Here is a 72,089-nt window from a genome sequence, read left to right as displayed (position 1 = left end):
ATTGATAAATTTAAAGCAAGGTTGGTAGCCAAAGGTTTTACACAAAAACAAGGTATTGAGTACTTTCATATCTATGCTTCAGTAGCTAGAATTGCTATTATTAGACTCTTAATATCACTTGCCTCAATGTACAATTTCATTATTTACCAAATGGATGTTAAAACTTGTAACAACCCCTTTTATTAGTGGTGTCGAAAATAGTGATTTCGGGGCCACCAAACCCAACGAGTAAGTTTGTAAATATTATATTTAATACTTATGAGATAATTGTGACTTTGAAAAGGTTTTTGATAGAGTGATTTTTGTTTTATAAGCGATTTATTAAGTTCTAGTGGTAAGACCTTAAGGTTAAATGGTTTTAGAAAATGAGCTATTGGGACCTCGTTTCTATAAACTAAGTCGTAAATATTTTTATAAATATTTACAGAGTGTCATTAAGGTGGTATTAAAGTTTCATTGAAAAATTTTAACGTTTCTATAGTTAATTAAGCGAAAAGGACTAAATCGTAAAAGCTGAAAAGTCAATCGCTATTAGTTTAAAGGTGTTAATTGATTAAAGAATTATAATTGGATGGGCTTATTAAGTAAATTATCCATCCTAAAGATAATGGGGCTTAAATTCCTTTTTATTATAATGTTTTATATGTTATTATTATATGATAAAGATAAAATAATGAATTAAAAAAAGTTAATAAAATTAAAAAAAAAGCCATCATCTTCTTTAACACCGAATGGCCATGGAAAGAAAGAAATGGAGAAGCTTTAAGCTTCGGCCTAGCTTTGGACGATGCATGTAAGTCCGTTTTGGCCCCGTTTTCAATAATTTTTATGTTTTTGAGATCATTGCAATTAGGTCCAGCTAGCCCGTACCTTCGATTTTGAAACTGTTAAAGATTTTGAATGTTGCCATTGATGAATCTTCTGATTTTTTATGTTAAATGATGAGTTTGGAATGTTGATTGATACTTAAAAGTATTTTGTAAAGTGATTTTCGATGGATTTACCGATTATGGACTAAATTGTTAAATTAATAAAATTAGAAGGATTTAATGTGAAATTTTTGCATAAATGAGCTATTATGGATACCATTAACATTTGGATATGCTCAATTTTGGGTAAAAATTATTAATTTGTATGTTTTGGGCTAGGGACTAAAATTGAATAAAAGTAAAATTTTAAGGGTAATTTTGTTAAAATATCAAAAATGACTAAATTGCATAAAATACATTTTTATACTATCTAAAGTAATAGATTTAATTAAATTATTAATTTAGATCAAGATCGAGTGGATAATGGAGGAGAATGAAAAATTACCAAAATGCCTTTGTACTTTGTCATTTCTACAAATTAGCCAGGTAAGTTTGTATGAACTGTATTGTGTGTAATGTTGGTTAAATTGAATGTTATTATATGATTTTTTTATAGAAAGTGAATCAATATATATAAGTTGTTATGCAATTTATCGTGTTATGAAACGACGTAAATCTAACGGTGTATCGACGATTATCGAATATGAAAAGGGATAGCTTCGGCTATCGAATATGAAAACTAATAGCTTCGGCTATCGAATATAAAAAGGGATAGCTTCGGCTATCGATTATGAAAAGAGATGGTGACGACCATCAACTATGAAAAGAGATGGTGACGACCATCGAATATGAAAAGGGATAGCTTCGGCTATTGTATATGAAAGGGATAGCTTTGGCTATCGATTATGAAAAGGGGTGGTGACTACCATCAACTATGAAAAGGGATGGTGATGACAATCAATTAATGAAAAATGACGGTTTCAACCATTAAATATGAAAAAGGACGGTTATGACCATCATTTAGCACACTTTGTGTGAGCTCCAGTAAGGGCTCCGATTGAATTCACTGCGAAAATATGGAAAGTTAAGTTATACTAGTGATCAAAGTATGAATATTTATGTTTATGAAAGGTATGATATAATTAATGCTATGTTATGTTCCATATCTTACCATGTGATGATATTGTTAAGTTATGTGTTTAATCACTAACTTATGGCTATGGTTAATGTATTGTTTATGTCATATGTGTATGCAAATGACATGGTAAGTGATCAATAAGAACCAAGACATGTTTATATAAAACTCAGTGGGATGGTGATACATGGAAAGACATGATATGTTGTGATGGATGGTAAATCTAATTGAATCATACTCAAGTATAATGGTTATCCATGTCAAATTCATATGAATCATGTTTAAATGAACTAACATGTGTTGTTGATGTGCTGGGGCTTATGCCAAGCTTGTGGATATGATTGATTTTTATGATTATGCTTGTACTATGCATACGAAATGGGTAAGAAAAAGGAAATGAACGAGAAGTACGTAATTAGGATGTATTGTGATGTTAAAAGGTTTAATGTGATAAATGATGTATTATATGTGAGCAAATTGCTTATTCTATGAACGAATACACTAAGTAGGGAATTGATAAGGTTGTTTAGGCTTATGATAAGCATTGGAAACGAAATGAAAAAAAAGTAAATGGAAAGATATATAATTTTATAATAAGGTTGATGATTATATATTATGTCTCATGAAATCCAATCATGTTATGAATAGTTAATAATTATGCAACATTAATGAACTTATTCAATCGTGAGTTGATAATTATGGTTGGATAAATCTTGAGGCATTGGTATAGGCTTGTATTTAACCTATAAATTCCATTATTGAAATGTAATTTTATGCTTATGGTTTATACGAGCTTACTAAGCATTCATTGCTTAAGTAGTGGTTTTTTCTTCTACTTTATAGATTATCAGAAGCTCAATTGGGTTGGAAGCTTGTCGGAGATCCTTCACACTATCCATCAACTATATCAATAGATTTTGATAAATTTGAGTCTTAGTTATAATGGCATGTATAGGTGTCTTGTTTGATGAAATTGGCTATTATGTGTAGCTTGTATATATGTCATTTTGGATGAAGAACTAGTTGGTATGATATTATAAATATATGGCATTATGTGTGGTTGTTATTTTGATATGGTGGTGGTTAAATGATGGAAATGAAATGATGTTTATAAATGGTCTATTATGAATTTTTGATTGGGATGGATTGAAGTAGTTCATGATATGGTTAATGGCTAGATTTGGTAGCTTGAATGTGTTTGGCTTTAGGTCAAAATGGTAAGGTGCATGATAGATGTGAAAATGGCCAAAATGGTATTTGTTGTGAATATATATATGTGGTATACGAATATCATAGCAAATGTGATATTGAAATTGAACAATTGGTGTTCTAATTGATGATTGAATTTGATAGATTGGTAAGCAAGTTTAATTGTTGAAATTGATGTGCCATGTTGGCATTTTGGTTGAATGGTTAGTTTCTATAATGTATAAGCTTGTATATACATATGTTAGATGTGTATTAAATGCATGATTATAAGTACAATTGGCTTGTGCAAGTGGTATGAGTTTGGGTAAGAAAAATGGCTTAGAAATGGCTTATTTTTCGTCTACACGGGCAGGGACACAAGCTTGTGTCTCAACTGTGTGTGACACACGGCTAGGCGAAATGGTCGTGTGTCTCCTGTAGCTTTCAAAGGGTTGCAAGTTAGGCTATTACACAGCCTGGCACACGGGCGTGTGAGGCCATTTTGAAGGGTACACGACCTAGTACACGGGTGTGTGGCTTAGTCGTGTGTTCCAAGTTAGTGAGTTACATTCGAATGTGTACACAGCCTGAGACACGGGCGTGTCTCTCGGTCGTGTGACCCCTGCAATTTGAAGATTTTCATGTTTTTTAGAAAAATTCTAAATGTTTCCGATTTAGTCTTGATTTATTTTTAATGTGTTTTTAAGGCCTCAAGGGCTCTTATAAGAGACAATATGTATGCTATTGATGGAATTTTCTATGATAAATGTTGTGAAGTAACTGATTTATATTTTTGATAAGTTCTGAAATGTAAACTTCGATAATGCTCCGTAACCCTCTTCCGATGGCGGATACGGGTTAGGGGTGTTACAAAATTGTATTTTTAAATGGTGAATTAGAAGAGGAAGTGTATATGAAACAACTAAAAGGATTTGCTGTTCCAAGATAAGAGCTTAAGGTATGTAGGCTGGTTAAATCTCCATATGAGCTTAAACAAACACCAAAAGTTTAATAAGGTTGTTCAAACTAATGACTATATAATAAATAAGTTCAATAAGTGCATATATAGCAAATCTGAAAATGAAAAAGGTGTCATAATTTGCTTATATGTAGATGACATGCTCACATTTGGCATAGATTTGGAACAAATAGAAAATACAAAGAAATTTTTGTTAAGTAAATTTGTTATGAAGAATATGTGATAGCAAATATTATTCTTGGGATTAAAATAACTTGAGAGGAAAGCACTATACTTTTATCACAATCACATTAGATTTAAAATGTGCTTAAAAAGTTTTATCTTTTCAATTGTATACCAGTATCTACACCGATGGATCTTCATATAAAATTACTATTTAATGCTAGTAGGAAAATTGATCAATTGAAATATGCAAGCCTATTTGGTTGTATTATATACATAATGACTTCTACAAGACCAAATATTGCATATGTTGTTGGAAAATTGAGTAGGTACATAAGTAAGCCAAGTAGTTTGCATTAGCAAGCTTTGAATAGATTACTTAGGTACTTAAAGAAAACTATTAACTATGGGTTGTACTATAGTGGATATCCTTTAGTTTTAGAAGGGTATTCGAATGTTAGTTGGATTACAAGTTTAAAAGGTCATGTTTACATTAGTTGATGGATCTTCTTTCTTGGTGGAGGTGTCATTTCATGGGGTTCCAAGAAATAAACATGTATTACTAATTCCAACATGGTAGCTCAATTTATTACATTAGTTGCTGCATCTAGAGAAACGTAATGGCTAAGAAATCTGCTTTATGATGTTTCTCTATGGCTCAAACCAATTTCACCTATTTTTATATGTTATAACAGTGAAGCTACTTTAGTAAAGACATATAGCCAAGTATATAATGGAAAGTCTAGACACATTAGATTAAAACATAGCTATGTTCATCAATTAATCTTTGATGAAGTAATCACTATTAATTATGTGCAATGAAGTGACAACTTGGTGGATCTTTTGACAAAAAATCTTGCTAGAGATGTAGTCAAAAAATCCTCAAAAGGGATAGGACTCAAGCCTATTAGTTAAAGTCACCCATGATGGAAACTCAACTCAATTCTTGGTATAACGTCAAGTCTTGAGTTTAGTGAGACAAAGTAAATCATTAGTATGTGACTGTTAGCATTATAAATAAATTCATCCTAAGATTAAAATGCTACGTATCCGTGATGATAAGCGAATGATGAGTAATGTAGTCTTAATGAACCCATAAAATAAATATGTTAGAGTGTTATAATTATGAGAACACTCACGATGGTATCTACCTATGTGAGTGTGAAGTGTGGTCGCTTCTAAGAGCTCAAAGGCTTGGCTCTAACAACACTAATGAAAAGAAGACATAAGCACATGCTAATAATAGTTCCATAGATACTATGCATTGTCCGACGTTGAAATCATTGTGTGAGATGTGTTCTGTTGTGAAATAGAATAGCTGATTCAAAGCTTAGTCTACCTGCAATTTCAATTAACTTTAATATGTTTTCATTAAATGAAGGTTCAATCGTCAAACACCTTCATTTATGTAAATTGATTTACACAATTATCAGAACTAAAATATTTTAAAAATTGGGGGGCAGATTGTTGAATATTTTCAAATATTTATAGTGTTCCAATAACTATAAATGAAATGATGTAATTAATTAAAAGTTATATCTTTTGGTTATTGATAAAAAAGTTATGATTAATAAGTTAAGTATCTTAAATATGAAGAGTTATATCACTTGAATAGTTATGTTTATTTAAAAGATGTCACTTGAATAATTGTATATTTTACTTTAATAGTTATATCTATTTAAGACATATTAGTTGAATTATTATCTCTCTTTTAAAGATGTGATTATTCAGGAAATACACCTATTGAAAATTACATATCTATGAAGAGACATGAGGATTCCTATCAGTCGGAGTGAAATTTCACTTGGAAAATAAATAAAAAAATTCTCAAAAGTGTTTTCTATTATTATTCCATATTTTACTATTATTAGATTATTCTATAAAGAATTACGGTAGAAATTCTTTGAAATTTTTGATAGAAATTGATGTTTTTGTTATACTTTGCTCAGTGTTTAGCGGATTATTTTCATCAGTGCAAAACAAAAATAGTTACCGTGCTTCATTATTTCCTCAAGGTTTATTTATTTGAAACTAATTTACCCACTGAGTAAAAGTGGGGGCAAATAGAACTATAAAGATAATGACTTGATACACACCTTGAATCCATGTCCTATTACTTTGTTATTTTTTGTTTGAATTATTATTTATGTTTCATTTGTGTGTTCGACATTTTTCTCACCAAAACTCCTCATAATAGCATACAAAATTCCTACAACTTAATATTATCAAGGGATAAAGTTGAAATAAGAAAAGTCATAGAAACTAAAAAAATAAGAAAAAAACTACAATAACATAAACTAGAGTTGCCATGTGTAGACACTTGCTAAGCTACGGAGATTATTTTCATATACATGTACAGAATAGATTTTTGTTGCTTTGACTATGTCAATTGTTTCTAAGTAAATTATATTAAATGCTATATGACCTAACTTTACTATGCAGGACACGTGCTGGGAATTTCATTGCAATTTCCTCTGCTTGGAAGAAAGTTTCAACTAAACATAAATAATTGTTTGCGGGTTGAAAATTTAATACAAAATATTTTATGTAAAATAGCTCTCAACTATACTTTCTTTTAGCTCGTCTGCAAGTTGCAAGTTGCAAGTTGCAGCAAACACGCTTTTGTGAAACTTGCAGCTTTTCCATTGGAAATCCGAAGAACGTTCTCCCATGGTTGTCGGTCTAATGAGTTATCTGAGTTTTGTTCTTGTAATTTGTACTAATATTATCTTTACCCTTTCTGATACGAGATCAAAGGCCCGACAAATGCGTTCCAAACTAAATGGGACCATCCAGGAGTTTGTTAGTAAGGCCTTAGATGCGTACACAAAAGAAAGGGAAAATCAAGATTTCAAATATTGGGAATCTTGGTCCGAGACACCAAATCTTGCAGCCAAAGCGCATTGGATCTCCATTACGAGCATCAACGATTCAATTTCGGTAGGAGATGGATCACAAGCCCAAATTCTTGAGGGCAAGGCCCAATAAGAAGATTCCAAGCCCAATCAAGAAATCCACCCATACTTAGTTGAAAATCAGGCCAAATTGTTAAAGTGGCCCAAGTTGTAAAGTTTTATTTTTATTTATTTATTTATTTTACTTAGTTTAAATGTTTATCCAAGAGTCCCAAATAAAAGACCCTTGGCCGAATTTCCATATTAAAATAATTAGGAGTTTTTTTTTAGTTTTAGTTTTAGTGTTCTAATTAAATTAGGAAAACATTTGAAAGGCCTATTTATATGGCTTGGCCAACCACTCTACATAACATTACAATTACATTGAAAATTTCAGATTTGATTTGAGTGAAAATTCTCTTTGAGTTCTTCAAGGATTTTCTCTTGGGTTTTCTTTAGAAGTTGTTTTAACAATCTTTTTGATTGTGGGAGCCATCTTCAACCTTCTTCTTGCCATTGATATTCTTTGGAGGGGAGATTAGAGCCGTTTGAAGGGAGTTGTGAGATCTTTCGAGATTTCAAGGCTTCTTAGGACTTATCTTTTAATTTCTTACTGTCAATTCTTTCTTTATTTCTACTTGTGCTGAATCATTATCTAATCTATTTTCTGTTCTTATTGTGTTTTCAGCCTTTTTCTATCTTAAGGAATCAGCCCAAAAATCCCCAATTTCTAGGGTTTTTCCATACTCTTTTTGGGTGAAATTAGATTGTCAAAATTTGGGGAAAACTATCTTGGTGTTCAATTGGGCAGAATCACAATCTCCTTGAGGGTTTCAAGAACCCTAACACTTATTTCTATTCTCAATTTGATTCTTTGCTGATTTGGGGATTTTATTTTAGATCTGAAAATTCAAAAATCTAATCTTTTAATTTTCTGTTTCGTTTCAGATCTAATTGTTTAGGGTTTTCGTAGGAGTTTCTCGTGACTTGGCAACTCGATCTTGGTCCGCGCGCAACCCCGTATCATTTGGTATCAGATTTTGGGCGTTTTGGGTGTTCTTGGTTGATTTCTAAACTGATCTCTATTTTTTAAATTACAAACAGCAGTTTTACCCAGAAAAATTTTCGAAAAAAATTCATTTGAGTGGGTAAACGTTTTCTGATTGATCTGAAATTTTACATACATATTTTTGGCACTGTTATTGAATATACAAAAATATTTCCCGCAAAAAAATAAGTCGAAAAAGTCAAAAAATTGAAAAAAGACGAAATCCAATAAAAAATTAAAAAAATATTCAGCGGGTTGAATTTGGTGCCCAAATTTTCCAGATCAAAAATTAAATATATAAGGACACTCCAGATTTAATTTCGTGATTTTGGAGATCGGGAACACCTCGAACGAAGTTGTCAAGTTACTCCGCAGTTTTTCGGGTTTTCTGTTTTCAGCAATTTTTATTGATTCTTAGCTGTAGGTTTTCATTTGTTTACCTTTATTCTTCCTTTACGTTATCTAACACCTTCTTGTTTCTTGTGTTAGTAGGATTTAAACGTGTGCACAACTTCTTCCTCGGTGCAACACGAATCAATTGGTGTCTCGTCAGTTTTTGGCATCCTAGTGCAAATTAGGATTCTTTGGTAGTTTGGTTCACACTCTCTAATTGGTTGATATAAACTCTGATAAAGAACTCACAAGATTGAATTCGACCTCATTGAGAATTTGAATTTTCTTTTTGAGTGATTAATGGTGAGGTTTGCTAACTTTTATTTTTGAGTGTTGAGTGTTTATTTTTTACAGGTTTTGAAGATGTCTAAAGGTGATAATAATGATACACTTATGGAAGTCCAACAACAGTTAGAAGGACACACTGTTGCAATCACACAAATAAATGCTACCCTTCAAGCATTGAATACTACTTTGAATGAGGTACGAATGAATCAAGAACTTCAATATCAAGATCCAATCAGGGAAGATAGGAATAACCAGCCCCATAGGCGCGGCCCTCGACGTGTCCCTAGAATGGATGACGATTCTCATGATCGTGGACAACCTTCTTTGGCAAAACCGAAATTCACAATTCCCCAATTTCGTGGTAAGAATGATCCTGACACTTATTGTGAATGGGAATCTAAGATTGAACTCATGTTTCGGTATTATAAATGTCCGGATGATGAAAAGGTAGCATTAGCAACATTGGAATTTTCTGATTATGCATTAAGTTGGTGGACTCAACTTGGGGTAAACCGCCATCGGAATTATGAAGGTGAGATTTCGACATGGGATGAGTTGAAACAGATTATGCGTAAAAGGTTTATTCCACCTCACTACTATAGAGAAATTAAAACAAAGTTGAGAAGACTTATCCAAGGTAGTAGGACGGTGGATGAATATTTTAAAGAGATGGAGATGCTCATTCAGAGAGCTAATGTGGAGGAAGATGAAGAAACAACTATGGTTCGATTCATTGATGGTTTGAACAGGCCGATAGCTAATACATTGAGGCTACAAACTTACATTGATTTGGAAGAAGCAGTTCACAAAGCCATTGAGATCGAGCAACAATTAAAGGAACAAAGGTTTGGGTCCTTCTCTACTTCACAATATTATCGAGGTAACAATTCCAATTCTGATTTTAAGAGTTCAAAACCACCTTTTGTTACTAACAAGTCTTCTTTGGGTAATGGAAGTAAACAATCAGATTGGAAAAAAGGGGCTCCTGCTAAAACGCAAACACCTTCTAAGCAACCCAATTTAAGTGATTCGAGTGCGAAGAGGACTCGTGAGATTGAATGCTTTAAGTGCAAAGGGCGTGGTCATTATAGTAGAGAATGCCCTAACACGAGATTACTTCTTCTAAAAGATAACGGTGAGTACACTTCCGACTCTGATAATACAGATCCAGATATGCCAGACCTTGTGGATGACAGTGTTAATGGCGACGAGTTGGTCGAACCACCAAAGGAAGGGGACTTTGCTAATTTTCAATGCCTCGTAGTTCGTCGAACCCTTAACATTCAGATGAAAGATGATGATAGCCAAAGGGCCAATATTTTCCATTCTCGGTGTTTTATTAAAGGTAACTTATGTTCACTCATTATTGATAGTGGTAGTTGCTCGAATGTAGTGAGTAGTTATTTGGTGGATTCTTTAAAGTTGCCTTGTACCAAACACCCTAAGCCATATCACCTTCAGTGGCTTAATGAATGTTCCGAAGTTAAAGTTACGAAACAGTCCTTGGTCACTTTTAAACTCGGCAATTATGAGGATGACGTATGGTGTGATGTAGTCCCCATGCATGCGGCACACTTGCTCCTTGGACGACCTTGGCAATTTGATCACGATGTTACACACCAAGGTAAACTTAATCGATACTCCCTTGTATTTAAAGGCAAGAAATTCACTTTTGCTCCTTTAAATCCTACTGATGTATATAAAGATCAATTGAGGATGATAAAATTTTGTGAGGGGGTAAGGGAGAAAGAGCAAGTACAAAAGACAGAAAGAAAAGAGGCTAATAGTAGTGGAAAAAGTCAAAATTTAAAAAGCCCAAAGGTGAGTGAATCCTCTAGTGGTAAAATGAGTGGAAAAAATCTTTTGGCAACAAAAAAAGATGTGAAGAGAGCCCTACTTAATAAACAGCCTTGTATCCTTGTGAGGTTTAGGCAAAATTATTTATCTTTATCTAACATTAACGAAAATTTGCCTAGTGTGTTTCAATCTCTTTTGCAGGATTATGAGGATGTTTTTAGTGAGGCCCCTAAAGGTTTACCACCTTTACGAGGGATAGAACATCAAATTGACTTAGTACCCGGAGCTTTAATCCCAAATCGACCAGCCTATAGATGCAATCCCGAGGAGACAAAGGAATTGCAAAGGCAAGTGGAGGAATTACTAGACAAAGGGTACATTCGTGAGAGCCTAAGTCCTTGTGCTGTTCCTGTCTTATTGGTGCCAAAGAAAGATGGTACGTTTCGTATGTGTGTTGATTGTCGCCCAATCAACAAGATAACGGTAAAGTATCGACACCCAATCCCTAGACTTGATGATATGCTTGATGAATTACATGGTTCAATAATATTTACAAAATTGATTTAAAAAGTGGTTATCATCAAATTCGAATGAGGGAAGGGGATGAATGGAAAACAGCCTTTAAAACAAATTTGGATTGTATGAATGGTTAGTTATGCCTTTCGGCCTTACTAATGCACCTAGTACATTTATGAGATTAATGAATCATGTTTTGAGGCTACATTTGGGTAATTTGTAGTAGTTTACTTTGATGATATTTTAATTTACTCAAAGTCATTAGATGATCATGTTTTCCATGTTCGAACCGTTTTGGATATTCTACGAACTGAAAGATTATTTGCCAACCTTGATAAATGCACATTCTGTTGTGATAAACTAATATTCTTAGGTTTCATAGTTAGTGCTCAAGGTATTCATGTCGACGAGGACAAAGTTAAGGCAATTAAGGAGTGGCCGACTCCTAAATCGGTAACTGAGGTGAGATCTTTCCATGGTTTAGCCAGTTTTTATAGACGATTTGTGAAAGATTTCTCTACTATTGCTACCCCATTGACTGAAGTTATAAAGAAATCAGTGGGTTTCAAATGGGGTGAAACCCAAGAAAAAGCTTTTCAAACTCTAAAAGCTAAGTTATGTTCTGCTCCTTTGCTTAAATTACCTGATTTTGCTAAAACTTTTGAACTTGAGTGTGATGCTTCAGGAATTGGAATCGGCGCCGTTTTAATGCAAGATAAGCAACCTATTGCTTATTTTAGTGAGAAATTGAACGGTGCACAGTTAAATTACTCGACTTATGACAAAGAACTATTGGCATTAGTTCGTGCACTTCAAGTATGGCAACATTATTTGCTGCCTAATGAGTTTGTCATACATACAGATCATGAGTCTCTTAAATGGTTAAAGGGACAAGGTAAGTTGAGTAAAAGACATGCCCGATGGGTAGAATTCATTGAACATTCCTTATGTGATTCAATATAAACAGGTAAAGATAATGTAGTCGCAGATGCTTTGTCTAGACGATATACTTTAATAACTACATTGAATGCTAAAGTCTTAGGGTTTGAACATATTAAAGAGTTATATGATGATGATACTGATTTCAGCCATATCTATAAGAATTGTGGACATACTGCTTTTGAAAAATTTTATCTTGTAGATGCTTTCTTTTTCGTTTAAACAGGTTATGCATACCAAGTGTTCCATGAGAGAATTGTTGATTCATGAAGCCCATAGTGGGGGATTAATGGGACATTTTGGAGTGGCCAAAACACTAGACATATTGCAAGAACACTTCCATTGGCCACATATGAAGAAGGATGTGGAAAGGTATGTTCCAAGTGCATTACATGCAAACAAGCAAAATCTAAGGTAATGCCTCATGGCCTTTACACTCCTTTACCGATTCCTACTTCACCTTGGGTAGATTTATCCATGGACTTTATTCTAGGTTTGCCTCGAAATAAGAAAGGAAGAGATAGTATATTTGTTGTTGTTGACAGGTTCTCAAAGATGGCACATTTTATTTCTTGTCACAAAACAGATGATGCTACACATATAGCAGACTTATTCTTTAAAGAGGTGGTAAGACTTCATGGCATCCCTAAAACAATTGTTTCTGACAGAGATGTCAATTTCTTAGCCACTTTTGGAAAGTATTATGGGGTAAGCTTGGTACTAAATTACTTTATTCCACTACATGTCACCCCCAAACTGATGGCCAAACCGAAGTAGTTAATCGGATCTTAGGGACTTTATTACGATCTGTTGTGGGAAAGAACATTAGAAATTGGGAAGAATGCCTACCGTTTGTTGAATTTGCATATAATAGATCTATTCATTCTACAACTGGTTATTCTCCATTTGAACTTGTTTATGGTTTTAACCCACTAACAGTACTTGATCTTGCGCCATTACCACTTGAACACATTGTTAATTTAGATGGTGAACAGAAAGCTGAGTTGGTGAAATCCTTACATGAGCAGGCTAGGCAACGAATAGCCAAAACATATGATGCCAACACCAACAAAGCAAACAAGGGGCGCAAACGGGTTGTCCTAGAACCCGGAGATTGGGTTTGGGTCCATATGAGGAAAGAACGATTTCCTGCAAGAAGAAAGACCAAGTTGGACCCAAGGGGCGATGGGCCTTTCCAAGTACTCGAGAGGATCAACGATAATGCCTATAAATTGATCTACCTGGTGAGTACAATGTAAGTTCTACTTTTAATGTGGCTGACTTGTCCCCATTTGATTTTTCAGATTCGAGGTCGAATCTTTTTGAGGAAGGGGGGAATGATACGAGATCAAAGGCCCGACAAATGCGTTCCAAACTAAATGGGACCATCCAGGAGTTTGTTAGTAAGGCCTTAGATGCGTACACAAAGAAAGGGAAAATCAAGATTTCAAATATTGGGAATCTTGGTCCGAGACACCAAATCTTGCAGCCAAAGCGCATTGGATCTCCATTACGAGCATCAACGATTCAATTTCGGTAGGAGATGGATCACAAGCCCAATTCTTGAGGGCAAGGCCCAATAAGAAGATTCCAAGCCCAATCAAGAAATCCACCCATACTTAGTTGAAAATCAGGCCAAATTGTTAAAGTGGCCCAAGTTGTAAAGTTTATTTTTATTTATTTATTTATTTACTTAGTTTAAATGTTTATCCAAGAGTCCCAAATAAAAGACCCTTGGCCGAATTTCCATATTAAAATAATTAGGAGTTTTTTTTGTTTAGTTTTAGTGTTCTAATTAAATTAGGAAAACATTTGAAAGGCCTATTTATATGGCTTGGCCAACCACTCTACATAACATTACAATTACATTGAAATTTCAGATTTGATTTGAGTGAAATTCTCTTTGAGTTCTTCAAGGATTTTCTCTTGGGTTTTCTTTAGAAGTTGTTTTAACAATCTTTTTGATTGTGGGAGCCATCTTCAACCTTTTCTTGCCATTGATATTCTTTGGAGGGGAGATTAGAGCCGTTTGAAGGGAGTTGTGAGATCTTTCGAGATTTCAAGGCTTCTTAGGACTTATCTTTTAATTTCTTACTGTCAATTCTTTCTTTATTTCTACTTGTGCTGAATCATTATCTAATCTATTTCTGTTCTATTGTGTTCAGCTTTTCTATCTTAAGGATCAGCCCAAATCCCATTTAGGTTTCATACTCTGTTTTTCTGATTATGCATTAAGTTGGTGGACTCAACTTGGGGTAAACCGCCATCGGAATTATGAAGGTGAGATTTCGACATGGGATGAGTTGAAACAGATTATGCGTAAAAGGTTTATTCCACCTCACTACTATAGAGAAATTAAAACAAAGTTGAGAAGACTTATCCAAGGTAGTAGGACGGTGGATGAATATTTTAAAGAGATGGAGATGCTCATTCAGAGAGCTAATGTGGAGGAAGATGAAGAAACAACTATGGTTCGATTCATTGATGGTTTGAACAGGCCGATAGCTAATACATTGAGGCTACAAACTTACATTGATTTGGAAGAAGCAGTTCACAAAGCCATTGAGATCGAGCAACAATTAAAGGAACAAAGGTTTGGGTCCTTCTCTACTTCACAATATTATCGAGGTAACAATTCCAATTCTGATTTTAAGAGTTCAAAACCACCTTTTGTTACTAACAAGTCTTCTTTGGGTAATGGAAGTAAACAATCAGATTGGAAAAAAGGGGCTCCTGCTAAAACGCAAACACCTTCTAAGCAACCCAATTTAAGTGATTCGAGTGCGAAGAGGACTCGTGAGATTGAATGCTTTAAGTGCAAAGGGCGTGGTCATTATAGTAGAGAATGCCCTAACACGAGATTACTTCTTCTAAAAGATAACGGTGAGTACACTTCCGACTCTGATAATACAGATCCAGATATGCCAGACCTTGTGGATGACAGTGTTAATGGCGACGAGTTGGTCGAACCACCAAAGGAAGGGGACTTTGCTAATTTTCAATGCCTCGTAGTTCGTCGAACCCTTAACATTCAGATGAAAGATGATGATAGCCAAAGGGCCAATATTTTCCATTCTCGGTGTTTTATTAAAGGTAACTTATGTTCACTCATTATTGATAGTGGTAGTTGCTCGAATGTAGTGAGTAGTTATTTGGTGGATTCTTTAAAGTTGCCTTGTACCAAACACCCTAAGCCATATCACCTTCAGTGGCTTAATGAATGTTCCGAAGTTAAAGTTACGAAACAGTCCTTGGTCACTTTTAAACTCGGCAATTATGAGGATGACGTATGGTGTGATGTAGTCCCCATGCATGCGGCACACTTGCTCCTTGGACGACCTTGGCAATTTGATCACGATGTTACACACCAAGGTAAACTTAATCGATACTCCCTTGTATTTAAAGGCAAGAAATTCACTTTTGCTCCTTTAAATCCTACTGATGTATATAAAGATCAATTGAGGATGATAAAATTTTGTGAGGGGGTAAGGGAGAAAGAGCAAGTACAAAAGACAGAAAGAAAAGAGGCTAATAGTAGTGGAAAAAGTCAAAATTTAAAAAGCCCAAAGGTGAGTGAATCCTCTAGTGGTAAAATGAGTGGAAAAAATCTTTTGGCAACAAAAAAAGATGTGAAGAGAGCCCTACTTAATAAACAGCCTTGTATCCTTGTGAGGTTTAGGCAAAATTATTTATCTTTATCTAACATTAACGAAAATTTGCCTAGTGTGTTTCAATCTCTTTTGCAGGATTATGAGGATGTTTTTAGTGAGGCCCCTAAAGGTTTACCACCTTTACGAGGGATAGAACATCAAATTGACTTAGTACCCGGAGCTTTAATCCCAAATCGACCAGCCTATAGATGCAATCCCGAGGAGACAAAGGAATTGCAAAGGCAAGTGGAGGAATTACTAGACAAAGGGTACATTCGTGAGAGCCTAAGTCCTTGTGCTGTTCCTGTCTTATTGGTGCCAAAGAAAGATGGTACGTTTCGTATGTGTGTTGATTGTCGCCCAATCAACAAGATAACGGTAAAGTATCGACACCCAATCCCTAGACTTGATGATATGCTTGATGAATTACATGGTTCAATAATATTTACAAAAATTGATTTAAAAAGTGGTTATCATCAAATTCGAATGAGGGAAGGGGATGAATGGAAAACAGCCTTTAAAACAAAATTTGGATTGTATGAATGGTTAGTTATGCCTTTCGGCCTTACTAATGCACCTAGTACATTTATGAGATTAATGAATCATGTTTTGAGGCTACATTTGGGTAAATTTGTAGTAGTTTACTTTGATGATATTTTAATTTACTCAAAGTCATTAGATGATCATGTTTTCCATGTTCGAACCGTTTTGGATATTCTACGAACTGAAAGATTATTTGCCAACCTTGATAAATGCACATTCTGTTGTGATAAACTAATATTCTTAGGTTTCATAGTTAGTGCTCAAGGTATTCATGTCGACGAGGACAAAGTTAAGGCAATTAAGGAGTGGCCGACTCCTAAATCGGTAACTGAGGTGAGATCTTTCCATGGTTTAGCCAGTTTTTATAGACGATTTGTGAAAGATTTCTCTACTATTGCTACCCCATTGACTGAAGTTATAAAGAAATCAGTGGGTTTCAAATGGGGTGAAACCCAAGAAAAAGCTTTTCAAACTCTAAAAGCTAAGTTATGTTCTGCTCCTTTGCTTAAATTACCTGATTTTGCTAAAACTTTTGAACTTGAGTGTGATGCTTCAGGAATTGGAATCGGCGCCGTTTTAATGCAAGATAAGCAACCTATTGCTTATTTTAGTGAGAAATTGAACGGTGCACAGTTAAATTACTCGACTTATGACAAAGAACTATTGGCATTAGTTCGTGCACTTCAAGTATGGCAACATTATTTGCTGCCTAATGAGTTTGTCATACATACAGATCATGAGTCTCTTAAATGGTTAAAGGGACAAGGTAAGTTGAGTAAAAGACATGCCCGATGGGTAGAATTCATTGAAACATTCCCTTATGTGATTCAATATAAAACAGGTAAAGATAATGTAGTCGCAGATGCTTTGTCTAGACGATATACTTTAATAACTACATTGAATGCTAAAGTCTTAGGGTTTGAACATATTAAAGAGTTATATGATGATGATACTGATTTCAGCCATATCTATAAGAATTGTGGACATACTGCTTTTGAAAAATTTTATCTTGTAGATGGCTTTCTTTTCGTTTAAACAGGTTATGCATACCAAAGTGTTCCATGAGAGAATTGTTGATTCATGAAGCCCATAGTGGGGGATTAATGGGACATTTTGGAGTGGCCAAAACACTAGACATATTGCAAGAACACTTCCATTGGCCACATATGAAGAAGGATGTGGAAAAGGTATGTTCCAAGTGCATTACATGCAAACAAGCAAAATCTAAGGTAATGCCTCATGGCCTTTACACTCCTTTACCGATTCCTACTTCACCTTGGGTAGATTTATCCATGGACTTTATTCTAGGTTTGCCTCGAAATAAGAAAGGAAGAGATAGTATATTTGTTGTTGTTGACAGGTTCTCAAAGATGGCACATTTTATTTCTTGTCACAAAACAGATGATGCTACACATATAGCAGACTTATTCTTTAAAGAGGTGGTAAGACTTCATGGCATCCCTAAAACAATTGTTTCTGACAGAGATGTCAAATTTCTTAGCCACTTTTGGAAAGTATTATGGGGTAAGCTTGGTACTAAATTACTTTATTCCACTACATGTCACCCCCAAACTGATGGCCAAACCGAAGTAGTTAATCGGATCTTAGGGACTTTATTACGATCTGTTGTGGGAAAGAACATTAGAAATTGGGAAGAATGCCTACCGTTTGTTGAATTTGCATATAATAGATCTATTCATTCTACAACTGGTTATTCTCCATTTGAACTTGTTTATGGTTTTAACCCACTAACAGTACTTGATCTTGCGCCATTACCACTTGAACACATTGTTAATTTAGATGGTGAACAGAAAGCTGAGTTGGTGAAATCCTTACATGAGCAGGCTAGGCAACGAATAGCCAAAACATATGATGCCAACACCAACAAAGCAAACAAGGGGCGCAAACGGGTTGTCCTAGAACCCGGAGATTGGGTTTGGGTCCATATGAGGAAAGAACGATTTCCTGCAAGAAGAAAGACCAAGTTGGACCCAAGGGGCGATGGGCCTTTCCAAGTACTCGAGAGGATCAACGATAATGCCTATAAAATTGATCTACCTGGTGAGTACAATGTAAGTTCTACTTTTAATGTGGCTGACTTGTCCCCATTTGATTTTTCAGATTCGAGGTCGAATCTTTTTGAGGAAGGGGGGAATGATACGAGATCAAAGGCCCGACAAATGCGTTCCAAACTAAATGGGACCATCCAGGAGTTTGTTAGTAAGGCCTTAGATGCGTACACAAAAGAAAGGGAAAATCAAGATTTCAAATATTGGGAATCTTGGTCCGAGACACCAAATCTTGCAGCCAAAGCGCATTGGATCTCCATTACGAGCATCAACGATTCAATTTCGGTAGGAGATGGATCACAAGCCCAAATTCTTGAGGGCAAGGCCCAATAAGAAGATTCCAAGCCCAATCAAGAAATCCACCCATACTTAGTTGAAAATCAGGCCAAATTGTTAAAGTGGCCCAAGTTGTAAAGTTTTATTTTTATTTATTTATTTATTTTACTTAGTTTAAATGTTTATCCAAGAGTCCCAAATAAAAGACCCTTGGCCGAATTTCCATATTAAAATAATTAGGAGTTTTTTTTTAGTTTTAGTTTTAGTGTTCTAATTAAATTAGGAAAACATTTGAAAGGCCTATTTATATGGCTTGGCCAACCACTCTACATAACATTACAATTACATTGAAAATTTCAGATTTGATTTGAGTGAAAATTCTCTTTGAGTTCTTCAAGGATTTTCTCTTGGGTTTTCTTTAGAAGTTGTTTTAACAATCTTTTTGATTGTGGGAGCCATCTTCAACCTTCTTCTTGCCATTGATATTCTTTGGAGGGGAGATTAGAGCCGTTTGAAGGGAGTTGTGAGATCTTTCGAGATTTCAAGGCTTCTTAGGACTTATCTTTTAATTTCTTACTGTCAATTCTTTCTTTATTTCTACTTGTGCTGAATCATTATCTAATCTATTTTCTGTTCTTATTGTGTTTTCAGCCTTTTTCTATCTTAAGGAATCAGCCCAAAAATCCCCAATTTCTAGGGTTTTTCCATACTCTTTTTGGGTGAAATTAGATTGTCAAAATTTGGGGAAAACTATCTTGGTGTTCAATTGGGCAGAATCACAATCTCCTTGAGGGTTTCAAGAACCCTAACACTTATTTCTATTCTCAATTTGATTCTTTGCTGATTTGGGGATTTTATTTTAGATCTGAAAATTCAAAAATCTAATCTTTTAATTTTCTGTTTCGTTTCAGATCTAATTGTTTAGGGTTTTCGTAGGAGTTTCTCGTGACTTGGCAACTCGATCTTGGTCCGCGCGCAACCCCGTATCACTTTCCTTATCTTTACCCTTTCCTTCAGTAGCGCCCAATCAAATGGTTGCTCTGGTGAAAGTGGCAAATTCTCTACTAACAGGACATATAGCCAAAACCTTGATCTCATCCTTTCAACCCTACCCTCCAGTGGTTCACAAAATGGAGGGTTTTATAATACCCCATTGGCCGAGACCCTGATAAAATTTATGCCCTTGCCCTTTGTAGAGGAGACATTGCCTCTGGGGTTTGTTTTGAGTGCATAAATTCTTCCATTGAAGGAATTATAAAGCAGTGTCCAAATCAGAAAGAAGCCATTTATTGGGGTCCTGGAATATCATCATCTATATGTATGTTAAGGTATGCAAATAACAACTTTTTCTCTGTTATGGAAGTGATGCCTTCTTTCACTGTGCCTAATCCCAATGACATCTCACCATCAAGACCAATTCAATGAGACTTTTCCTATGTTAATGGAAATCCTCATGAAAAATGCTTCCTCTGGTTCAAAGTTTGCCACTGGGAACATGAACTTCACTGACTCAGAAAAGGTATATGGGTTAGTGCAGTGTACCCCAGATATTTCTGAGACTGATTGTAGAATTTGCTTGCAAAGGGATATGGTTGAACTTTCAGAATGCTGTGGCAAAAAGCAAGGAGGGAGAGTCCTTAGACCTAGCTGCATTGCTTGGTTTGAGTTGTCTTTATTTTATGATTCTAGTTCAATTGATACTCCATCTCCAACCCCATTTGATCCACCATTAACACCTAGTTTCGCCCCTCCTGAAGCTACAAGAAACAAAGGTATGTCTCTATATTTTTGCATCACAAGTTTACAGCATTGTATTGTATCGGAAAGGATATTAGAACTATCTTGCCTTGGATGTCAAGTAGTAAAATGCATCACTTATTCATCACTGTATGAAATTTGGATAATTCCTTCTCTAGGGAGCAAAATGTCAACTGCAAATTGGATTGGTTCAAACTACTGCACATTTAATTTCTATCTCGAACCATTGTAATCGATGTAGTTGTTAGTCATTTTACTTCCATTTGTCGTAGTCTCCATATCGTGCTTTTCTGGCTACTGACATCTCAAATTCGATTGATTCAAACTACATCATTTAATTTCTATTTATCCTAAACATGTTTTTTGCTTTGCAGAAAGTAGGACATTTTGAACCATTGTAATCGTTGTAGTCCCTACTGTAGTTTTACTGGCATTCGTCATAGGCTCCATATCATGTGGCATGTTGTACATGAAGAAAGTGAAGTTAAATCGATCTGGTAGTGCTCTTTCGGATGCATTTATGTGGAGTAACTTGGAAACATAATTAATTATATGAGTTGCTTGTTTCTGGTGCAGATGAAAATTAAAATCCTTACAGTTCACCTTAAGCGTGGTGAAAGCAGCAACCGGTGACTTCCACGATGACAATAAGCTTGGACAAGGTGGATTTGGTTCAGTTTACAAGGTGAACGTTGGACTCTCATCATTATATATATTTGTATAATCTGAGGTTATTGAAAATGATGTTGCATACACTACTAATGCAGAAAAACAGGTTGTTCTTATGCATAAACAGGAACTTATGTTTAGTGTCTCATGTCTTCAGGGAAAGCTTAAAAATGGACAAGAAATTGCTGTGAAGAGACTATCTAAGCATTCTTCACAAGGAGAACTCGAATTCCGGAATGAGATTTTGCTAGTAGCTAAGCTTCAGCACAGGAATCTTGTTAGCCTACTTGGGTTTTGCTTGGAAGGGACCGAAAGGATCCTTGTGTACGAGTATGTTAGCAATGGAAGCCTGGATCAATTTATATTCGCAACAACTTCATTGTTTATAACATATACATTAGTACCTATAAGTTTATCAGAATTGACATCTTAGTTGAATGATTTAGCAGATTCAATTAAGCGTGGCCAATTAAATTGGGAAATGTGTTACAAGATCATATGCGGAATAGCTCGAGGGATCCTTTATCTTCATGAAGATTCTCGCCTCAAGATCATTCATCGTGATCTGAAGGCAAGCAATGTCTTACTCGATGAAGAAATGAATCCTAAAATTACAGATTTTGGCCTGGCAAGACTTTATTCCATGAATCAGATTCAAGGCAATACTCATAGAACTGTCGGAACTTAGCAAGTACGACATCACGACGTTGTTCTTTATACTGTACGCTAATCAAGACTGATATGTGCACCGGAGAGTGCATTCTGTTAGCATTAGCATTAAAAATTATTCTTTTTGATGCTGTTGTGCAGTGGTTACATGGTTCTGGAGTATGCCGTACACGGGCAATTTTCGGTTAAGTGTGACATTTTTAGTTTGGGAGTCCTACTTCTCGAGACTGTGATTGGCAAGAGAAACAGTTGGGTGAATGATTCAGGGGAGATAGAGCACCTTCCAAGCCATGTATGTTTACTTCCGAACTCCCTCCTTTGAAGTACCTGGTCTAATTTTGTTCGTCTTTGTTATGGGAATTTAAGAAACGGTTTTGTAGTTAAAGTCTGTTAAAAGTAGTTAGGATTATCTGTTAGCTGTTAAAGGTGGTTAAGGGACTGCATGTATTAAATATGTGGGTATTCCTATCTCTTAAGTATGAAAGAATGAAAGAAGTTGTTTTGATTCAGTTTGTTCTATACTTCAACATGGTATCAAGAGCCAAGAAATTTCTGGTGTAGTTTTTTTTTCTTTCTTTTCTTCTCTGCTTTCTTTGGTGTTTTTCATGGCTACTGATTCTGTGCCTGGGGTTGATACGTCCTGTCCGTCTGCTGATTCTCGGAATACTGCTCCTTCACCTGGTTCTGGCAGTGTTGTGTCACCCATGATTCACTCCTTCTCCAAGCATGCCACCATCAAACTTACTGAGGCTAATTTTCTTCTATGGAAACATCAACTTTTGTTCATTCTTGAAGGTTATGATCTTGAAGGATTTGTCCAAGGTACTCTTCCAATTCCCTCTCCTCTCCTCTTGTTGCTGGAGTCGATGGTCAGTTAATTGATAACCCATTGTTTCTTGCTCATAAGAAACAAGACAAATTTCTTGCTTCCTGGCTACTGTCCACAGTTTCGGATGAGGTTCTCGTTCATCTTACAACAGCTAAAACTAGTTTTGATATTTGGTCTACTATTGAGAAACAGTTTGGAGCTAAATCCAATCTAAAGGTTTCAAGAATGCGTCATGATTTGTATTCTCTCAAGAAGGTGAATCTCACAGTTAAGGAATATTTGGAAAAGGTAAAACGGTTGAGTGACAGTCTTACTGCTGCTGGAAGTGTCGTTACTGAGCAGGAGCAAGTTAGCATTATATTGGCTGGACTCTCGCTAGATTTTGAGTCTATTCGCGTGATTGCTTTAGCTAGTCCTATGTCTCTCGATCTTCTGACTGAAATGCTTCTTGATTGTGAGGCACGACAGCTAGAATTGTTAGCAGACGTACCTATACAGGCTAATGTGTCTTCCTATTCCAGGAATCCTCATCACTCGAAAAATAATGGTGATTTAAATGGTTATACTCAAGATTTTAGACAGGGCAGTAGAGGACATGATAGGAGTTGGTCTCGTGGTAGGTATCGTGGCAATGGTAGGGGGTGGTCGCGTTCCAAACCCCAGTGTCAACTATGTGGTAAAGTTGGACATGTGGTTCAGTCATGCTATCACCGATTTGATGAGAATTTTTTTGGAGTGGAGTCTAACGACTCAAAAACTGTCAATTACCATCGTTATGAGCAACAGTCTTCTTCTTCTTGTTGCAGCTCCCATACACAACCGTCTCCTTCCTCAGTTCCACAGCCTTCCCGATCTTCTTCAGATTCTTCAACTCAAGCTTGGTATCCTGATTCTGGAGCCACAAATCACATCACTCCTGATGTAACCAATCTCTCAACTGTCTCTCCTTACACAGGTACGGATCGGGTCTCTATGGGCAATGGTGAGGATGTTTCTATAGTGCATTTAGGCTTTTCTTCTATGTTGGCTGGTTCAAGGGTTCTACATCTTAAAAATGTGCTTCATGTGCCTACTGTTTGCAAGAACCTATTGTCTGTTGGACTGTTTGCTAGGGACAATTCAGTTTATTTTGAATTTCACCCCTATATGTGTTTTGTGAAGGATATTCAGACAGGGATGATTCTTCTCATGGGCCACATGCATAAAGGCCTCTACCGGTTTGATGTCTCCCAAGATGGTTCTTCCCAGATGGTGCTACCCAACTCTATGTCTGTGTATCAGGCTCAGCTCTCTTCCACACCTCTGTTGTGGCATAATCGGCTCGGTCATTCGTGCAATAACACCCTTGTTCGAGTATTAAAGAATTGTAATGTTTCTTTTCAGCATAATGGTTTGCCAAGTGTGTGTGCAGCTTGTCAACTCAGCAAATCTCATAGACTTCCATTTAGTGCGTCAAAAACAGTCTATTCTATTCCATTTGAGCTTGTTGTGTCTGATGTTTGAGGACCCGCTCATGTCAAGTCAAATGGTTTCTGCTACTATGTGTCTTTTGTTGATATGCACAGTAGATATACATGGTTGTATTTCATAAGGGTTAAGTCTGAAGTGTTGAACTGCTTTCTTCATTTTCAACAAATGATTCAAGCACAGTTTGGTTACTCTATAAAAATGCTTCAGACTGATTGGGGGGGTAAATATCGCTCTCTGTCCACTGAATTGTTCAAACGTGGTATCCAACAAAGAATTACATGTCCCCACATCTCGGAACAAAATGGTGTGGCTGAACGGAGACACCAACAAGTTGTTGACATGGGCTTAACTCTTCTGGCTCAAGCATCAATGCCTCTAGAATTCTGGTCTTCTTCATTTTCTCATGCAGTCCATGTAATCAACAGGCTACCTACACGTATTCTCTAAGGGTCCCTATGAAAAACTGTATAAAGAGCTGCCTGACTACTCTCGTTTGCGAGTTTTTGGTTGTGCCTGTTTTCCTTACTTGCAGCCATATAATCAACACAAACTTCAGTTTAGGTCCAAGTGTTGTACGTTTCTTGGTTTTGGACCGAATCACAAAGGCTATAAGTGCCTCGATGACACTGGTCGTGTGTTTGTGTCTCGCCATGTTGTCTTTGATGAGACTCAGTTCCCGTTTCAGCAAGGGTGTTCTTCTCGAACTCTAGTTTGTCCCAAGGAGCAACCTCGTCAGCAGTCTCGTATTCCTGTTGTTACAGCACCAGCTTCTAACTCTCATTTTGGTTCTGAAGCTGGCCCACTCACCTCATCTTCAGTCGCACCTCCTACATCAGTTCCTTCTAACCATGATTCTCATGTTGATCGTGTGTCTTCCTCTCCTCCAGCTTCTGAATCCTCACCTTCTTCTTCTTCCATCAGGCCAGCTGTGAATAATCATCCAATGCAGACTCGGTCTAAATGTAGCATTTATAAACCGAAAGTGTTCTCATCAGCGGTGGCTGTGAAGGAACCAGCTTCCATACATGGAGCTTTTTAGAGTCCTGAGTGGTCAGCTGCTGCCCAAGCTGAATATCAAGCCTTGCTTGCGAATCGTACATGGGACCTTATGCCCTTACTTGCAGGCAGAAGAGTAGTAGGGTGTAAGTGGATATTCAAAGTGAAGAAGAATGCTGATGGTTCTATAGCACGATACAAGGGTCGGTTAGTGGTTAAAGGCTATCTCCAAGAAGCCGGTATTGATTTTCATGAGACTTTTAGTCCGGTGGTGAAGCCTACAACAATTCGGGTGGTTCTGTCAATAGCATTATCCATGGGATGGTCTCTAAGGCAAGTAGATGTCAATAACGCGTTCCTTAATGGTGATTTAAATGAGGACATATACATGGTGTAACCACCAGGTTTTGAACAAGTAGGGGTTAATGGCCAGCAGCTGGTGTGCAAGTTAAAGAAAGTGTTGTATGGACTTAAGCAAGCTCCTCGAGCTTGGTTTCACAAGCTGAGGGAATTTCTCTTAACTAGTCAGTTTGACATATCGAAGGCTGATAATTCTCTTTTTATCAGAAAGTCTGGGGATCAGCTGTAGTACGTACTGGTGTATGTAGACGACATCATAGTCACAGGGTCTGATTCAGTTGCTATAAACCAGTTTGTCAAGGATCTTGATCGACAGTTTTCTTTAAAGGATTTAGGGAAGTTGAGTTATTTTTTAGGAATTGAGGTTCATTATACCTCAGATGGGCTGGTTCTCAATCAGAAGAAATATATTCAAGATCTTCTTAAGAAGGCTTCTATGGAAAAGTCTAACAACTCTCCTACATCAATGGTGTCTACTTGTCGACTGTCAGCTCATGAAGGAAGGTCGGTTGACGATGAGACCCTTTTTTGAAGTTTAGTGGGGGCCCTCCAGTATGTGGTAATCACTCGACCGGATATCACTTTTTCCGTAAACAAAGTCTGCCAGTATATGCACCGACCCTTAGATACACATTTTAAAGCAGTGAAGAGAATTTTAAGGTATTTGCAAGGCACATTAGACTATGGTCTGCATTTTCATCAACCATCTAAGTTTGTTCTTGAAGGCTACTCGGATTCAAGCTGGGGGTCTGATGTTGATGACCGAAGATCCACCTCGGGTTATTGTATTTTTCTTGGAGGGAATCCAATCTCCTGGAGCTCTCGCAAACAGCAAGTTGTGTCCCGTTCGACCATCGAAGCAGAATACAGGAGTTTGGCGAATGTCACAGCCGAATTGGTCTGGCTTCAATCGTTGTTGGCTGAATTAAGTGTCTCGGTTCAGAAGAAGTCATTAGTTTGGTGTGATAGCTCCGCTGCAGTTGCTGTAGCAAGTAATCCAGTCCTACATTCAAAATTTAAGCACGTAGAGCTGGATGTGTTCTTTGTAAGGGAGAAGGTAGCGTCGGGTGTGCTTCAAGTTGGTCACGTGCCCAGTGAGGGTCAAGTTGCTGATGTTTTGACAAAACCATTGTCTGCACTACTGTTCACCAAGTTCAGGAGACAGCTTCAAGTTGCTTCATATGAAAGTTAGAAGTGCATGGGGAATGTTATGGGAATTTAAGAAACGGTTTTGTAGTTAAAGTCTGTTGAAAGTAGTTAGGATTATCTGTTAGCTGTTAAAGGTGGTTAAGGGACTGCATGTATTAAATATGTGGGTATTCCTATCTCTTAAGTATGAAAGAATGAAAGAAGTTGTTTTGATTCAGTTTGTTCTATACTTCAACAGTCTTTAAATGCTCAATTCATCTTCATTGCAGACATGGAAAAACTGGAAAGAAGGAACATCTGAAAATCTGATCAACCCGATGCTTCGAAACAGCTCCAACTCGAAAGAAGAAATCATAAGATGCAACCATATAGGATTATTATGTGTCCAAGAACTTGCAGCAAAAAGGCCTACCATGGCTTCAGTTGTTTTAATGCTTAATACCAATTCCTTGAGTCTCCCACTACCACTGCAACCTGCATTTCTTATGTATGGGAACATTTCAGAGGCCGGCCTGTCCACATCTGATGAGAATTTGAGGTCCAATCAGCCAGTGCAATCCACAGATTCAGATGCCACACCATAATGGAAATTTTCTTACTTAAAAAACATAATTTTCCCTGTTTGATGATCAGATTTTTGTTCAGTCAAATCATTGGTGGAATTATTTAAATTGTACAAGCGAAGATGTAATAAAAAAAATTATATAAAGAAATGTCACACCTTCAATTCTTTTGTAAAGTTTAAGAAACTCATTAATAATAGTGGTATCAAATAATTACTCATTTTTCTACTTTGTTTACTTTCATTTTATTTTGGATATTTCACTACTCTAACAATATATAAACCTAAAAACTTTAAATTTTAACTATTAACAAAATAAAATTATGTGATCAATTCTTATTAAGACATCAAAATATTATAAATAATATAGATGCAATTTCATTTTCAACTTAATTTTAATTTAATTAAATTATTTTAAAAATAAATAATTATACTTATTACTCTTGGATAGTACAACCTCACATTTTTTGCCGCCTTCATTGAAAAACCCGAATTAATTAACATACAGATTTGTTGCAATTCGTTGAACTCAGCCATCGATTTCCAATTTCATTAAACCATTTTTTTTTCTCAAGGTGGGCCACAATTTATGAGTGTTTATAGAAAAAATAAAGTTAGGCTGCTTAAAAAATTTCAACAGTGTATATATCTGTCGAATCCTACAACCTGAAATTTGTAAAAAAAACAAAAAAATTAAAACTTTATTGATACAGACAGTGAAAATCATATATCAAGAATAAAATAAAAGGATATTGAAATTCTACTTTTGTAAAATTGAATTTTGGCTAGTTATAAGTTTTTTTCAATAAACCCTAAGAAAAGTTTCATCGTTTGTTTTTCTTTTCAAAATTTTAAATTTTTTATTTTTTAAAAATAATTTTAGTAAAATCAAACTGAGTAGGCAAAATTTATTTCATATGAATGTATATATTTAATATTTTAAGTCTTTACAAATTGATAACATAACTTCATTTCACTAATGTCTAAAAGTTCCTAACCTAAATTATACCCTATAAATTAATTCAGGAGTGATATGGGTTAATGGGATATCCATTCAGTAATATCAATCAATTAACCTTTAATATTCATTTGAATAAATTCTAACACTATGTTTGGATTACATTAAAACTAAAAAAGGGAAAGGAAATGGAAATGGAAATGGAAATGGAAAAAAACTAACACCCTCGTCATTGTTTAAATGGTTTCTTCTATTTGAGCAAAGGAAAAAAAAAAGGAGTTCGAATTTCCTTTACTTTTCATTAAGTTATTTGATTTTAATAGAAGGAAAACTTAGGGAAAGGAAAGGAAAGTTATTTTTTTGTTGAAAAAAATTCGACTTAAGAAAATATTTTTTTAGTTACAGCAAAAGTTTACAAATTTTTCTTAAATCGAGCGTTATAATATTTACAACAATAAATTTAAACCATAATTCTACTTGTACTTTGTGCGAGGCGGACATAAGTCGATCTTGGCACATCATACTTTGGTCCTTCTAAGGGATCAGGTTTGGCATGTTACAAGAAATGCTAGGCACAAATTACAATCAAATCAGTCGCGACAGCAGGGTAACACCTATGCTGAAAAAGGAGGTTCACACCAATTGCCAAGATGGCCACTCTGTGAACATTGCGAATCTAAACATCTTAGGGAATGTTGAAATTTGACTGAAGGATGTTTCAAGTGTGGGTCCAAAGAACACATATTAAGAGACTGCCCAGATCGGTAAGAGAGATCGCAAACTCAGAACTTAACCCCCACACCTGTGTGAGCAGGGGTTCGCAATCGAGGTCGAGATAGAGGCAATGATACAAGAAAAGTTGGAAAACAAACCCTTACACACACTGTTGCCACTCAAGCTGAGATAGGAAGGCTCACACAAGTGTATGGTGATAGGGAACCATACGATTAGGGTACAACGGATGTCATCACAGGCAGGGATTTAAATAGCGGTAGCGACACCGTCCAAAACTACTACTGCCAAAATCGCTATTATGTTTTACAATAAGTTGTGTGAATTTTAAAAAAATTCACGACCGCGATACCCGCAGTGACTGTAACAGCATCCGTTATGTTCGCAGCCGTGACAAACGCAACGCGACTGAAAGCGTGGCCGCGACCGTAATTTAAATCCTTGATCACAGGTACCTTTAGTTTGCGAATTGTTTTATTATTTTCTTTGATTGATTCTGGTTCCACACACTTGTACATTTTGAGTGAACTGGCCAGTGAGTTGGGTATTCTAGTAAGGTACTGATCACGTGATTCGTAACAAGTAATAAATATTTATAATGAAGATCAAACCTAGACTAACTATTATCACGACGAAAAGGCAAGCGCACCTATCGAACAATAGTATAGTAAGGGCAAGACTGGGATATCGTACCCAAAGGAACCAAAAGTACTAGTAATAACTATCTTTTTATTATCTAGCCTAAGAATAAAAAGGGTTTGTTTATTAAACTAATTATTTAAACTAATTAACTGATTTAATTAAAGCAAAGAGAAAATTTGGAAAAAGACTTGAAGAAAAGCAATTGATAAAGACCACACCCAAGGAGGAATCCACCTAGATTTCACTTGTTATCTGACTCTGAAGCAGACGATTTATTCACTTAACTTGTTTCGTAGAGATCCCTAAGTTAAGTTATTATCCCTATTCAAGACTAATAACGTCTAATCCCTAGATTGAATAACCGAGACTTTTCTCTAATTAACACTCTAGGGTTGTATTAACTCGATCTATGGATCCCCTTATTAGGTTTCACCCTAATCTGGCAAAATCTCGTAACCCTATTTCTAGGCGTTCGATCAACTCCGCTTAATTATGTCAAATCTACTCTTAGGCAGGGTCTATTCACCTCTGCATAAGCACATCAAATTATGAATTAATACCCGGAATATTAACTCAAACATTAAGAACACATAATTAAGAACAAATCAAGTATTTATCATACAGTTCAAATAATAATAACAAGATCCATCATAGGTTTTATCCCCCTTAGGTATCTAAGGTGTTTAGTTCATAATAAAATAAGAGTACATCTAAAAAGTTTGAAAATAACAAAACATAAAGAAAACTCTAAAACCCCTGAAGGAATTCTGAGAGAGATCTTCAGTCTTGGAGTAGCTCTGGCTTTTGAGATGGATCGTCTGGCTTCCTTCAAGTAATTCTCGGCGTGTGGTATTGTATTCCAGAAAAGTTTTGGAAAGAGCGGCCTCTTTCTAGGTCACACTTAGGGTGTTTATATAGGCTTTGGATTGACTTTCTTCCTCCCTAAGTACCCTTTTCCGTGTAAAATACAACTCTTTGAAAAAGGGACACGCCCGTGTGCCATGGCCGTGTGATGTGATTACCAAGCCGTATTTGATCCGTTGAATTGCACACGGCCGTGTAGGCTCAATGGCCAGGCCATGTGAATCGTGAAAACCTTGGTCGATACCCCCGAAGGCCACGGGCATGTGAGATGCCCATGTGGCAAGGCTTAGGCCATTTCATCTTCTCGATTTGGTCTCTTTTTGTCCCTTTTCAGCTCGTTTTTTGGCTCCTTTCGACTCTTGGTGCTCTCCTAAGTACAAAACATGAAATAACCGGATTAAGAGCACCAAAATCCACAAACCTAGTAATAAACATCCATAAATATGGTATTTGGGGTATAGATATGTATAATTTGGCGTTTATCAAATACCCCTACACTTAAGCATTTGCTTGTCCTCAAGAAAAATTCTCATTTACTGCTAGAATTGATTCTTCTCAATCACATAATCATTACTGATAATGTTATAAGTTATTCCACAGAAAATCATACAGTGAGAATTCAACTATAGGGGCATTAAAAGCCTCAAACAATCTAAATCGAATACTTTGACAACAAAATTATAGGTAATCTCCTTCCTTCAAGTAATTAACTTTAGTGCTAAATATACAAGAGATGACATCCTCACTAAAGATTCACTCAAATCACTCAAAGTGTTTAAGGTTCAAGATTAAGCACTTGATTGTCTAACATGAAAAGTTATTACCATAGGCTTGCATGAAAATCAAATCTCCACCACTTGTAAATGATATGATATACTAATCAAAAGGTCTTTGCATGGTTGTAATGAGGTTTAGGTTACAGGTATGGATACAAGCTGAAGAGAAAAGGGTTAGAATTGAGATAATTTCAATATATTACCCCATTATCAAAAACTTAATTACTGAACCACAAACAAATATCTAGAACTATTTTACATGAGTTCATGACAACTTTAGCTTGCTGAGAATTACAATAATAATACTGAGTGTTTTTTTTTAAGAACAAATCAAATCGATACAATATAGAAATCATACTTCATGATTCAGTAGCAAAAAATGGTGAACATAGCGAGGCAAAAATATTAAATTCAATCTCGATAAAAAGGGTAAAATTCAGTAGGAGGATTTCAACAATAATGGGTTAATGGGTTAATGATGAGGGTTAATCAATGAAAAAGGGTTAGTAGGCTCAAGGGGTTTCACTAAGGGTTTAATTATGTGGGAAAGTTTTTTATGGAGTAAATGGGTTAAATCCTAAGTGCCTTTATCATCTCAATATATCAAATCATACGTGTGATCTCGATATGTATAATCGAAGCAAGTTCTAGAATAACAGTTCAATGTTGACACACTCAAACCACAAAAGAAGTGAGCAAGAAAGAAAGCTATATGCTCAAAAGGCTAAAAAATCTCACCAAAAATTTGGGTTTTTGATGTCATTCCTGTATACTTAAGATTTCAAGATAATACCTCAATTTAGGAAAATAATATAAAAAATTTTAGTTCTCAAAATATCAACTTATCATGCTCGATTCTTTAAGATCCTATAATCAAATAATCATGCATAATTCCGATAGTCTAATTCATGACATACCAACAATAATTATAGATCAATCAGAATTTATTCGATCAAGATTATGAGAAAATCACTTAAGCACAAGATCAACTTCAGGGATTTGAGAATAATGCAAAAAGTTAGGTTTCATGTTCACCCCCCACACTTAATATATATATTGCCCTCAATGTACAAAGATATATTATTCAAAATAAAGAAAATCATAAGAGGAAGGGAGGTGAAACTCCCTATTATATGGATGTGGAGTTTGATTCTGAGGATGGAGTGTTCGGGGAAAGTGATGGCTGCCATTGTTCTTGGCTAGATAAAGAAATTAGGTCGTTGAACATGGCACTCGTGAGGTATTATTTCCTAACAGCTTTGCTTGGAAGTTTGTAGAATCATGAAGAGCTTATTAAGAGTTGGTGTGGAAGAAAGCGTAGTGGAATTACTTGTTAGAAATACCAGAAAGTGGAAAAAGTAAAATTTACTAAAATAGATATGTCTTTCAAAATAAAATAATAAAATTGAAATGAAAATAAAAATCAAAAGTGAAATAAAAATAAAATAAAGAAAATAAAAATTAGAATAAATAAAAAAATAGGAGGATTCAATGATCCTCGTCGGTGGGGCCCTCAGGTGGTGGTGCTGGAGTGGTGATGTGGAAGTGTTGGCACAGTTGCTGCATCATGGCCTGCATATCGTCCATCTGTCGGTCCTGTCGTTGATCTCGCTCGTGGATCATCTCGAACTGTGTGGGCACCATTCATATAACTTTTGGCTCAATAACATACATAAGAATATATTTCCATTTTACTTTCCAAGCTTAACTTCTAATGTCTACTCGACTTTAAGCCTTAAACATAAATTATTTGTCAATCAACTATATTCAAATAGATTCAATAGATTGCAGTACAGTTATCATACACATATCAAGACATTATCAATTACGTACTAAATGTGACTATTCAAAACTTACCTCGGATATACTTGAACGGTTGCCGAAAGGCTACTCAATTACTTTCTCTTTTCCCCTATCCAACTTCGACCCTCTTTGCTCTTGAGCTTAAATTCAAAAATTTTAAACTAGTCATTATTCGACTATTCAAGCATTACTTCAGAAATATAATATATATATTCGACTTTCACACATATAGATCATAGTAAGTTTATAAGAAAACATTAAGCAACTCATTAACAAATTTTTATCAATGTTTACCACATAATCACAAATTCACAATAAGCTGTCTTCCTGAGCAACAGTCACCAAATTATTTATAACTGGAGCTATGAAACTCCAAATCAATTTCCGTAAAATTTCCCTGAAAATAGACTCATATATATTTTATCCATAAAATTTTCAGAATTTTTAGTTTGGCCAATCAATACCAAATTTTTCTTAAAATTTCCCCTGTTTCACTGTTTGACTAATCTGACCACCCTTTACTACGAATCAAATTTCTAATTGTTCAGAAGTCAAAATATGTTCTCGTTGATTCATTTGAAACTAGACTCATTAATCTTTAATTACATAGTTTATTCAGCTTCTAACTCCACTCTCACAATTTATGGTGATTTTCCAAAATCACATTACAGCTGCTGTCCCAAGCAAATTTACTACAATTTACTATTTCACAACTCTTTGCATTCATATTATTTAAACATGTATATCACCAATCAATTTCATCACATATCTATAATTTCACTTAAGCATAATCTCAATCCAAATATATCCATTGTCCATATATCAAGCTTACTTAGCTATTTATAATTTATTCATATCATTAACCAAATATAGTTATGCAACCAAAACACAAATTATACATACCGTATACTATGCATATCAAAATAACTCCAACCATGATCTGATATAACCGAATTTAAACATGAAAATTAAGCCATTTTCGAACTCCTATAGCTCATTCGGCATTTACAAAATCATACCATTAGAATTCATGTACAATACCGAACCTTTAGACATTCAAACATCTACCCTATTCTTTTCAAATCATCTAAACGACAATACTCACATTTTAGCATTTAACTACAAAACATTTATTCAAGTAACTAAACAAGTCCAAGTTCAGCTATTACACATATAAATACTATCAAAAATTTTTAACTAGTTCAAACTTCTCTCATCAACATTTATTCATCAAAACATAAAGAAAATAATAAAATCTCTTCATTAACAACCATGGCCGAATGCTCCATTCACCACCCAAATCCAAAATTTTAACATGGGCTAAGTAAGGAACTTAGTTACTAACTTAAAATAAGCTAAAATTTCAAAATCTAACATGAATTACTAACCTTGTTTTAAGCTTAAGATGGCCGAATGCTATATCCCCTTTTCTTCTTTAAAGTTCGGATACTAAGGAAGAAGATGAAACCAACATTTTGTTTTTCTTTTGTTTTTCTATAATCCTTTCTTAATTTACTTAATTTTTTTTATTTCATAAATTAAACCATTACCATATAATATTATTATACAACACATATTTTACTTCTTATCATGGCCGGCCACTATAACTAAAGTGGGATATTTGACATGCAAATCCACTTATTTACACCATCAATTATTTGGCCTCTACAAAAATAACCTATCATATTTCAAAATGTCTCATATAAGCCTTATTTAATAAATTTTACATACAAATGACAAAATCAAAGCATGAAACTTTCACACATGCATTTTCACATATAATAAGCATAGAATATAACGGTTAATTATTTTTGTGACTCGATTTTGTGGTTCCGAAACCATTTTCCGACTAAGGTCAAATTAGAACTGTCACAGACTCACACATTGAGATATATTTGATGCATACGCATCTAGGACCTTTATGTCCTTCAACACCGTGTAGAACATTTCTTTTTCTTTCTTCGACATTGCAAAAAATGAGGCGACAACTTATATTTCCTATTCAAAAGTACTTGGGGATAAAGTTCACGTTGAATTCCCATGTCAATTAGATCAAGTTGACTCTGAATATTGTCTTTAAATTTTCTATCGACATTCAGAATTGTCCCAATGATGTTCTCGCAAACATTCTTTTCAATATGCATGATATCAAGATTGTGTCGCAAAATGTGATGCTCCCAATAAGGAAACTCAAAAAAATACTTTTTTTCTTCCAAAAGTCTGCCTCATTAGGATCATCGTCTTCATCAGATTCATCATCAATCTCCCCATCAACATTGTCGACATACGCCTCCCTCGGTCTTCTCTTTGTTTGCGTATTGTGTGGTTGATTCATCTTCCCATAACTGAAGTTGATATCTTTTAACATAAACAAGATTTCCGATCCAATGGTCTGCTCAGGAGCTTATCTGAACTCTTCAGTTCCATCAAATGTGTCCTCTGAAATCTAAATCTATGATTTCCATCTAACCACCGATGATGTCCTATATAAGAGAACTTTTTCCCATTATATAACCACTTCGAACATGTTTGCGCCGCACAACAAAGACAAGCATAACATCTTTTGGTACTCCAACTAGATAAATTGACATAAGCTGGGAAATCATTAATAGCCCATAACAAGGCTGCACGTAAATAAAAATTCTCTTTTCTGAAGACATCGTATGTTTTAACACTCGGCCATAATTGTTTCAACTCTTCAATAAGTAGCTGCATATAAATGTCAATATCATTTCCAGGACCTTTCTCTCCAGGGATAATCATAGATAAAATAAAAGAAGATTGCTTCATGCAAATCCACGGAGGCAAATTGTAAGGAACAAGTACTACAGGCCAAGTATAAAAGGATTAAATCCGTCAGCTGCTAGCCCAAGCCTTACATTCCGAGGATCGCTTGCAAAGCTTGGAAATTTACTGTCAAATGATTTCCAAGCTAAAGAATTCGTAGGATGCCTTAATAATCCATCATCGATTCGTTGATCATGATGCCACCTTATTGACTCGGTTGTCTTTGACAACATAAAAAACCTTTAAAGCCTTGGTATTAGTGGAAAATATCGCAAAATCTTGACTGGCTTCTTTCTTAACTGTGCCTCACCTTCATCCGCATTCACATCTTCTGTTTTCCTATTCATCCAACGAGAATTATCGTAAACATGACAAGACAGTTGGTTTTTCTGATCACTCCAGTACAACATGCAGTCATTTGGACAACTATGAATTTTCTCGTACCCAAGGCCTAAATCTTCTATTAGTTTCTTCATATCTTGACAAGACTGAGGGATTTTTGCAAACGGAAACATATCTCTTAAAAACTCTAACAGTATTGTAAAAAAGTTTCCGGTCCATCCTCTTAAACATTTTAAGTGAAATGGACGAATGTAAAAGGAAAATTTCGGATATTTTGATCCCTCAAAAAGTTTTTCATTCATTTTATTAAGTAACTTGTAGAACTTCGCCGCTTCTTCATTTGGCTCGTCATCAGGTACACTTCTTCCCATTTCAGTAAAAACATTTCCACCAATATTACAATCATCGGATGCAATAAAGTCAGGTGGAAACTGTTGCAAACCATGACTATGCATATTAAATACATCCTGCAACATACCTTTTATGTCATCTTGTCTAACATAGTGATGGTAAGCAGTATGAGGATAAGTCGGATTAGATGTTCTACTAGGTGTACACTCTCCATGGAAAATTCATTTGTATACCCTCTGAATAAAGCCATCAACAATTAGATGTTCGTAGACAACTTCACGAAAATGCCAATTGATGTTGCCACACTTTTTACACGGGCAAAGAATCATATTCTCTTGGCTTGCATTTTGAAATGCAAAATTTAGAAAAGTTTGTACTCCATTTTAATAGTCGTTGCTTACCCTTGACAAATTCATCCAACTCTTATCCATTTCGTTGTTCTTGAAGTCTAAAGTTGACAATATGATATTTATTTATGTCAATTATGTAAAATAGGTAAGTTATGAAAATTAATGTAAATCATGTAAATTATGTAAGTTATGAAAATTATGTAAATTATGTACATTATGTAAATTATGTAAGTTATGTAAATTATGTAAATTATGTAAGTTATGTAAATTATGTAAGTTATGTAAGTTATATAAGTTATGACATTTATGATATGATATATATTTATGTATTATGTAAGTTATGTAAGTTTTGATATGATATATATTTATAAGTTATGTAAGTTATGTATGTTATGTGAGGTATGTAAGTTATGATATGATATACATTTATGTAAGATATGTAAGTTATGTAATTTTAAAGAAATGAAAATGAAAATAATGTAAATTGAGTAATATCTGTATGGGCATACATTTGTATTGTCAAAAGAAGATTTCACCATTTCACTAATATACACACCCCAACTCAGTTCAACATTTTCATTGTTTTAAAAAAATTTAATCTAACGCAAAACTCAAACTTTAGTATAAGCCAGTATGATTGTTATTTTTAAATAAAATAGACTTAATGAAATAAGGTTAAATTGGATTTATGTTCATATTTGGCAGCAATGGAGATGTACTATCAGCAAGCCATTCTTTTGATTATTTTTCATATTCTTTACATTTACAATCATGCCTGGAAAATATTTAAATTTTATTTCGCATAAGCATGCTAAAATTTAAGAGAACACTAACCTTAATAAGCTTCCCAAAACAGTAGGTTCAACACCAAGCTTCAATCCAAATGTTAAATCTAGCTGCACCCTTATTCTCTTCTCTAGCTTCAAGCATATACCTAACATTTTCCATGAAAATACTACTTTCTCAAATGTTAATCCATGTATATAATTTGATCACAAATTATTAAATTTATTAATATATTATGAGTCATTCATAACTTAACAAGATCAAGATTTAAAATATAATATTACATATAATTAAAAAATCGTATAATCTTATTATTTTTATATGGAAAATTTCTCCCCATTCAATGATTGAATGACTACCTTTTTGCTGTTTCTAGAGTCGCAATTCCCTTTATAATTTTGTCAGTAGGATCCATAATCTATCACTTTAATTGATTGGTTACCATAGAAACCAAAAGATATACAAGTAAATAATAAAGTTGCTTCAATATACGCTAAGATAAATATTATTTCACTTAAAAAATTTATGATATGATATATATTTAACATTAAGATAAATATTATTTATTGAAATCCAACCAATACAAATATTCAACTATTACTTGAAATTCTCAAGTCATTTCTCACGAGCATACATTAAAAACAACGCAAATGACTGATATTAACGCGACATATATTACTACGCTGCAAGCACAACACAATAAGTATCACAAGCAGGAGGTTGATCCCAAAAAGTTGAAAATTTTATATTTTACTCCTTTTATATGTTTAAATTATTTGTACGTTTAAGCGAGGTGCACGCATGGGTAAATCTAACAATCTCCTCACCAAAAAGTAATCAATAGTAGAGGCTGAATTATAGGTACCATTTACTATTGTGATCAATCATTAACATACCTTACGGTTTGCAAGTTCATATTAATACAATATTTAAAAATAAACAATGTGATGTAATTGGCTATCACATCATCATCATCTTATAGCCAATTTCTCTAAAACCTTTCAGTGTAGTTGTAACTCTTGTACTTGTTATAAATATTACCACATTAATAACCCATAACACGAAATGAAATCTAGCACAACTATATAAAATAAAAAAGGGAGATCTCAATTCGCATACAATGTGCATTTGGGGCACTTAGCAACCTTAAAGATGAGAAGGCATGATTAATTTGTTAACTTAAAGAATGTTTATTACTATCCTTCATTTAAACTCCGATCAACCCTTCCTAAACTCCAGAAAGCCATTTTCACTTAAAACATCTTCACTTTTTCATAAACTATGATATACACTACCGAACCTCCGCAAAGCCATTTTCCATTACTCAAAATACCTTCTTTGGACAGCATAAATCCATCAATAGTAGGATATAAACAAGACAAATTAACAGCATTGTTAAGTCAAATTAAAATAAAAACAATTCCTGAAGATCTAGCTTTCGACAGAATTAAAATTTAGCAATTGAACAGCAGGATTTTCCTCAATTTCGGATAGTTTTAACATGCTCCAAATGGATAGCATTAAATCATAAAAAATAGGACGACATCATTGTGTAATACAACAACATTTTGGATAGGTATAAATCATACCAATACAGATAGAAATAAAACTACACTAACTTGGACAGCAACAGAATTTCATTAACTCGGACTGCACTGAACTTATTCCAATTCGGACAACAAATAACTCATATAAATTTGGACAACTTTACAACTACATTAATTCAGAAAGAATGAACATCCTACAAATTTGAATAGCATTTAATTTCATGAATTTAGGCAGTATTCAACAAATTTGGACAACATTAACATGTATTAACCAAACAACATTAATCTAACCAAATCTTGAACAGCATTCAAACATGTAATATATGAACCTAATTTACCCAAGTCAGCCACAAAATTTAAGGACATTTACTTCCATTGAATGAAGACTTTTCTTTTGGTACCTCCAAAACTAAAACATCAACACTGGTATGATGAATTTTTTAGCATGAAAATAAAAAAACGAGTCTAAAGAGAACTTACCAGAATTTCTTTCAAACCGTTCCTAGCTTCAAATGTGCTCCTTCCCCCTTCTTACTACCGCTTCCCCCCTCTCCTTTAGCTGAACAAAATCAGTCTTGTTAGAAAAAGAAACATTTACTAGGGATTTTGGATTTCAAATTGGGGAAAAATGGGTGATTACTTTAAGGATTCGGATTAAGGATGTAACAGCCCGATTTTGGGCCTAGTGGGAACAATGGTTTTGGAACACTAACCTGAGGTTAGATAAAATATTTTTTTATTATTTTATGTGTTATGGCATGATTATATGAGTGCATGAAAATTTTGGTGAAATAATTTTAGCGATTGCATGCTTAATTGTGAAAAAGGACTAAATCGCATAAAGGGTAAAAGTTTTATTTTTCTAGAAAATGGTGTTAAATAACTAGAGAATCATAATTAGGTGTCTTTAAAGGGCAAATAGACCCATTTCAATAGGGGTGGCCGGCCATAGGGACAAAGATGAATAAAAAAATCAAAATTTGGTGGAGTTGGTAGCTTATTTTGACTAGAAATAAGATAAAATAAAACAAAAAGGACTTCATCTTTTATCATTCATCTTCTCCACCAAAATTACCAGCAAGAAATGGAATTTTAAAGCTTGAAACTTTCATCCATTAAGTTCTCTCATAAGTAAGTGATTTTGATGACTTTTCTTGATAATTTTTGTACTTTTGGGACCCTTGTAGCTTAATTTAGCTAATGGAAGGACTATTTTGCAAAATGGTTGAGAGTCTAGGGTTTAGCCATGAGATCAATCATGTTTGTTGCTGAAATTTTATAGAAGAAAATGAATCATGGTTGTTAAATAAACAACTTTTGTGAAAGATTACAAATGTGTGAAATAATTGAAATTGTGAGTTGTTAGTTTTAGCTAGGCTTGGTTAATGTGGAAATTTGATGAAAATCGATTTACGAGCCTAGGGGTAAAATCGCAATTTTGTAAAAGTCTAGGGGCAAAATGGTTATTTTTCCAAAATAAGAATTATGAAATGCATTGATTAATATGATGATTAAATTAGTGAATTTTTATCATTTTAGATTAAGAAATATGAAATCTGGACCTAGACCGAAGGAAGGCTAAGCTAGTAGATTAAATCCAACTAGTCGTCCACTTTTTGTATACCGAGGTAAGTTGTATGTAAGTAAGACAACTTTATCGTTATTATGTGTTGAATGATTGATTTTGCATAATATGGTTGAATATGCTTATGAATAATGCATGATGAAATTAATGTGGTAAATTTCCAGTTGAACCTAGAAATAGATTGGATATCCATGCCATGACGTTTGGGTGATATGTGCGCTAGTGTAAGACCATGTCTGGGACATGACATCAGCCACGTTATGAGAGCCAATGTAAGACCATACTTGGGACATGGCATCGGCCTCGATATGTGAGCCAGTGTAAGACCATGTCTGGGACATGGCATCGATAATTTACCCTTTCGTGTGAGGCTTATCAGATATCCTTTAGTATTCCAAATGATTTCACAGGCTATATAAAAGCTTATGATAAAAATATGGAATGATATAATCATGTTGTGAGTGGTACAAGTTCTTATTCGAAACTCAAGAGATATGAGTCTAGTTAGGTTTCCTTATTGGTAAGAATGACATGAGTAAGTTCTAGCTATGAAAATGATTTTGGGATGATTTTGTAGTCTTTGGCTTATACTTGTGATATATAAGCATGTAGTGATATTTACCTTTGTTCACTCAAGAATGTTGTGTTGATTTATAATATGCTATGTGTTTAAATATGCATGGTTGATGTTGTTACTTATTTATATGCAACTTACTAAGCTTTGTGCTTCCTCCTTCTCTTTTCCATTTTCATATAGTGCCGTCAAGCTAGCATCGGGAATCAAGGGACGTCGGAGGCATCATCACACTATCACCTGAAGCTTTTGGTATAGCTAGTTTAAATGTTTTTAGTGTGGCATGTATAGGGACTTGATCTTTTGTTTAGTGTCATGTTAGTTTAGCCACAAGTGTTAGCTCATATGGATGTGATATTCATTTTGTATAGGCCATTAATGTTGGCTAATATTGATTATTATTAAATGCATTTGATGAAAATCCTCATGGTTGTGGCTATTTTGGTTATGTATGTTTATACTTGGATTGATTATGTTTGATGTTGTGTAAGTTGGTGAAAGTAAGGGTGGAAAAAAGGCTTGGTAGATAGCCTTATTTTTGTCCACACGGGTAGATAAATGGGCGTGTGTCTAGATCGTGTGTGACACACGGCTTGCCCCATTGGCGTATGGTAAGGCCGTGTGTCCCCTGCACCTAAAGTTGGCAAAACAGAATGCCCAATAGCAACCATACGGGTGGAGACATGGCTGTGTGTCTCAACTGTATGGAGGACACGGCCTAGTACACGGGCGTGTACCATGGCTGTGTACCCTTAAAAGGTTGCTGACGTCAGAAACAGAATGTCAAGGTTTTGGTACACGGGCTTAGATATGGGTGTGTCATGGCCGTGTGAGGGACACGAGTCATGGACACCAGCGTGTGCCAAGCCGTGTGAAAATCCCTGTAAGTTCGAATCGAGAAATAAATTTGTAGAGCTAGGGACACGTGTGTGTCCCGATATGTTTAGGCTGTGTGAGCCATATGGGCCTTCAACATGGCCATGTTAAGAAGACACACAGGCGTGTCGCCCTTCCACACGGGCGTGTACCCCACTAGGAAATGTATGTTTGCATGTGTTGAGATAGGTAGCGCCTCGTACTCTATTCTGGCGTCAGATACGAGTAAGGGGTGTTACAAGAGAAAAATGGGGAAATGAACTGGGGAGAACGAGGAAAATGAATAAGTCGGGTGTGGGTAAAAAAGAAGAGAGCAAAACGACGCCATTTAGCCCAAAATAAATTAACCTTTGCGGCATTTTTCTCTTAACGCCACTAAAGGCAAACCTATTGCGGTGTTTTACCTAAAACGCCACTAAAAATCCAACAAAACGACACCGTTTTGATATAAACAAAATAACCTTTAATGGCGTTTATACCCTAGCGCCGCTAAATCCAACCTATTAAGGCATTTTACGAAAAACACCACTAAGAAATCCAATAAAATGGCCTTTGATACTACTAAATATTTAAAGATTCAATCAAATTTTCTTCTTTGTTTCTATCTTTGAAAGGTTTCTATATTTAATTTGTAAAATTTTATAACTTTGTACGAAAATAATTTTAAATAATACGAAAACTCGAGCTGGATATGTCTTCCATATCAATCTGTTACTTTTTTTTATTTATTTATCAATTTTTTTAAAATCTAATATTTAAATATATCAAATGGTTTAAATTAAATATTTTTAAATATAAAAGCATTAATTGATTGTATAAAATTTCATCATTTAACAAATCTCAAGTAAACCTTAAATCTTACACCATTTAATATATGTAAAGTTTATCTATTATCTCTTAAATAATTTAAACTATAATCATAATTTTAATATATTAAAATTAATATTATCTCTTTTACAATTATATAATAAATTATTTAATATATAAATTACAAAACACTAATTAATCTAAACCTTAAACCCCTAACCTTATCCCTTAAACCCTAAATCTCTAACACTTAACCCCTAACCCCTAAACCTTAAATCCCAACTCTTAAACCATAAACCATAAACCATAATCCCTAAACCCATAATCCATATACCTTAAAATTGTAACTCCTAAATCTTAAACCCTAAACCATTACTATAAACCATAAACCCTAAACTATAATGATAATTAATTCAATATTTTAAAATTAATATTATCTCTTTTACGATTATATAAGAAATTATTTAATATATAAATTAAAAAACAATCAGTCATATACCCAAAAAACTTTAAAATTATTTTAAAAATAGTATTTTAAATTTTTTTCATTTTTAACAAATATTTTTCTATGTTTTTAATTTCAAATTTTTTTCAACATGTCATTATTTTTTTGAAGAATTTAAATATTCAATAAAAAAATTGTATTTTAATTAATATAAATAAACCAATTAAATAATAAATAGACAGATAAAATATTTTTGCGACGTTTTTTAAAAAGCGTCGCTAATGCCACTAACGCTCAACATAAAACGATTGCGTTGTGCTTACTTTTTTTTTTGCGGCGCTTTTCAGAAAGCGCTGTTAATGGTCAACCTATAGCGGCATTTTTTTAAAAAGCATCGCTAATGCTCGATCTATAGTGGCATTTTTCAAAATGCTGCTAGTGCCACTAAAGCTTAACATAAAATGACGGCATTGTGCTTAATTTTTTTGTGGTATTTTTCAAAAAATGCCGCTAATGGTCTACCTATAGCGGCATTTTTTAAAAAGCGTCACTAATGCTTGATCTATAGCGGCGTTTTTTATCCAAATGTCACTAAAAGCCTGTTTTGTTGTAAAATTAATCTTTCACATATTTAGTTTATGTGCTTTTCTAGTTAGGTGTGATTATAAATTATGATTTCTTGTTTCTTCTTGTTATTTTTAGAATATAGTTTTTTTATTTAAAAATAAATATTTGGTTAAAATATTTAGACCGTTACAATTTCCATGCATGTGTTTTAACTTCATTTTTTAAAAAAAAAAATTTGTTTAGATTTTTTGTTACCTAGTTTTAAATAGAGGTGTTCATGGGTTGGGCTACCCGGTCCGGTCCAAAGGTCCGCCCGAAATGTGGGAGGGTTTGAGAAAAATATAGGCCCGAAAAATGGGCTTGGACAAAAAAATAAGGCCCATTTAAAAAATTGGCCGGGCCTCGGGTAAGGTATTTTTAGCCTGGGCCCGGCCCGAATTCACTAAAGGACAAAAATCTGTATTTTTTTAAATTTTTGAATGTTATTTTCTTGTTGTTTTTCTCCCTATTTTGCTAACAATTTACTATTATGTTACTACTATTTTGTTGTTATTGTTTGGATATTGTATAAAACTTATTTTATTGTTAATTTTCTTATTATTTTAAAGGCATTTGTTAATTTTTTTATTACTTTAGAGCCATTTACTTGTTAAGTTGCATTTATCTTAGTGTTATTTAAGTCTACATATTTTTTAAATTTTATTTTCAATTTGTTGGGAAATATTTATTTTTGATGTTTTTAGTATTTTTGATATATTATATATATTTAAAAATATTATAAAATAATATAAAAAATTAATACGGATGGGCCGGGCTGGGCTCGAGTTTTAATATTTTTATCCGGGTTGAGCTTGGGAAAAATTTTAGGCCCGTTTTTGGGCCCGGCTCGACCCGAGCCTAATAAATGAGCATGATTTTTTAGTTGAGCCCGACCCAAATCTGGCTCGGCCCAATCATGAACACCTCTAGTTTTAAACTTTATTTTTATTTTTAAAAGAAGTGAGAGTAGTTTGTCGGAAGTTTTTTTTAAACAACATGCAACTGTGTTTATTTTTAAATTTTCAACAACATACAACATTTACTATTAACCCTTATGTTTTGTGGATGTTTCATTAGTAGTAGTATTTTAATTTGATTAAATTTAGTTTTTTATTTTTTAAATCGGTCAATTTTAGTTTTTATATATTTTTTTTATTTTGAAATTTTAGTGTTAACTCAAATAGTAGCGGTTAAATATGTTTTTGTTAATTTTAATTATTAGTCTTGTACTATGCGTACAATTATAGATTTAGTCTATACTTTTCAAATGAATCATTCTAAGCCCTTATACTTTCTGATTATGAAATTTTAATCATGATGTAAATATTAGTTGTTAATCCATTAACTAGATTTTTAGTGAGTAATATGTGAAAATAACAAGCTAGCATGGCATATTACACATGATAATACTTTTGTCATATCAGATTTTAAAAATAGCAAAACTTAATGAATTTAACCGTTATCGTTTATTGATGATTGAAATTTTAAAATTTGAAAAGTATAGAGACTAAAAAAGATCAAATTAAATTACATAGATTAAATCGACAACTTTCAGAAAGTACATGGACTAATGTTAGAATTTAACTTATTTTTTATTTTAGTAAAAATTCTAAAAATTATATTATAATAATATTGAAGAAAGTAAACAATCCGTTGTTAAAATTAAAGTTGGCAAAACAGGCCTGAACTCAAATGTTCGATCATACATTTTTTTTTATGATCCCTAACGGTCCAAGTTCGTAATGATACAAGCCTATAATAATTTGAGCTTGAACCCGATATATATCCAATCCAAAACTAAAAAACTTAAATTTATAACTAAATATACATTAATAGTTAATACAATTATATGATTGTATTTAAAATAAAAATAAACTATAAATCAATAAATGATAAATATTTAATTTATGAAAATATATTTATAAATATTATGTAATTATATTAACAATTTATTAACAATAAAAACAATTAATAATAATTTTTTATTTTATATTATAAATTAAAAAATGGATTATGAGGATAAATATTTTTAATAAAATTGTTATATATGTATAATAAATATAAAAATTTAATAATTATTCAAATTTATAAAATTTAAATTTATTGATTATATTAAAATATTAATTTAATAATATAATAATTCAAATAAAATAAATTAATTTTATAATTCTCAAATAATTTTAAATCATTAATTATATATACACATATTATAACAGCTTTATCTTTCAAATTTTCTTCCTCATAATTAAAGCATAAATCATATTCATAATATCACAAATATATTATCTTTTAAAGACTTAAGTATATTATTTAAGTTTTTATATGTTTCAAATATTATTTTATCAATAATTTTAATTAATATATCATTATTTAAATAATAAAAAATTTATAAAACACACGAACAATTCGTGCATTGCACAAGATAAAAAACTACTTTTTTATATAATTTTAGAATTTTTAAATTCTGTAAATTTTAAAATAAGTTTTTGATTTTCATTAAAAAATAAACTTTTATAATATTCAATATAGTTTTATGTTTTCATTAAAATTTGGTTTTATCACACATTTAACTCGATTAGTCCATTTTTTAAATAAAATTTTCATTAAAATACAAAAAAATATATAGAAAATTATAACTATTTTTTTATACTAATCGCACAAGATGATGTGCATCATCAGTTGAAAGTATTTGCCACAATCTTATTTTAAGTATTAAAAAAATGGAGTGATAAAAACCAAATTTGGATACCTCTGTAGATAATAAAATTTATGTAATAATTTGAAAATTGAAAGTAAAATTAGATACCAAGAAGTATATATACCCATAAATAAATTATGATTGAGCTAATGTATTTAAGAGAGTCAAACTTTAGGTGAACAAATTAGGAAAAAAAATATTATAAGTTTAACAATTTTTCCATTAAACAATATATCTATGGGTGCAACGTCTTAGTTCTTTGCTGAGGGAAGAAAATGTTTAATACACCAAGGAAACAAATCGTTAGGAATTGGCAGAATTAGAATGAATACGAACAATAGCCATTCCTGCAATTATACTACAGAGCAAATTTGTATATCAAATCACAGAATATAGTCGTAGTAAATTTCCCTTACTCCATTTCACTTACAAGAAAATATTAGTTGTGCAACATAAATATAGGACTCAACCGGGCATGAATCAATCAAAGGTCAAAAGTACAACTTTGGTCCCATATTTTACATAATTATGGATTTCAGCTTCCTATCTTTTTATTTCTATAATGTAAAATTGAACGTCGATAATAAAAATAAAAATGAATAGTAAAAAAAATAATACATACAGAATTTTACGTGGAAATCCTTTCAAAAGAAAATAACAAACAAAGGAGAAGAAAAGGAAAGACGATTACTGTCTATTTATAGGTTTAAAAAACTTATTCTAATAAAAGCCAAATAAAAGTAATAGAGTAAAATTAAAATACATTATTCTAATCAACATCAAATAAAGTGAATAATCTTCTAAACGAATTTTACTTTACCTCTCAAACTTCGCCCTTATAAATCTTCCTATCTTATTACCTATATTTATTTTAATAAAAATTTAAATCACATAACTTTGGACACATAAATTACACAGATTATACATCAACTATTATTAAACTTGGGTAGAAACATATCTAATGATTGCATAACGTGGGAAGTGTTAACAGCTTCACAAATATCCAAATGAAGTTGCAATGGAGTCATCCTTATCATCATCACCTTAGAAAATGCAAGAATTTTCGTTGATATATAAAAATATTATTATTGATCAGTCTCTCTACTTAATAAAAGTTGTAGATATAATCTCTATATTTTCATTAGATCATTTTTAATTTTTATATTTTTCAAAAATTAAAATTTTAGTCCCTATCAAATAATAATTGTTAAATTCATTAAGTAAAATTCTACTATTTTCAAAATTTGATGCGCCAAACATATTAACATATACATAATGTCACCTCAGTTTGTTATTTTCACATTTTACTCACTAAAAATCCAGTCAATGGATTATCAACTGTTATTTACATTAAGACTAAAATTTCAAAATTCGAAAAGTATAGAGACTTAAAATAATCCAATTGGAGAAAATGAACCAAATCTACAACTATATGAATAGTACGAGACTAATAATTGAATTTAACTAAACAAATTTAATTGCTATTATTTGGGTTAGGACTACAATTTTAAAATTTGAAAAGTGTAGGGACTAAAATTTACCAATAAGTATAAAGATTAAAATTAATCAAATAAAAGTCCAGAAATTAAATCCACAATTTTTGCTAAATACATGGATTAATAGTAGAATTTAACAAAAAAAAATTGCCATTTACTCATTACCATGGATGCCAATGGGGTTGAAGAACATTTTTAAAATTTGGATCATCCCATTCCAACGATTCCCACCAAAATGTGCTTGACGTGATCTTAAGCGAAGTTGGAGCATATCCATATGGCTGACCATTGACAATAAGGGGAACAAATGGAGGAATTCTCTTCAATTTATCACAGCAACTAACATTGATAACCTGGAGAGAATCACAAATCATTGCTCCACTTCTACTACAGATGCTCTTCAATTCTGGTAATGCATGCAATTCCAAGTTTCTCAATTTAGGAAGGTTGAATTTGATAAATGCATCGCTTCCTTTTTCTGCATCCTGGTCATCTTCTAATGTTGATGTTCCCAATATTTCTACTAGCTCATCACAATCTTCCACCCAGATTTCTTCCAGGTTTTGGAGGTTGGGAAGCAACCAATGTGCAAACAACGTCTTCATACTCATGCAGCGCCATATAAGAACTCTTTTAAGATGGGAAAAGGTGGCAGACTGAATCAATCCTTCAACTTTTATAAGTTCACTTAACTCTAGCAAATGGCGAAGATGCAATAGCTCGAGGCTATGAAATGGATGAGAGCAAGAATAGGAAAAAGAGGAGGAAACAAGAAACTCTAATCCATGGCAGTCAGAAATATCCAACTGTTGAATATCAGTTGGAAGCATAATAAACTCACCTTGGCAAAATTCAAGTTCATTGATTGATACAAATTTATCTCTTTCATGTTCCCAACATGAAGGCCCCACCTGTAACCGGTACTTGATAAGATTGCTCTTACATTGCTGCATTGAGGAGGCAAACTTATTCAATTCATGCTTGTCTTTGAAACGCCCGCAAAAGGATCCAACTTCTCCAATGGCACAACCTCCTCTGCTTTTAGGCTTGTTTTTTCATTATCCTCATCAAACCTCAAGTGTTGAAGGCGAGAAAGTTTTGGTAAAAGTCCGATAGCTATCTCTTTCAATGTGACAACATAAAGATCAAGATACCTTAGATTTATCAACATATCCATGCCTTCAGGGGCTTCCTCAATTTTGGTCTGACAAAGATTCAACTTCTTCAATCCTTGAAGCTTTGAAAGGCAAGGCAAATATCTTAACGCTTGACAACCATCAAGCAATAATGTAGTGAGATTCTCTAATTTGGAGATGGAATTTGGTAAACGCTCAATCTTCGTTCGTGACAAATTAAGAACACTCAAACAAGGCATGTTTGCAAAGAAAGAATTTGGGATCTTTTCTATAGGATTGTCTTGCAATAACAAGGTCTTGAGCAGTTGATGTTGTGGAGACAACCTATCTTTGAGAATCCGTGATATGGAATTTCTCATAAGCGACACCTTCTCAACATCTGCCATCCATCCATCCTTTTTCAATAACTTTTCTGATTGCTTGCCTGCTTGTATCATATATCGAGAATTCACATTTGTGATGGACAATGCCATATCTCTCACTGCATCATGCATTTTCACGCAAGTCCAATGGAGGTGATTACTACATTTTTCCAACAAGCAGTTATCTTCCAACTTTTTCATAATAACATGGCCCTTATCTTTCATTTCTTCTGTTGTATCCATTTCATCTATGAATCCCTCATCAATCCAACACCCGATTAGCTCATTCTTTGGAATTTTAAAATCGTCAGGATAAAATGCACAATACAATAAGCAATACTTCACTTTGTCATCTTTCAAGTGGTCGAAACTGAATTTCAAACGCTCAATTACTTCGGCTTCTGCTCCCTCCACCTTCCCTATTCTCTCTTTCAATCCCTTGAGTGCATTTTTCCAAATACGAGGCTCATTTTCTCCTTTCAGGGTTCCAGCTACTACAACAATTGTAAGAGGTAGACCAGCACATTCTTTGACAACTAGCCTCAAAGTTGGCATTAAAGTTGGACTCTGCACTATGTTAGGTCCAACTTTATTCAAGAATAATATCAATGCCTCTTCTTCCGAAAGGGGCTTCACTTTTATCACCTTACAATCTATATATTTACAAACTTGCTCTGAACGAGTTGTCAACACCATCTTGCAACCATTGCCGCTAGTAGGCTCAGGGATCCCCACTTCCTCTAGAGAAATTTTATCCCATACATCATCCAGGATTAGAATATGTTTTCCAGCTTTCTTCAACATTTCTGACAAGAATGCAGCTCGTTTGAGCTTGTCTCCTGCCTTGTCCAAATCTTTCTTCAAATTCAATGCACTTGCAATATCATCTTGTAGCTTTACAACATTGAACTCCTTTGATACAGTAAGCCAAATTACCCTATAGAATATCCGTTCTTTCAAAAGATCATTGTGGATGTGCTTCATGATGGTTGTTTTGCCCACACCGCCCATCCCCCATACCCCAATCTTACTCACCTCCTCCTGCATTAAACATTGCCAAATTTCATCTTTCACAGGTTTCTCACCAACTAGTTCTGATGTTGGCAAAGGCAACCCAACACTTGGACCATCAATGACAAGACTGCCCAAGGCATTAGGAACTTTGTCAAGAAGTTTCTTCATTTCTCGAGTCTTTTTATCAACCAACTTTCCATTCCAAGCACGACAGACATATCTCCCATTAGTGACTGTATTTTCAACATCTTGTGCTTCCTTAATCATCACTTTCACTTTTGCTAACCAATTTTCAACTCCTTTCTTTGGTATCTTTCCCATAGGATGAAGAAGCTCTGCTTTCAATTGCAGCTAATATCTTCCATTTGGCTACCCAGTTCATCTCTGATTATCTTGAAGTTTCTCACATAATAATTCAACTTTCTGTGATACTGCAAGTATTTACAAACTGGAGTTCCGATACAATTTGCAATGCAAAAGATAGGCTCTACATACTCCATTATATGTCCCTGCAATCATATATGTATTATCATTTTATATGTGTTATCAACTTAAAAGAAGTTGAGAACAAATCGTGTACATCTATGAACAGAAGGAAAAAAAAAAACAAGAAGCAAGCATAGCTCTACAATCAATTAACGATCAAACGAAGCAAAGAATGGGGATTAGAAATTCTTGAGAGACGAAAACTGAAAACAAAAAAGTGAACAAAGGGGCCAAACCAAAGAACCACTTCACTTCGTTGCGAATAACGCAAAGCTGCTATAGCAGTAGCATATACATAAATGTAGATATATATTAACCAAGTGAGGTTCTGAAATAATTAAAATATGTGGGATGTATTGGGTTTTGATGAAATATTTTATAGTCAAATCTTGTTTTCTAAAACAAGCAGATAAAATATGTCACCATATATATGAAAAACGAAACATGTATGCTACTTTCCAAGCTTGAAATGGTAAGTTAAAAAAGTATACCGACTCACTGATTCAGATTTAAATCCAACGTAAAAAGCTAAATCAACTGATTTTATCACAGTTTATCTTTCTTGTTATCTAAATGGCACGAAATCATAAACTATGATAACATAGCCAACAATCTTAGTGACAGTGGGAAGGAACTATATAACCTGGACCCAGATAAAAGCAAAGAAAAGCATGTCATGTCATGAGTTAATAAGCTTAGAAACGGAATTAAGCAAGCAAATGAGCTGAAACGCAAAATTACCTTGACTGGCTGGTTGACTACTTCTGCAAGACCTCGGAGATTGAAAGAACTTAAAAACAGTGAAGAAGAAATAATAGCAGAGTTGTGGGAACAATAATGAAGAAAGTACAGAAAAACAAGCAAAGTTGAGTCAACTTTTATGGTGTTGGGTGCTCAGTAGCTTTTAAAGGATAACCTTAAGTTGTTTCACATTGCCTTGATTCATTTGACTTGATCTGTAGAAATCCCTAAGTTATATTATTATCCCTCTCGAGACTAACGTCTAACCCTAGGTTGAATAATTGAAATCTCTTTCTAATTAACTCCCTAGAGTTGCATTAACTCAATTTATGGACCCCCTTATTAGGTTTCACCCTAATCCAGCAAAACCTTGTCACCCTATCTTTAGGCGTGCAATCAACTCCGCTTAATTATGACAAATGTACTCTTAGACAGTGTCTATTCCTCCTCTGAATAAGAGCTTAACTTGAATCAATATCCTGGAATATCAAAATAAGAATTAAGAACACATAATTAAGAACAAGTCAAATATTTATCATACAATTCAGATAATAATAACAAGATCAGTATTAGGTTTCATTCCCCTAAGGTATTTAGGGGTTTTAGTTCATAACTAAAATGGTAAACATCTCAGAAGAATAATGAATACAAAACATAAAGAAAGAAACCCAAAACTTTTGAAGGAAAATTGAGGGGAGATCTTCAGTCTTGATGATGAATCCAGCTTCTGAGGTGGATCAATCGGCTTTCCTTGAGCACTTCCCTACTTCCTTCTCTGTGTCTGTCTTTTTCCTCCTCCTCTAGGGTGTATTTATAGGCTTTAGAATGCCTAAGAACTCTCAAAATTGGCCTTTTCCGAATTGGACTCAATTTGGGCTCGATAGGGACACGTACGTGTATGATTACTTTAGGCCGTGGTCAAGCCTGTTAAATAGGCACGAGCATGTGGTCCACTCTTGTGAGTCGTGCTTCGATTCTGCCAAATTGACACGGCCGTGTGGTCTGCCCGTATGAGGAGGTTCAGGCTGTGTTAATTTCGTACGTTGGCCTATTTTCTCCGTTTTTGGCCCGTTTCTCGTTCCTTTCACTCTCTTATGCTCACCTAAGTATAAAATATGAAATTAAGGCATTAGGAGCATCGAATTCACCAATTTTAAGGAAAAATCATCCATAAAATATGCTAAACTTGGGAGAGAAATATTTATAAATTACGGTTTATCACTTACCTCTCTATTGAATGGTTATGGTGGTTCGAGGAGTTTATACTCCTCATTCCTGCTGTGAATCTCATCAAAATAAGGTTTGAGGCAGGTATTGTTTACCTTAAAAGTGTTGAACTTGGGATGACTTACCTCGACTGTACTGAATGGAAAAATGCTAAGTACCGTAAGAGGGATTTCTTCATTCGGTTTGGCAGTGACAATGTGAGGATCTGCGGCATCTAATAAAACTTTATCTCCAACCTTAAGTTGATTTGGAAAGGTATTGAGCTTGTTCTGGCATAGTGATAAACCGTAATTTATACATATTTTTCCCTCATGTTTAACGCATTTTATGGAAGATTTTCCATTAAAATTGGTGAATTCGATGCTCCTAATGCTTTAATTTCATGTTTTACACTTAGAAGAGCATAGAAGAGTGAAAGGAACGAGAAACGGGCCAAAAATAGAGAAAATGGGCCAAAGTACGAAATAAACACGGCTTGGACCTCCTCACACTGGCAGACCACATGGCCGTGTCAATTTGGCAGGCTCGAGCACGGCCTGAAGTAATCACATACGGGTGTGTCACACAGGCGTGTCCCTACTGAGCCCAAGTTGAGTCCAATTCAGAAAAGGCTAATTTCGAGGGCTCTTAGGCATTCCAAAGCCTATAAATACACCTTAAAGAAGGAAGAAAAGAGGACAAAGAGGAGGGGAGTAAGGAATTACTCCAAAGAAGTCGATTGATCCATCTCAGAAGTCAGATTCATCATCAAGACTGAAGATCTCTCCTCAATTTCCTTTCAGGAGTTTTGGGTTTTCTTTATGTTTTGTATTCTTTATCATTCTGAGATGTTTTCTTATTTAGTTATGAACTAAATCCCCTAAATACCTAAGGGGAATGAAACCTAAGATGAATCTTGTTATTATTTTCTGAATTGTATGATAAATATTTGACTTGTTCTTAATTATGTGTTCTTAATTCTTGTTTTGATATCCCAGGATATTGATTCAAGATAAGCTCTTATTCAGAGGAGGAATAGACCCTGTTTAAGAGTACATTTGTCATAATTAAGCGGATTTGATTGCGCGCCTAGACATAGGGTGACAAGATTTTGCCAGATTAGGGTGAAACCTAATAAGGGGATCCATAGATCGAGTTAATGCAACACTAGAGTGTTAATTAAAGAAAAGTCTCGGTTATTAAATCTAGGGATTAGATGTTATTAGTCTTGAATAGGGATAATAACATAATTTAGGGATCTCTACGAAACAAGTTAAATGAATAAATCATCCGATTCGGAGCCAGAATAACAAGTACAGTCTAGTGGATTTTTCCTTAGGTATTGCCTTCATTCAATCGATTTTCCCAAAAGAAATTTCCAATTCTATTCTCTGTGAGTTCTTAGTTTAGATAATTAGTTAGTTAAAACAAAAAACCTCTTTATTCTTAGGCTAGATAATAAAAAGACAGTCATTACTAGTACTTTTAGTTCCTTTGGGTTCGACAATCCGGTCTTGTTAAAACTGTACTACTGTTCGATAGGTACACTTGCCTACATTACGATAATAGTCAGTTTCAAGAATGAGTAATTATAAATATTTAAAACCTATCAAGAATCACGCGATCACGTAGTTTTGGTTTATCGTGTGTTCTCAATTTATGTGTCTGCCATTCATCTAGCTCCTCGATTTTTAACCTTCGTTCTTTATGAATAGGTCCTCTACTATTGCTTGAAAATGGCTTATGTACTTCCTTCAAACTCATTTCCTGCATAGTAGGTTGCACCATATTGTCAGTTTTAGTAGAATGGTTTAGACAATCACCTTCAATTTTCGATGTGTTGCTAGAATTGCGAGCTTGAAAGGATATTGTTTCGTCTCCCACACGAAGTGTGAGCTTACCTGTGCCAACATCAATAATCATTCTAGCAGTTGCTAAAAAGAGCCTTCCCAAAATTAAAGGAATGTTACTATCCTCTTCTATGTCTAAAATAACAAAATCAACTGGGAATATAAATTTGTCAATTTTAACGAGTACGTCTTCAATGATACCCTTAGGAAATCTGATAGATTTATCTAATAATTGAATGCTCATCCTAGTTTGTTTGGGTTTCCCTAGACCTAGTTGCTTAAACAATTTGTAAGGCATAACATTAATACTAGCCCCTAGATCAGCCAACGCATTATTAACATCTAAACTACCAATTAAACAAGGAATCGTAAAACCCCCTAGATCTTTTAGTTTGTTGGGTAGCTTATTCTGAAGAATGGCTAAGCAAACCGCGTTCAACTCCACATGTGACCTTTCATCTAACTTTCGATTATTTGCTAGAAGCTCCTTTAAAAATTTGACTGCTTTCGGCATCTGCGAAAGGGCTTCAATAAATGGTAAGTTAATATGTAGGTTCTTTAAAAGTTTAAGGAATTTACCAAATTGTTTGTCTGATCGGTCTTTCCTTGTCATATTGGGGTATGGAACATGAGGTTTATAATCTGTACTTACCAACTTTGGGTCATTTTGGTCTACCTCACCTTTACCTTTGCTTATCTCAGTTTCTTGCCTTTGTTCTGGTTCAGGTGTGACTAACCCTTCTTCATCTTGACTAGTAATCGAGTTGAGTTGCTCCATTGGGTTAGATTCTGTGTTGCTTGGCAAGCTAACTTGTGGTCATTTAGAAATCAACTTGGCAAGCTTTCCAATCTGAGTTTCGAGCCCTTGGATCGATGCTTGTTGATTCTTAAGTACGGTCTCGGTATTCTGTAAATGAGTTTCTGACACCGATATAAACTTTGATAGCAACTCTTCAAGGTTCGACTTCTTTTTGTGTTGGTAAGGTGGTTGTTGGTAGCCTGGAGGTGGTCTTTGATTTCCTTGGCCTCCCCATAAAATATTTGGGTGGTTCCTCCAACCTGCATTGTAAGTATTGCTATAAGGATTGTTTTGAGATCAAGAATTGTTACCCATGTAATTCAACTGCTCGTTCTCCATGTTGTGGTCGTAAGGTGGGTATTCTAAATTGCTCTATCCACCTCCATTTGCTTCACATTGCATTACTAGGTAAACCTATGAAGAACTAAGAAAACCATCAATTTTCTTATTCAGGAGTTCTACCTGATTAGAGACCATGGTGACCGAATCGACGTTATAAACACCGACTGTTTTCGTTGGCTTTGTCCTCATGACTTGACACTGATAGTTATTCCGTGACATCTCTTCAATAAATTCGTAAGCTACCTCAGGTGTCTTATTATTGATAGTCCCTCCAACGACTGCATCAATCATCTACCGAGTCGAAGGATTCAGGCCATTATGGAACGTTTGAACCTGTAGCCAAAGTGCTAACCCATGGTGAGGGCACCTTCTCAAAATGTCCTTGTATCTCTCCCGTGCATCGTAGAGTGTTTCTAAATCCATCTGTACAAAAGAAGAAATATCATTACGTAATTTGGGTGTTTTAGCCGGTGGAAAGTATTTTAATACAAATTTTTCGGTTATTTGTTCTCAAGTAGTGATTGACCCTCGTGGTAACGAGTTCAACCATTATTTAGCCTTATTCCTTAATGAAAAGGGAAACAACTGAAGACATATGTCATCATAAAAAATGCCATTGATTTTAAATGTATTGCAAAATTCTAGGAAATTTGCCAAGTGAGCGTTGGGATCCTCGTCCTGCAAACCATCAAACTGAACAAATTGTTGTATCATTTGAATTGTGTTAGGTTGCAGTTCAAAATTATTTGCAACAATAGCAAGTCTAACTATACTTGACTCAGTTCCTGTTAAATTAGGTTTAGCATAATCATACATAGTGCGCGGAGCAGGATTTTGATTAACAGCAATTGCAGGAGGTAGCGGATTTTCTTGGTTTTTAGCCATCTCCTCGGTTGTGGTTTGAATATCGTCCTCTTGCTCGTTCTTTGTGTATCTTAAGCTTCGCCTTATTTTTCTTTGGTTTCTGCGAACTATGCGGTCGATCTCACTATCAAAAAGTAATGGTCCTGACTAGTTTCTTTTAGTCATAAACTATAAAAACCTGCTAGAAAAAGGAAAAAAGAAGAATTAGTAATAAAAATTAGAGTAAAATTTAAATTGTAGAAAAAGTAAATAGCTAAAGTAATAAAAAATCGAGTGTTCCTAATATCTTAGTTCCTCAGCAACGACACCAAAAACTTGGTACATGATATTCGTGACAGGTTTTAAATATTTATAATGAATCATTCTTGAAACTAACTATTATCACGATGAAGGCAAGTGTACCTATTGAATAGTAGTATAGCTTTAGCAAAACCGGATTATTGAACCCAAATGAACTAAAAGTACTAGTATCAACTTTCTTTCTATGATCTAGCCTAAAAAATAAGAGGGTTTTGTTTTAACTAACTAATTAACTTATAAATTATAGTTTATCACCACCTTTGAGTCCCTCGTAGCATAGATTCGCCTAAGACTGGGGATTACCTATACAGATGAACAGATGGGTAAGTTATGAAACTCAATGTCTAATCCCATATCAAATAACCAAATAGTGAGCATATACAGTCTAGGCCTAAGCCCAATTCAGTAATGGTTCAGTGTCAGTTACGACCTTAGCCTATTACAGTATCAGTATCAGTTTGGGCCTAAGCCCATCTCAGTGACAGTAACAATACAGATATGCAATTGAGAGATCCTACCCAGCCAGTCTCTACACTCCATCTCCGTCCAACCCTGCACTCCATGTGGGGATATAATCAACCCACCCATCCCTACATTCCAAATAGTACCGGTTGCAACACTAAATAGTATTTCCAGTAGAGCTGCCACAGTACACTTCCTCCAATCATAATAAAACTAAACCCCATGCAACCTTACATGGTAATTAGACCATTAGATTTGATAGTGGATTTTAATGGCTTGGCAATTGTGTAATTAGTAATGCTTTTAAAGGTTAATTAAGTAATTAGTAAATAATGTTAATATTAAATAAAACAAAAGTTAAAGTTATCATCTTTAACCTTTGTTCAACCGAAACTTCAAAGAGAAAAAGAACCATGGAAGCTTAACATTCGGCCATCCTTATATGCTCAATTAGGTATGCATTTTTGTCTCATTTTTGATGATTTCTATGTTTTCAAGATCGTTGTAGCTTAATCAAGCTAACCCGGGGACTAATTTGTGAAACTGTTAAACTATTAGGGTTTTTGCATTGATGCATGTACATGAGTTTTTAAGTTTGATGATAGAAAATGGTTGGTTGTTATTAGATAAACAACTTTTGTACAGAGATTTTTGGTGAAATTGTCAAATAAGGACTAAATTGCAAAATAGAAAATATTACATGGTGAAATTGTGAAATACATGAAACATAGGGCATGCTAGGGACCTAATTGATATTCGGCCAAAGTGGGTGATGGTAGAATTTCATGAATTTCCATTTTTATGAGCTAGGGACTAAATTATAAAGAAATTAAAAGTATAAGGGCAAAATGGTAATTTTGGAAAAATATGATTTTGGGCTAAATTGAATGATTTATAAATTAAATTGAGTTAAATTTATCCCTATAGATCAAGTCAAACCTTGTATAGTGTCAGATCAGAGTAAAGAGAAAGTCTCGGATTAATCGCCTCAATATCTACGTATACTCATCGAGGTAAGTTTGTGTAATTAAATCGTGTTTATATGTTTTAAATTGAATTATACATGTGTTATGAAATGTCATATCTATATACTAGTTGCATATCCAATAGTGTACAACGATTACTAAGCCCCAGTTGAACTTTAGGAATTCGTATGATACAAATGACATGCCATTAGGGTTTACATGATTCGAATACTAGTCCTAAGCATCCTACTAATGACTGAGGTCATGCATGTGTTGCAGATACTCCACAGCTCATGTGAGCAGCATCGTGTAGCTACGTGAGAGTATACCGATCTACAGCTCAAGTGAGCATACGATTCACAGCTTGTATGAGTAAACATGTACCGGATTTGACGGATTACAGTTATATGAGCTAGCACACTATGTGTGAGCTATCTCGGGTATCCAACGGTATTCTAAATAGTTCAACAGGCAATGTTTTGATATGAAATGATAAGAGTTCGATACGAATGATTACAGGTATACATATGAATTACATGGAAATGTTGTTACATGGTATATGGAAACTTGAATTGGTTGATACATGTATTTGGAACTTGATCAATTGTTGTATTAAACCAGGTTTATTGGTTTATATATGTGTTTACATGGCTAACATGGTTGGTGAATATGTGCTTAGGCATTTGGCCAAATTGTGTTTGGAAATGTTTGGCTTACTTACCTATTATATGACTAAATGGTAAGTTATATTCTATGTTATACGAACTTACTAAGCTTAAATTCTTACTCTGTGTTATTTTTTGTGTTTTATAGTGAATCAGAAGCTCGTTCGGGTTTGAAGCTTGTCGGAGTTATATCACACTATCCATCGGCTCTTTTGGTACTTTTAGATGTTTAATTTCGGTTATAATGGCATGTAAAGGTATTTTTGGCTAATGTTGGCCATGTGCTTTGATTGTTGAAATGGCCATTTTGCTTGGCTTGTGTTTTGACATTTTTGTTGGTGAAATGGTATATTTTGGTATGTAAATAAGTAGCCTTAAAATGGTTGATTGATAACTTAATATGGTTGAATGATGAAAGATTAAATAATAGATGAATATGCATAATATATATGGCTTATGACTTGTTGAGAATTGGTACTTTGTTTGGATGGCTTATATGACTATTGATATTATTTTTTGAATGGTATATTTGGCACCATTTGGTATTGATGCAAACTTAGTTGGAAGTTAGTTAATCATTTTGGCCAAATTGATTACATGGTTAGACATGTTTATATTTTTTCATTTGAGTGCCTATAGGCATATTGGTTGTATGTGAATATACCATATGTATGAAGCTAGAATATGCATGACTTTGGTGCCTTGTTATGGCTTGTATATAGGTGTACTTTTGGTTGTAGGTACATGCCTAGTTGGGTGAGAAAAATGGCTTGTAAAATGGCCTATTTCCGTCCACACGGGTAGAGACATGGGTGTGTGTCTCAGCCTTGTGTGACAAACGGCCAGGAAAAATGATCGTGTGTCCCTTGTAGCTTTCAAAGAGTTGCAAGTTAGGCTATTACACGACCTGACACACGGGCATGTGAGGTTATTTCAAAGGGTACATGACCTGGCACATAGGCGTGTGGCTTGGCCTTATGACCCAAGTCAGTGAGTTACAGGGGTACGGACACGGGATGGGACACAACTAGGTGTCCCTTTTTAAAAAGCCCACACGGCCTAAGACACGGGCGTGTCTCTTGGTCGTGTGACCCCTATAGTGCTGAAAATTTTCTATGTTTTCTGAAAAATTCTTTGAGTTTCCAATTTGGTCCCGACTTGTTTCTAACGCTTATTTAGGGCCTCGAAGGCTCGTGTAAGGGACAATATGTATAATTTGACTTGGTTTAAATATGTTTATTGCTATGATATGAAATATTTGAAATTTCTGTCCGATTGAATTGTAAACTCCGGTAATGCTCCGTAACCCTATTCCAACGACGGATACGGGTTAAGGGTGTTACACTATGACTATTGGTAGTGTGACTAGTTTCTTTTTCAATTCCCAAGTGCTTATAAGCACGACTCATCAAAATTGAAAGATCTGTTATGTTCTAACAATGTACACATGAATTTGGATATTTTCGAAAAATCTTTGATAAATCGTCGATAGAATCCTGAACAGCCAAGAAAACTGCGAATACCTTTAACTATGAAGAGTGGTGGAAATTTCTCAATAACCTCAATTTTTTCTTTGTCGACGACAATCCCTTGTTGCGAAATTTTATGTCCCAGAACAATGCCTTTATAGACCATGAAGTGGCATTTCTCCCAGTTGAGAACAAGGTTGGTTTCTTCACACTGACAAAGAACTTACTCCATATTTTTTTAAACAGTCTTCAAAAGTATCGCCAAACACAAAGAAGTCATCCAAAAAAAACATTCAAAAATTTCTCCACCATGTCCGAAAATATTGTCATCATGCAACACTGAAATATTGCAAGGGTATTACATAATCCAAAAAACATTCTTTAGAACGCAAAATTTCCATAGGGACATGTGAATGTAGTCTTTTCTTGATCAGTAGGAGCTATGGCAATCTGGTTGTACCCCGAATAACTGTCTAGAAAATAATAGAAGGCTTTCCCCGCTAATCTATCTAACATTTGGTCGATAAATGGTAGAGGAAAATGGTCATTCATTGTTGCTTTCTTGAGTTTCTGATAGTCCATACAAACTTTCCATCCCATGACAATACGAGTAGGAATGAGCTCGTTGTTTTCATTGTTTACCATAGTGGCACCCCCTTTTTTAGGCACACATTGGACAAGGTTCACCCAAGAACAATCAGAAATCAGGTATATAATTACAACATCTAACCATTTGATAACCTCCTTTTTGACAACTTCCTTCATAATGGGATTCAATCTTCTCTACTACTCAATAGATTTGCCATGGAAATCCTCCACAAATATCTTGTACATGTAGATTGCTGGACTAATTCCTTTAATATTCGCAATTGTCCACCCCAATGCCTTATTAGATTTCTTTAAAACTTTCAACAATTGAGCCTCTTGATCTAATGTAAATACCGCAAAGATAATTATTGGCAATGTGTTCTAATCTCCCAAGTAAGCATACTTCAGATGTATTGGCAAAAGCTTCAATTCCAACGTAAGAGGATCTTCTATAGATGGTCAAGGAGGTTTAAAAGAATAGTCCGATAAATTTAATGATTCAAAACTTCTCCTTGATCCATTCTCAATTTTCTTAGCTCCCATCAGTTCACCAAGCTCTTCAATCATTTCTGCTTCAATTAACTCAAATGAGTTTGCATCATCATTAGAATTATTGTGATAAAATTCTACAAATTCTTCTTGAACTATTGTGTTAACAATATCAATAGCACGGCATTCTTCATCTCTATTGCACACTTCATAGCATCAAAAACATTAAAGGTTATCTGCTAATCCTTAATTCTCATTGTTAATTCACCTTTTCGTACATCAATTAATGTTCTACCAGTTGCTAGAAAAGGTCTCCCAAGTATGATTAGTAGCTCTTTAACAGCCTCACATTTCAGAATAATAAAATCTACTGGAAAAAATAAATTTGTCAACTCTTACCAACACATATTCGATTTTATCTTCTAGATGTGCATATGAACGATCAGCTAATTGCAATGTGACAGTTGTAGGTCTTTCCTTCCCTATTCTAGCTTCATGAAAATAGACATAGGCATTAGATTTATACTTTCACCTAAGTCGCATAATTCTTTGCCTACATAATAATTTCCAATAGAGGAAGGTATAATAAAACTCCCTAGATCCTTCAGTTTTTGTGGCAATTTGTTTTAACAGCATTGTTGTGCACCTATCAGTGAGAGCGTTAGTTTCGAACTCCCCTAACCTTCTCTTCTTTTATAAGATATCTTTCATGAATTTCACATAGTTGGGCATTTATTCCAATGCTTCCAATGGTATGTTGATATGCAATTGCTTTAGGACATCTAAGAATTTATTAAATTGAAAATCTTACTTAGATTTTTGGAAACGCTGGGGAAAAAGTGGTGGTGGCATTCCTTCCATTTGTTGAGGTTGTTTTGTCGTGCAATTTTGATTGGCAATACAAGATGAATCTAATTCAACATTTTTCTTCTTTCTTTTTTCTTTTGTAGCCTACTCTACTACTGGTTCTGAATTCTTCTTATTTGTGAAATTTGAACTACCTTCTTCAATAGTGGTGTTATTAACAACTCCTGGTAGTTGCATGCCACTTCTAAGTGTAAGGACTTTGCACTGTTCCTTCCTTTGAGTCGTGAATTTTTGGTATCACTCGGTAGTTCTCCTTGTAGCCTTAAGCTTAATGCTTTGGCAATTTACCCCACTTGATTTTCTAAAGTTTTTAAAGATGCAACTTGACATTGAATGATAGCATCATTCTTGGCCATGTATTCCTTCATAGGTCTTCCATAGCTGAAGAACTCGAAGCTAAATTTTGCTAGGCATTTTGCCATGGCATGGGCTGATTGTATCCAGGTGGTGCACTTGCAACATTCTACCGATTAGCATTGCTGGAATTTCCCACCCCTTGATTACTCCAACTAAAATTGGGATATTGTTTCCACCCTGAATTATATGTGTTGGAATATGGGTTGTTCTTGAGATTAAAATTTCCCATATAATAAACTGAGGCTGGGTTTGATGGGCAATCATCAAAAACATGATCTTCTCCATAATAAACACATGTTGACTCAGCTACTTTCATTTCCTGCACTATAGCTGGTCTTTTTAGTGTTTTAATCATATTCGTTAAAATGATACCTAAGTTGTTAGGGAAGTCATCACATCAAGTTCTATTGCTCCAGCAACTCTTCTTCTAGTCCCTAGTTTTGTAGTGGGGTATTGATAATTGTTGTTTGCTATCCTGTCCAAAATTTCATATGCCTCAATATATGATTTATCGAGCAAAGTCCCATTGGAAAATGCGTCAACCACCATCCTTGTATGCGTATTCAATCCATTGTAAAACATTTCCATTTGTGTCCAATGTTGAAAATCATGCATTTGGCATTTTCTAATTAACTCCTTGAATTGCATTCATGCTTCATATAATGTTTCATCCTCAGATTACCAAAAGGCCATAATATCATTCATCAATTTGGTGTTCATGTTTGGAGGATTATATCTTAGTAGAAACCTCTGACAAAGTTCATTCCAAGATGCCACTGCACCTAATTGTAATGCATTTAACCATGCTCTGGCACGATCTCATAATGAATAAGGGAATAACTTCAGTCTCAGGGATTCTTCAAGAACACCCAGCTCCCTAAATGAATCACAGACTTTCAAAAAGAGTCTTAAGTGCAACCATGGATCTTCAGTAGGCAATCCGCTAAACTGCCCTATAGTTTGTAACATTTGAAACATCACCAGCTTTAACTTGAAGTGTTGAGCTTGAATATGTGGCTTGACAATTCCTGGATTCAGATCATCCAAGGTCAACAATTCATGTTCTCTGATGAGTCTGTCTCTATCATCTATTATTCGAGGAATATCAACATCCTTTCCATTTTGATGTAATGGCTCTTCTCTGACTTGATCATTTCTAATTATTTCCATTTCTCGTAATTTTTTTCTCCTTCTTCTCAAGTTTCTCTCAACTTCTAGATCAAAAGAATACTCTTCAAGTGCAAAAATATCTCTACTCATGCACCAACAAAAATCTTGAAAAATAAAAATCAAAACAACTAATTAAGCTAAACTAACAAAATTAAATAGGTAACAACACACCAAATCTTCACCAATATTGCCGATCCTCTGCAACGGTACCAAAAACTTGTCTCGTGTGAATGTGTAATGCGAATGTGCAAGTATACACATCAAATCAAGTAATAAAGTGATGAGTGAGTATCGTCTCCATAGGGATCAAAATTGATAAAAAAAATGGGTATGCTATTATTATGAATTTGACTAAATAAACTATGCAAAAGAAATAGATGACAAATTGATGAAGAGAATTAATGAATGGATTAAAAAAATCAATAATGAATGAAAAATGCTAGGGCAATTGAAATGTTGTGGTATTTCTCAAAGAATAAGTGGTGAGGATTTGCACTGTTGAATGATAAAGGTTGGAATTACTCAGGCTTTATTCTTATATCATAATAATGCCATGGAAAAATCTTGACCATTCTACTGCTCAGGGATTCACTATTGCAGTCTACTTCTTTCGAGAGCCAGACCTTAAGCTATTATTTTAAGTTTTTGTATACCTACAAAACTCAAGAATGATATCCAAATTTTTCTTCCCTACCTTGTACAAATCGCAACTTCTACGTCTAGAGTGCTACGAATATTCTTTCAAATACTTGCCTGTATCAACCGATAATAATCCAATTTATTTAATCCTTTCAAAAATAAATTAGATCTAACAATATACCATACAATCATCTATGTCTAAAGCTTGCACGCATGCATTTAAAATAACCACAAATCGAATGAAATAGTAATCTACTCAAAATTAGACCATGGGCATTAAAGATAGTAAAAGTTCACCCAAATAATTCCAACCCAATGGGATTTAGCTCATTGATTGGACATTCAAATCCAAAATAAAACATCCAACATCACTATTCAAGTTTACAAATCACAAAGTTCAAATCAGAAAATAAAGTCAAACTACAGGGTAAGTACCTCCCTCCTCAAAATCCTCGTCCCCTCTTTTCTTTTCTCTTTCCTCCTTTATAGGGTAAGTACCTCCCTCTCAGCACACATCTTTTGCTTCCTCTTTTTCAGGGTGGTTTATCTGGTACAAGTACAATTGACTAAGAGTGACGTGGACTAAGTACTCCATCATATTCCTAGAATTTCCATGGCATTCTTGTTGCCAATGTAACCAACATTTTGCCATGGAAATATTTCACTTCATCCATTTTCTTTCTCCTTTATCTCTTCTCTTCTTCATCTGGCACTTGCTGCGAACAATAACCAATACATTTCTTCCTTATTAACAAATAATGACATCTATAGCACAATCCAAGCTTGGTTATGCAATCTTCTAAAAATATCCTAAAAATGCAAACATATTTACTTAATTACAAACAATTAATTCAATCTAGAGGCCCGAAATATAACTCTTTTCAAGAGTTATCAATAGGTCTGCTCGATACTTTCTTAGCATAGACACATGAAACACATCATGAATTTGATTAAGCTATAGTGGAAATTTAAGTTTATAAGCCACTAGATGAATCCTTTCTGTCACTTCATAAGGGCTAATGAACCTAGGACTTAGCTTCCCTTTACGCCCAAAAGTTAGCACCTTTTTCCATGGTGATACCTTAAAGAGCACTTGCTCTCCCTCCTGATACTCAATATCTCGCCATTTCAAATTAGTGTAAGACTTTTGTCTATCTGAAACAACTTTTATCCTTTCACAACTCATCTTCACCTTGTCCTTTGTTTCATGAACCAACTCAGGTCCAACGATTTGCTTTTTATCTAACTCCTCCCAAAATGCTTCAAAGGCGCTATTTGAATACTTTCTTGGTAACTGTTGTTATACGCGAATTCTTCTAGAGATAAGTAATGTTCCCAACTTCTTGTGAATTCCAACACACAACTTCGCAACATGTCTTCCAACACTTATATCACTCTTCTAATTGGCCATCTGTTTGTGGGTGGTATACCGTACTAAAATTAAGCTTCGTTCCCAAAGCTTCTTGCAAACTCTTCCAAAATCTTTATGTGAATCGTGGATCTTGATTGACAATAATGGAAATTGGTATGTTGTGAAGTCTCACTATCTCGATAATGTCAAAACTCTGCCAGTTTTTGCAATGTATAGCTTGTAGGAATAGCTAGGAAATGTGTACCCTTTATAAGGTGATCTACAATCACCCATGTTGCATCCTTCTTACTTAGACTTTTTGGAAAGCTTGACACAAAGTCCATGGTGATCATTTCCCACTTGCATTCAAGAATTTTTAGTGGTTGAAGTAATCTTGATGGATATTGATGTTTTGCTTTCACCTTGTGGCAGGTTAGACACTTCACCACAAATTCTATGACAACTCGCTTCAATCCAAGCTACCAATATAATTATCGAAGATCATCATACATCTTGTTATTTCTTGGGTGCATTGCATTAGGACTATTGAGAGCTTCACTAAGAATCACATTCCAAAGCTTTTTGTCTTTGGGCACACAAAGTCTTCCACGAAAATAGATTTTTCCTTCATCATTCACTACAAAGTCCCATTGTACACCTTGTCCCACTTAGCGAATCATCTTCACCAACTCTTCATCTAAATTTTGCTTCTCTTTGATTTTTTGTGATAGGTTTGATCTTACTTGTAACTCTGCAAGTAGTCCTCCATCACTTTCTATACTCATTCATGTGAACAGTGCTCGTAGCTCACTTACTATCTTCCTACTTAGGGTATCTGCTACCACATTTGCCTTGCCATGGTGATACTACATCATATAGTCATAGTATTTCAGTAGCTCTATCCATCTTATTTGACACTTTAATTCCTTCTGTGTGAGAAAATACTTGAGGCTCTTATGGTTTGTATAAATAGTAAACATTTCACCATATAAGTAGTGTTGCCAAATCTTGAGTGCGAACACAACAAATGCTAGCTCTAGATAGTGGGTTGGATAGTTTCACACATGAATCTTCAGTTGTCTTGAAGCATAAGTCACAACCTTTCCTTTTTGCATCAGACGCATCCTAAACCCGTGTGTTATGTGTCACCGTAGACTACAAAGTTCCTCTCTTGTTCTTGTTGAATCATCACAAGTGCTCTCATGAGTATCGCTTTGAGTTTATTGAAGCTTTGCTACCTTTTTAAGTCTATATGAACTCTACATCTTTCTAAAATAACTTTGTTAAGGGCATTCCTATGGTGGCGAATCTCTCAACAAATCTGCGATAATACCCTACAAGCCTTAGAAAACTTTATACTTTAGTAACGCTCTTTAGTAGTCTCCACTCCACAATCACTTTAATATTCTTTGGGTCTACGCGAACTCCTTTTTCTGAAGCCACATGACTAGAAAATGCAACTTCCTTGAGCCACAAATCACACTTACTGAGCTTAGTGAATAGTTGCTCTTGCAAAATTTGTAACACAGTTCGTAATCAGTATCATGTTCCTTGTTGACGAATAAACTAGGATATCGTCTATAAAAACCTCCATGTATCGATCTAGGTACCCATGGAACACTCGATTCATCAAATCCATGAATACAACAGGTGCATTTGTCAACCCAAAGGGCATAACAAGAAACTCATAGTGCCAATATCTTGTTCTGAATGTTGTCTTCAACACATCTGGCTCTGTTACTTTGAGTTGGTAGTAACCAGATTGCAAATCTATCTTTAATAATACTACAAAACCATACAATAGGTCGAATAGGCTGTCAATTCTTGGTAAAGGGTACTTATTTTTTTACAACCAATTTGTTAACTTTCTATAGTCGATGCACATCCTTAAGTTTCCATCTTTCTTCTTTACAAACAGCACTGATGGTCCCTACGGTGATGTACTTAGTCAAATGAAACTTTTGTCAAGAAGCTCCTGAAGTTGTATCTTCAGTTCGTTAAGTTCTTTAGGCGATAGGTGATAAGGCGCAATGGAAACTGGCGAACTACCAAGGTACAACTCGATGGCAAACTCTACTTCGCGGCCTGTAGGTAAACCAAGTACCTCTTCTAGAAATACATCAGGAAAGTCTTTTATAGTACATTTCTCGTAAAACCTTGCTGACTTATCTTGCAAAGCCATCATAAATGCGAGCTAGGCTTTGTAGCCTTTACCCATTATTCTCTCTATTTTCATTGCTAATACCATATTGGACAAAAATTGAGCTCGCTCTCCTACCACCATAATTTCACCGCCTTCACCACTTTGCAAGGTCACCCTTTTTAGTTTGAAATCTATATTGGCTTTATGTTTAGTTAACCAATCCATTCCCAAGATTACATCGAATTCGTAGAATGAAAACTCCATCAAGTTTGTGAAGAAGGCTTGCCCCAAACAAACTAGTGACAATCATGGCTTTATTTATGGCTTCTACTAGAATTCCGAACTCAAAAGCTACTTCACTTAATACATACGAATGAGTAAAACCAAAGTCAATAAAACAAAACAGTGGAATAGTTTGTAGAGTGAAGGTACCTTTGATAACATCAGTCAATCCCTGATCCTGTGGTTCCCTTACTGCATAGACTCGTACGAGACTTTCTGTTTTTTCTTGGGTAGTAACCATGTGAGCTAAAGTTTTCTTCCTAACCTACCTTGTGTTACTACCTTTGCTTCGACCTCATTCATGAACACTGGCTCTTACTTGAGTTGCATTCTGCATTTAGGACCTCTCTTATCGTTCTGGGCAATCTTTTATCATATGCTTTTTGGATCCACTCTTGAAGAATCGCTTAGTCACTTTACGTCATTCACTAGAGCGTCTTCACTCACAATATTTGCAAAGTGGCTAGCTTGAGGGTTTATGTGGACTCCCTTTTTCATCCTAGGTGTTACTCAGCTATCGCAAGTGGTTTGTTCTGAAACTTTGTTTAACATTTCTATCAGAGATTTGTGAGTCACGATCCCTCTTGTATCCTCCTCGTCGAATTACTTGCTTCTTTACTTTCCACATTGCCTTTGTATCCAAAGTTGCTTGTACTACCTTTCTAGTGTTTATGCTTCACCCTGATCACTCGCTTTGCTGCTACTCATCATGCAATCTAACTATCTATAATGTTTAGAAAAGAGTCTGTAACCTCTTTTGAACTCAATGAATATACAAGAAAGTATAACTACATAGCATGCACAAAACATGATTTAAACAAAAGCTTTGACAACATCACTAAATGGCGAATTGGGTTCACCATACTTATGCAAAGTCTGGTTTGCAATTACTCACATTCAGTTAGTTTAAAAACAATAAAACATAATATTTTGAAAAACACAATCTTATTAACATGTACTTTACTGTTGGATAAACGAATCTCCTTATACCTCCTCACTTTGACTCAAAGAGTCTTATCATGTCCCATGTAACACCTCTTACCCGTACCCGAGATCGGGATAGGATGCGAGGCATTACCGAACACATACACAATCATTCATGCAAAAATTGGGCCATAAATTTTTTGTCCAAATTAAAACTTTTCAAACACATGTCTATCGTCCCTTATACAAGCCTTCGATGCCTAAAACATGCATTGGGTGTTCGGGATTAAACCGAGAACTTTCGATAAAATTTGGACAACTTAGAAAATTTCTTGCTTTGGAGAGTCACCTCCCGTGTGTGTTGAACCGTGTGGTCACACACGCCCGTGTGGCTTGGGACACGCCTATGTCCTCAGCCTATGTAACTCTCTATTTGTGACATCAGCAAAACAATTTGAACCACACGGCCAGGCCACACGCCCGTGTCCTAGGCTGTGTCCTCCACACAGCTGAGACACATGGCCGTGTCTCTGCCCGTGTGGCTAACACTTAGGCTATTTTCCAAGCTTTCATGTTTCCCACAAACCCTTACAACCTTATACACATCAAACTCACAACTCATGGCATCATTTTAGTGATTAAACACTCTTTATTAAGACACATTCAACTTTAGCTTGTTATTATACATATGTTCCACCTACTCATGATAAACTAGTCTAGCCACATTATTACACATTCATTTGACCTTGTCATCTCATTAATCACTTATACCATTAAACTATAGTTACTAACTTATACATCAAACATCCATGTTCAAGGCACTATCATCTTATTACCATATTACACGTTTAATTCATGGTCATGACCACCTCGATCGGTCATAAATCATGCATTCAACACACATGACATATTACCAACCATGCATGGCAAACAAACATATTCATATAATCACATCACATGCATTAAAATGTAACATGATTAGCTAGACTTACAAACCATAATCAATATGAGCCACCTCTCATGGCCATATACAATAGCTGGATATAGGCCAATACATTTAGCCAAATCATAATAACACATGTCATAGAACTAGGTCTCTATACATGCCATTCACTTGATATTTCTAACATATGTATCAATACTCCAAAGGTATTGGCTTGATAGTGTGATGCAGCCTCCGACGATCTCCAACCCCAAGTCGACCTGACAACACTAAAAGAAATGGAAAGGAGGGAGTAAGCTTTACGCTTAGTAAGCTCACATGAAAAATAATAAGCAATGTGTTAACATGCTATTTTTTTAATTCCTCTCTATTTATTCAAAGTCCAGTTAAGCTATTTTCTCGAGTTATGCTCACTAAATTATTTATATCCGGATCTATAGAACTCCAAATTGATAACCGCTAATTTTCCCAGAAACTAGACTCACATATCTTCTTACCATAAAATTTTTAGAATTTTTCGTCTAGCCAATAAGTACGTTTTATTCTTTAAAGTTACCCCTATTTTTCTATCTGACAGTTCTGATCTCTTCACTACGAATTAATTATCTCATAGTACGGGACTCAGATGATGCTCCCGTCTATTTCCCTTGAAAATGGACTCATTAATTATTTTAAGCATATAATTTATAACCCATTATTATTTTTGTACAATTTATAGTGATTTCCCAATTCGGAACGGGGGATTCCGAACTCATTCTGACTCTGTCTCACAAGAATTCAAATATCTCATAATATGAAATTATTTTGCTTACACCGTTTCTTTTATATGAAAATAGACTCAATAATATTTTATTTCATATCTTGTTCAACTTATAATTCAATTTTCACCATTTTTGGTGATTTTTTAAATTCACACAACTGCTGCTATCCAAAACTATTTTATTACTAAATTTCACTCTTTCATGTTTTCTTTGTAGTAACTTTCATTGTAGCACTTACTCCATATCAATCTTATCAAATTTCGATCACATATCGAGCATGTTGCTCATAAGTTTACATACACCTTCACTTATTCATCACATAGCCATATTCAATTACACCTAGTCATTCCCCGTTGAACACATCAGAATAATAACGGATGCCCGGTGGCCTGCACATAGTACCACCCTTGTAGTCAAAGCTACCTTCTTCACAAAGTGGCCTTCACATAGTACTACACTTGTGACCAAAGCTATCTTTTACACATAGTGGCCTGCACTTAGTAGCACACATGTGATCAAAGCTATCGGGTACGCATAGTAGCATGCACTTAGTACTACACACATAACCTAAAACCATTTTAAACACATACTAGCCTGCATATAGTACTACACATGTGTTCTCAAAACGGATCATTCGTAACTTTTCTATTCCGAAGGTCCAACCAAGAAATTCCCCACTTTTCAACATTTTACCAATTCATCCATAATCAATTTCAATTCATGATTTACATCAAGTGATTG

At 34.6% G+C, this 72,089-nt stretch overlaps 1 protein-coding gene, 2 non-coding genes and 1 pseudogene across 3 annotated transcripts; 3 read left to right on the top strand and 1 right to left on the bottom strand.

The window, feature by feature from the left end:
• The first annotated feature begins 20,127 nt into the window (after positions 1-20,127).
• LOC107960144 (cysteine-rich receptor-like protein kinase 10) lies at positions 20,128-26,817 on the top strand (annotated as a pseudogene).
• Positions 26,818-49,143: 22,326 nt separating this feature from the next.
• On the bottom strand, positions 49,144-51,006 carry LOC107960152 (probable disease resistance protein At4g27220). Its single transcript, XM_016896435.1, has one exon. The coding sequence runs from the start codon at positions 51,004-51,006 to the stop codon at positions 49,144-49,146; it is 1,863 nt and encodes a 620-aa protein (XP_016751924.1).
• Positions 51,007-56,458: 5,452 nt separating this feature from the next.
• LOC121209099 (small nucleolar RNA R71) lies at positions 56,459-56,565 on the top strand. Its single transcript, XR_005904216.1, has one exon. It is a non-coding gene; the product is annotated as a small nucleolar RNA R71 (small nucleolar RNA).
• A 7,174-nt stretch (positions 56,566-63,739) lies between these two features.
• LOC121208793 (small nucleolar RNA R71) lies at positions 63,740-63,846 on the top strand. The gene has a single exon (XR_005903917.1). It is a non-coding gene; the product is annotated as a small nucleolar RNA R71 (small nucleolar RNA).
• Positions 63,847-72,089: the final 8,243 nt, after the last annotated feature.

This window comes from Gossypium hirsutum, chromosome A10 (genome assembly GCF_007990345.1).
Source record: "Gossypium hirsutum isolate 1008001.06 chromosome A10, Gossypium_hirsutum_v2.1, whole genome shotgun sequence".
NCBI classification, from domain to species: Eukaryota; Viridiplantae; Streptophyta; class Magnoliopsida; order Malvales; family Malvaceae; genus Gossypium; species Gossypium hirsutum.
Note: the sequence above shows the minus strand (reverse complement) of the source record. Positions and strands in the feature narration are given on the sequence as shown.

Coding starts and splice junctions, on each gene's coding strand:
- LOC107960152 (XM_016896435.1), bottom strand. CDS start 51,006: ATGGGAAAGATACCAAAGAAAGGAGTTGAAAATTGGTTAGCAAAAGTG.